General features: G+C 38.1%; 1 protein-coding gene across 1 annotated transcript; it reads right to left on the reverse strand.

The window, feature by feature from the left end:
- Positions 1-1,093: 1,093 nt before the first annotated feature.
- triqk (triple QxxK/R motif containing) lies at positions 1,094-45,495 on the reverse strand. The gene is made up of 4 exons (XM_034058980.3): positions 45,341-45,495; positions 24,799-24,870; positions 11,148-11,233; positions 1,094-3,043 (listed from the first exon to the last, which is right to left on the reverse strand). The coding sequence occupies exons 2-4, from the start codon at positions 24,860-24,862 to the stop codon at positions 2,930-2,932; spliced, it is 264 nt and encodes an 87-aa protein (XP_033914871.1). The 5' UTR covers positions 24,863-24,870; positions 45,341-45,495; the 3' UTR covers positions 1,094-2,929.
- Between the last annotated feature and the right edge of the window lie 26,594 nt (positions 45,496-72,089).

Genomic DNA, 72,089 nt, shown 5'->3' on the forward strand with positions numbered 1-72,089 from the left:
TCAATGCATTGTTGAGGTGAACAGCCAAATACCTATTTTACCCTAAAAGCAGGGTGTACTTACAAGCCTTGAAAACAAATTTCTATGACATTTCTGGTTTCCCCAGCATGTTGGGAGCAATAAACTGCACACATGTGCCGCTAACCCCTCCAGGTCATTCTGAACATCTGTATATGAATAGGAACCACACCTATTCTATTAGTGTGCAGGTGGTTTGTAAATGTGCACAATTTAGCACTGCATCCGACTAACTTAAATAAACACGGACAGCATACATTTGGCTTATAGGCTACTCATGATAATACGAATTAGTGGTATAATTTTGTTGCTGGTCCTTTATAACTTGTCAATGCGGCACCATGGTCTAGTTTGTGTTAACTGTCAAGGCTGCCAAGTTAATAATAATAATAATAATAATAATAATAATAACCAGCTAAAATCATTTCGTTTCAATTTAAAATAATCTTTTATTCGCATTGTACACCAATGTGTACAATGCAGCAGCATTAATTATTTTGTGTTTGCATACTGGTAGCCCACAGGCTAAAGCAAAAAGAAAGTGTGCTAAGTATTCATTTGATTTTACTACTGTACTGTATACTGTATAGGTGTACTGTACAGATTTATATTTTTTTCATGAGGTAAAGTGTAGCCTACCCAAAACACATTACTGTTATTTCAACACAATGATTTATACACCTAAAATACATTGAGCACTATACATGTATGTGTGTGTGATTTTACTGTATTTATTTTAAATCCGACACCTCCTAACAAAAACAATGTTACTTTGATTCTTGCTCCCTTGCATGTATAGACGTTCACGCACCCTGTGCTGCAGCAAACCACAACTCAACTCCCGCTATTTATTTGAACAATGTCACACTCTCACAATAGAGATCCCGCTAAGAAGGCACAACACATATTTAAATTAGTATATTGTGGCTCTTTTCATTAACATATGCAAGTTTTTTTGTGGCCCTCTTTTAGCTCAAAGTTGCTCATACCTGCTAGAACAGGTAAAGAAGTTGTTTTTAAAGCATTGGTTATCACTCTTTTAAATAGTTTTATAGAAGAACAGTTTTCAATAACATATAAATAATCAGATATATTTATTGATAAGTAAAACAATAACAAATTCAAAATGTATTGTAAGACTGCAGCATAATATATGATCATGTATAATACAAGAACAAATAATTATAAAAAACAGAATCCTTCATATTTATTTTACATTCATTTTTTCTCAAGGAAATACCTAAGACAAATAAATGATAGCAAAAAAGATGTAAGAACATCTCCAGAATGGATTAAAAGGGTTACTTTGTATTCTGGGCACACTTTTAATCATCAGGCCAAGATTAGATGTCTAATCTTCTCCATTATGATCTTGAATGTTTTTACATAGGAACACATACAGGGAGAATTACTGATCAAAGATTATCGTGTTTCCAATGTTAAGGAAAAAGAACAAACAAACAAACAACATTTCCCAGAGCAATAAGTTACCTTCTCTTAGCTGCAATATTATTGCTCTGAAAAAACTGTGTGGGGGGAGAGGGGTGCTAAATAAACATTGTTATTCCATAAATTGGGCATTATTCAACAACAAACCCTGGGAAGAGAACACACACTTGTCTCTTCCCTCCATAGTTCAATTAGTCGTTACAATGGGGAACAAAACAATAGTTTCCACTTGAATTTTTATGGGATGACTTCTGTAATTACTCCATAGTCCCATCAAAGCAGAACCTTACCATGTGTAAGGTATGATGGGCAACTGCGAAAAGGTCTATACCATTAAAAAGGTTTTATTCCTTTTCAGAAAAAAAGACATACAGTAATCTGTCGCGTATTCACCCGTCACATATCCGCCCTAACTGTTTATCCTCCATGATTAATCTCTTCAGCAACGTTACTTTATTATCGAACAGTGAAGATTAGTCCAGAGATTGTACCTTGTGCGCTACCAATTCTGGTAGTGTCACGTGAGCTGTTCAGTGAGCTGACATGTAAATAAATCCTGTTCACCTGCGGGGCGTATCAACTTCAACCTCCATCTCGATCTCCTGCCTGTCACTCAGCAGCGAATGCATGCACCCACATGGCAGACGGCTACTCTGTCACAAGCATTAATACGCTGTATCTTTCTAACAAGGGATTTAGGGAAGCTCCCTAATAATAGCTCAATCTCAAAACAATAATTCTATGAATATAGTAATTGTTACAGCTGTGTATAATGGTATTTAAAACAGGATTCATTTATCTGACTTTTTACATATCTGGTCCCCTAACAGATTACTGTATTTACCATTGCCTAAATTGGGCCCATAGTGTTATACAGTCCTTTATTTTTTAAATAAATACATTTTTGTTTAATTCAACTTATTTAAAAATATGACGGTCTCATTCATGCTTTCCCCCACAACAAAATATTTTAATGCCTCCAGGATAGTCAACTCATTTTAGGTACAGACAACATGCACTGTATTTTTGCTAATTGCGTGGTGACCAAATACTAATTGTTTCATTATTACTAAAGGATTCCAATGTTTCTCTTAAAGGGAAAGTAATATCTAATGTTCTTCACTATCCTTAACCCATCATTACAACTTCTGAAAGTTCTATAAAGAGGGTGTCTTTACACAGTCTGCTTTTCTAAGGAGGAAAGGTGTGGAATGCATAGGTGGCGCTATTTTGTTTTTAAGTTTGATTTTGTTTTCAACTGTAACCAAATCTTCACATGTTGTAAAATATGACCAGTCTGCACTGCAGGGATCTTGGAATGCAAGCAGTGCTGAGAAAACATTACACATTACACACACACACATTCTGAGAGGACACATCATCCTTAACCCTCCCCCAGTCTCTGTGTGTTCAATCTGGAGTTCATCTCAAGGCGGTCAAACGAAGCAAGGCTTTGTGTCTTCTAGTTGTCATCCAGGTCCAGGTCCAGATCAATTTCTGTGGCCAAATTCAGGTAGAAGAAAGAATACACAACTATAAGGAATATCAGCACAGCCCCCAAGACGAGACAAACATCCTGTAGAACAAAATGAGAAATAAGAAGCCATATCAATTCACTGGTACTGTGACCATATGGATAATCAATGGTTATAACCAATCCAAGCTTTTGAGGTTTATAGCAATTAATTTAGAGTAACCAGTTACTCAATAGTGTGATAAAATCATATGAGGCTCTACAAAGCACACAAGTTGTATTGTGAAAGAATTTACTGGTATGCACCTGAACGATTATTATTATTATTATCATTACCATTAACAACAACAACAAAGTAGTATTATTATCAAGGTCACATTCTCCATCGGGAAAACCATTAAGACATTTTAAAGTACTGGCATCAAACACTACACAAGGTGGGGGAGGCAGTCAAGCTTGGTATGTTTTATATAGTCTGCAGTATTATAGGGAGAGATATATATGTATTTTTTCTTCTAATTGTTGTAAGAACGTAGCAGTGCTAGGAGTTTTAATCTCATGTCTTGCTGTTTCAATACCATAAACAGCAAAAGTGTGGTAGGTAAAAAACTGGCTTTGAAATCGCTCGCTTCATACATAACATCATTCAATGGTGTATGTTGGATCATTAATATGGGAATAACATTTTGTCTATTACTTGATGCTGAGGATGAGATACTTTTCTATTTATTCAGTATACAGAAACAGCCCTGAGCTGCAAATGCTGCTTATCTTTTCACATCCTTTAACATATGCAAGTGTGCATCATCACCTGGTCACTTTAAAGAAAGTGCTGCCATGAAGGGTCTAATGTTAGCGTAATAGTCTTTTCAATTTGTTTTAGTTTTTTGGAGGGTTTCATTTTTGGGGGATTTCTTTTCAAGCTGCATTTTAAGCTGTGTATATACATCAGTAGGTCACTGTAGAAATCTCTGCTTATTAGTTTTTGTTTTTTGTTTATATTGCATTTAAATCTGCATCTTTAAGTTGTTGCTTCACATTGCAGACTGGTCCTGTCACTTTTGATGCAGAGTATTTTTGTTATGATTTCAACACTTCAACATCTCAAGAGGACATGGTAGTAAGAGTTCAATTTATTTTCCTGTAGCCACAGCTGTGCTTGCAGGCCCATCTGGCCGTACAGCCACTAATCTTAACAGGATGCAATAAACAAGTTGCACACAACTCCATCTGCTGAGGAGAGTGGGCAGCGAATACTGTGATGTAGCCCTTACACAACTTGGCACAGCTGCCAGCACAGCACAACCCAGCCCTCCATGTGTTTCACTTGTCTGGATGCCACCCTCATCTCATCACTGTACTGAGAGAATGCAAGTGTCTTTCCATCATTATAAAAAGGGCCTGTTGCAAGTATGCATACGTGTGCTGAAAGTCTAAATTACTGACCTTGTATACTAGACTAAAAAGTGGACTAAATAAAAAATGCATGGGCACTTTGTTATCCATGTTCTATAATACTATTCAATCAATGTTACAAAAATAAAAGGACATACAGTCAAACCCATTTACAATGTACCTGGGATATAACACATACTGATATAAACAACCAGCATCATGGAACCGAATAAAATCGTGTTAAATCCTGTTTAAATTCTCCTTTTAGTACATACTCTGATAGTGCATACTTCCTGTTATTACACATGCACCGCGATGGCACGCAATGGTCTGTGCTGCGCATATTATGTACTCGTAGGCCTACTTCTTCCTGTTTGAACTTGACCTTGCTCTCTGTAATTTATGCAGTATTATCATTGACCTTGCTCTCTGTAATTTATGCAGTATTATCATTGACCTTGCTCTCTGTAATTTATGCAGTATTATCATTGACCTTGCTCTCTGTAATTTATGCAGTATTATCATTGTCAGCGCTGAACGATCATCAATTTCACTTAAGGACAAACTGTACATTATTGGAGAAATCTTAAAGGGACGAAAGCAGTCAGAATTATGTTGTCAAAGAGCTCAAGTTTAAAAAGCAGTAGTCCCTGAAGCAGTCGGCTAAAAATCGACAACCAAGTTAAAAACCGATTTACCTGAACCCTAGCCCAACAGTGTTAAAGCATCCAGATTGCCGTGATGAAACAGAGTTTTTAAACCAGCTGTTGTTGAAAAAAACACTTTGTTGGATGACTGTATCCCAGAAACCACTGTAATGTATACACAATCTTCTTTCTTTTTTCCCCCCTTGTAAATGTTGTTGTTTATTTTCATTGAACACGGGAGCAGAATTGAGGAGCTACGAGAAAGTGCCTAAGTAATCAGAAGGGGAATAATTCGTATGGGGAAAAAAATGCCCATGCCATAGTAAATAAATTAGATGGGCATTTGCACAAAGGGCGGATAAGACGTTCTTTAATTTAATTAAAAGTCGAAATACATACCTTTAACTTGCTAATATGTGATGTGATCTAAGATAATTTAAAAAGTGTTTTGTGTACTACAGTACATTAGCATATCTGACTGTACCAATGGAATATGACAAGAATAAATCCTCCTGTATTTAATTCTGGCTTGTCTTTTCTTTATTCTCATCTCATGTAACCAGGGGGATTATGGCAACGTACTACCACAAAGCACTAGGGGATATCAGAGGATACTGTGTTACCAGACTCGAACACGGTTCACGTCCAGATTACAGTGAAACCAGTTTATCTAACCCAGTCATGCCGACAACCGAGTTCGAGACTACCCCCAGAGTAGGTTTCAAACTCGGTTGTTGAACTCAGTTATGAACTGTGTTTAGTGTGGATGCAAATCGATTTAAGCACTGTTAAACAGGTTTTGAACCCTTAACTCGGTTCTAAAACGCTCATGTGGCCTAAAAGACTTCTTAAAATAGCGTACAGGCAATGATTACTGCTGTACTGTACCTGAACTGACAGTTTGTATGGTAATGTTTATTGACTTATATATTATTTTTATTATTTTTATCAGTTTTATTATTTCTAGAATTTATTATTACTGTACTGTATTATTTTTTATTAATTTGTTTATTTGTATGGGCAGCAGTGTGGAGTAGTGGTTAGGGCTCTGGACTCTTGACTGGAGGGTCGTGGGTTCAATCCCAGGTGGGGGACACTGCTGCTGTACCCTTGAGCAAGGTACTTTACCTAGATTGCTCCAGTATAAACCCAACTGTAAAAATGGGTAATTGTATGTAAAAATAATGTAATTGTATGTAAAAATAATGTAACAATTGTAAGTCACCCTGGATAAGGGTGTCTACTAAGAAATAAATAAACTGCCTCTCTCTCCTCTGTCCTAATTCTCCTCGACCTCTCTGCTGCCTTTGACACTGTTGATCACTCTATTCTACTATCATCTCTTGCTGACCTGGGGATCTCTGGCACTGCTCTGGCCTGTTTCTCCTCCTACCTCTCCAACCGCACTTACCAGGTAACCTGGCGTGGAGCAACCTCCACACCTCACCCTCTCTTAACTGGAGTCCCCCAAGGGTCAGTCTTGGGTCCTCTTCTGTTCTCTCTCTACACCCGCTCCCTGGGCCCCCTCATCGCATCCTATGGTTTCTTATACCATTTCTATGCTGATGATGCTCAGATTTTCCTCTCCTTCCCCACCTCTGACTCCACCATAATAATAATAATAAAATAAATACATTTTACTAATTACAGTACACTATTATTCAGTACATGCTAGAAACATGCTGTAGCACTCAATAAACAGCTAATTAGAATTCTGCTTGCTGTATTCTGTATAAATAACCCAAAAGTAATAACAATTATTTGTCTATCTTGTACAACTATTCCTTAAAGAGCAACTTGGTATGGTTCTGGTATGGGTCTCCAGGGGTCGCTCAGAGACATCTGCGTGGCCAAATGCCACCCAGATGTGAGGACTCAAATAGAAAGTGCATCTAAACAAGTAATAGCTGTGATGTCATACCCATATCAAGTTGCTCTTTAAGTAGTCTTTACAGAACCTGAATCCAAACCTCATTGGGTTAAATTTTCACCAAGTCTAAAAAAAACAAACAAACAAAAAAAATCTATTTCTCCTCATTAAAAGCTGACACACAACACTAACTGTAGAGATTATGTTGTGAAAACATACTGCATCACAAGGCAACGCTTGATCAAGATCAGCTATCGAGAGAAAAAGAAAGCACTCTTTCGAGATTATAATAGCAAATTCTGGATGACAACCAAATACATCATCTGGCAACTCAACAGCTGTTGCAGCATGTTTGTAATGCCCAGCCACTTGCTATTGACACCAACAATTTCTTATCTGCTATCCAGAGCCTGGTAACCTTTCCAATGGGCTATACTGTATAAACTTTTTTCAGTATAATGAGCGAGCCCAGTTGGGTTTACAGGCATTGTTTAAGCCCTGACACCACACAGATCAAAAGCTATCCATCATCTCTATGTCGTTTCCTCTTTTGTAATGCTGCTGCGCTATACCAGAGATTGGTTCAGCTGCATAATCTAGACTGGAGCTATGCCAGGTGAGCAGAACATGGACCTTCTTTTCATACAGGTACTCAACTTTACCACATCTATGCCACCATATTGCTGGCCTTATTAGGGTGGCAATACCAGTGCTGTAGCTGCTGCAAGTTGTAGCCACTTTCTTAAAGAGTAAATAAATTAAATTGTCATTGTAATGGCTTTTTTTATATATGTTTCTAATTATTTATGGTGTCATTTCAATTTCTCTTTAAATCAGCAGTTACCTGTTTTTGTCTGGAGAATCATAAATGCTGGGACTAACAGCCTTCCTCAATACGTCAAATGGTGTGGCACCCGCATAGTTTACATGATGGTGAACCTTTCCCCAAAGGTCGGGATGAACGTCAGTGTTCCAGTTTACACAGGGAATCCAGTCAGACAACAAGGACTAGGCGGGGTTTATGAATGCTTGGGCCAATGGGTGGTCACACGTTTATACATCTGACGTAGCACTAAAGTCAGATAATGTCTTCAAACTTCCACATACACTTGAAGAACAGACGTCGCATGTCTTGAAAGCTACAGCAGGGGTTATATATCACAGTTAATGGGGGAAAAAACAGTATCAGTTCTTCAAATCCATTGTAATGGTCTTAATTACAAAACTTAATTGATTTACCTTATGCAGATATAAAATCTCAGAAATGTCAGCAGTTACTGTCATGTCTAGGAGAACGCTGCAGAAACCTTGGCTTTTATTAATATAATATTAGGCCTGGGGTTGACGGAGGCGTTAGACTGGCCACGACGAGGCAATGTGACAAAATATTGATGTTTGGTGGAAGCTCTGGATGAAAGCCTGCACGGTAATTCTGGTTTGTGATAAAAAAAAATAATAATTAAAAAAAAAACTTAAAACAAGCTTTCCTGAATGAACAGGTCAGCTGTTTGGGGAAAGTGGTATGTCCCAAGCCTCTATCTCAGGGAATGACTCCACCCTATCCTGGCACAGACAGTCAGCAGCAGTGGTGAGTGAAAATATAAGAATTGTTGTATATTATTGTTGGTGAAATATTTATTACAAGGTTTAAAAACTGCTCAATAGCTAAAAGTTGAGTTTTGTCCCTGTTTTACCGTTTAAACAGTACAATATGCATTATTGCGATGTGTTAAGAAATTCATTTGAGCGTATTGTTTTACTATGATATAGGCTACATGGATTACATTTAGCAAGGCCAATGAAATATGTTCTGGTGATTTTTTTTATTTTTATTTTTTATTTAATGTTAACAAAAATATATATAGTTCAAGTCATCTTTTATTTTTTTACGTTCACTGTTGAGGTTGCTCCGGTAACCAAAGTTGCAGTCCACCTCATAGGTTCTGTTTGTTAAATTAGGGCATGATAATGCCCATGAAATTACTTAGCACATATTTCTTTATGTATTTAAATAACAGTTGAACTTATAATTAATAATATTCATTAGTGCCGGTTTTGGATATCAAGATTTTGAAAAAAGCGATTCGCATACCCACAATAATGACTGCCCAATGATTAAAGTATATACTCTTGTAGTTAATTATGACAAATGTTTTTTTTGGTTTGTTTCTTTTTTTTGTAATAAATAATAACTGAAAGTTGGTAGATGGGTATAACATTTTTGGGTGAGATTATTACATTTGTGGGAGATATTAAATTTGTGGGCAGTTATTACATTTGTGGTTTGTACACCTTTTATTAGGGTAAATGAAGTTTAAACATTCTAAGATTTAATTGGTATAAAGTAGCACTATATCAATACATGTATTGTGCAATGCTCTAATACTCCCTAGTTACAATATTTTGTCATCATTATTAAGGCTACCAAAAGCCTTTACATTTATCATGTTTTAATTTAAAGCTTGTCTACTCATTTTCCATTATCACTGTTACAATCAATCAATTAAGCATATTCTATTTTATTTTATTTTTATGTACTGTATTATCACGTATCAGATCCTGGGTTCAAATGCTTGTTGTAAACCCACAGATCAAAAAATTCTAGAAGTGCCACAGGGCAGAAGAGCTTGGATTGGTTGACACCCTGCATCATAGGAGTGGCTGTCAAAGCTGTGAAATCCAAAGACACTGCATGTGACCAGCCTTGGTTCCCACATTAGCTTACACCCTTGGGATGACACTATTTAGAATGGAATGCTTTGAATCCATACGAATTACAAATACCTAATGGTGAATTGGAAAGATTGACAGGTTAATCAAGTTCTACCATCTGTACCCACAGGTCCATCCATTACAAAAAATTAATCTAGACTGTTATATATATTTTTATAGAGCAGTCAGATATAGGAAAGGCAGCTGGAATTAATTTAAAACAATCCCAAGGTTAATGTACATGTTATCTTTACCACTGTGAGATTCATAAATTCATTTTCTATAAATATTTCAGGGTGTGTTTAATTTTGAGATATTGTGATTACTGAAATGTTTAACCAAATTCATGGCTTCTTAAAATGCAACATGAAAGGGTAATACGAGGGGTTCAATTGGTTGTCAATATGATATGAAGCTTTTTAACAGTAGGTCAACCAGTTTGATTCGGCACAGATCAAAGGCTATCTTAAAGGGTGGGGCATAAAGCGAGATATGGTTAGTCTCAGTCAAATTCATAGTGGTGTTACTTGTATAATAAGGTGCTGTTTGTATAATGTTTTTCTATGTGCTATGCCGTGTCTGTGTAAATCCTCAATGTAAAGGCAAGCTTGTGGAAAGTTACTGATAAGGACACATTCCTGATTTGGGTATGATATATGGAGGTTGTCGGTGTCTTGTACTCTTCTATTGTAATCTCTTGTAGAAACATATCTTATTAGCAGGTGTGGGGCAAATGCATGAATTGTTGGTATGTTTATTAGAAGAACCAAGAGGGTGCCAAGCTATAAAATAAAACAGTTACAAAATAAATAATTTCTGAAGAATGATGTAACCACAGGTGAGAAGGAATGCGGGAGAACCCGGATCAGCTCAGATCGCTGGTCAATCTGTGCCCATGGAAACGAGGTATTGTTGCATTCTAATTCTAATTAGCAGAATTCTAATTAGCAAATCATTCTGGATTAATCCACAAAATAATCCAGTCTTTAATGTACTTTAGTTTATTATTAAAATGTACTCCAGTTTATTATTAAAATGCTCCAAAGGACAAAGACAGACCCAATGATAAAATATGTTGGCAACTTTATTAAACATGCCAGATATCTATGAGTGCAGAAACAGTTATAGATAAAGATCAAGGACACACACAATGGGAAAATAAACAGATAAAAAACAGTTCTCATGCAAATTGTGAAGGCAAAGTATTCCTTTAAATCTCACTTGTAATACTAAAACTCAGCATATCTGGCTTGCCATCTGCTACCTTATTTCTGAAAATGTAAAAATAAATACAGACACATTTCAGGCTAAGAAATGGGATATCACATTTGTAAACAATAAAAACATCATATAAATTATGTTATTTTTTAATTTATTTTTTCCCACAATCATACTTAATACCTCAGTGTTGAAACACTATGGCTCTGGGAGGGTTAACAACATGTCTCACATTCAAATCTGCACTTCATTAATATTTAGCTGCTCTCAGGTTTTGATAAATAATGTATTTACATAGTTTATCTTTTAAGATGAAGTGCTCAATGTAAGGAAAGTTAACAAAGGGTATCAGACAGCCACCTACCCGCAATCCTGGAGCACTTCTCTTAGCTTCTGCTTTTAGTCTTGTCGCTTTTAAAGCAGATTTGCTTTTTTTATAATCCTGTTTTCCTAAAAGACAATTATCAATGAGGCTGTTATTATCGTTTCTAACCAGATCAGAATAGGAATTTTAATTAAAACAACATTACGGTGTTAATTAAGCCAACTGCAATATAACATTTGTATGCATTTATTTATTTATTTATTTATTTAATACAAAGGAGTGTTTTATTTATTATTTTTTTTATAAAAAAAGTAGCATTGATTTAAAATAACAAAATTATTGCATTTCAAACAACACATTCATATTCTTTTGTAAACTGTGCCATGTTATACTGAATTAGATGGATTTGCATTCATTAATTCTATACCTCACCCTTTATTCTAATGTGAATCATGCTAAAACTAAGCAGTCATATCAAGTAAAAAAAAAAAAAAAAAAAACTGTTTTCCATACAGAATATGCTGAAATGCATCTCCATAATGTTGAATTCATATAAACACATACATTTAATAATCTGCCATAGTAAGATTTTGAAAATATGTTATGGTGCCAGACAGAGGGATGGTGAAACAATTAATATAATGAAAATAATAAGGTCAGGTGCTTAACTGAAATTACATAATGTTTAGCAGAACAGTTTCTGACTCAGCACACATTAGTCTAATCCTTGTAGATGAGTAGACATTCCAAATGCTTGAACTGTCCTAGTGTACATGAAGTCATATGGTAACCCTACCTATGCACAACATCTGAATTACTCAATGAGGCTTGGCATGAAAAGAATGGTAAAAAAAAAACATAACTTTGTAGAAGAAGAAGAAGAAGAAGAAGAAGAAGAAGAAGAAACACAGTCGAATACAGCACTTACTATTTTTATTGACTTACAGAAAAAAGCTGCACACTATGTAACACAGGGTTCATTTGTAATTGGTACTGCTGCATCCATACTTCAGTGTTCTCGTATTAAGACCTGGTGAAGTTCCTATCCCAATTAGAGCTGGTTACACTTTATATCTGAATTCCCAGGGTGCAGAAATACAACTTGGGTGAAAAAACATTCAGCAGATGGAGACACGCAAAGTTAACCCGAGGACTAACTGAAGTTTGGATTTCTCGGAAGAATCCAGGTATAAAATTAATCTGCTGGGGATGGCTGGCCACCTGGCAGAGCGTAGGAGAAATCTGAGCTAATTAGAAATAAACAAAAAACAACAGCAGCAATGGCAAGGAGACAGCCACTTGTCTCAAGAATGATGATGGGTGTTGTGAGAAGTGCTGTATAAGCACATGAAGAGTCGTCAAATAAACTCTTACTGGGTTTAAGAAGGGATTTAAACTGGTAAAAAACTGGTAAAAAAACCAATAGCTGTTGTGACAGGGAAAGAATGAATCTTGGTTATAAGTCTCCCTCACAACCTGTGAGGCGCTGTGTAAAGGGAACAGAGTGCCCCAGACTGGATGGTCTGACAATTAATTCCAGGGAAAGGTGGAAGTCGGCCATCTAGAAAGAGGGCGGAGCCGTGGTACACCAAGTCATCGCCCCCGACGGGAAGTGATGCGGCAACAGTGGAATGGAGGAAAAACGGTTGCACTCGCTAACCAAGGGGGTGTGGCTGAAGGTACAAAGGGGATGTGGCTAAGCGATCTGTTCCTTTGTTATGGTTGCGAGAGAACCGTTGAAGGAGAATAAAGTAACCGTGAGTGTTTAGCGTTTGTTTGTTTTGTCGTGTCTGATTCTACTCATTTGTCGCTTAAGGCCAGCACCAACCCGGCACCAGCACTTCACATCTGTACACAAATGGCACCAGCACTTCACATCTGTACACAAATAAATTGTATTGCACTCACTCTGGACTTGTGATCATGTTTGTGTCTTTGTGTATGTTTATTTTGGGACTGTAACCTGTGTATTGCCTGTGATTATTATTTACGGTCGCGTACGACCTGGATTACAAACCAAACCAATAAAGAATTGTTTGGCCCATGAACTTTGTTGTCTGTCATCTGTTACGCATTACATCACTTCTACACCTGCGCACTGCAAACCACTTTGCCACACAGTTTAAAACATAAAGTTGGAAATCTCTACTTTTAGCCATAACCTATAAATACCATCTTGAATATCAGATATTGCCTGTACAACACCCCACATATGCCTCCCCACTATGTCGTCTACAATACTGTACTGGTACTTGAGGAAGTATATGACTGCCACACCGAGATCATTCCCAATAACGTAGAAGGCTATATAATGCAGTGCATATGCTAAACATAACAGGCAGTAGTGGATTATGACAAATAATCCACAACACAACATAGGGTCACATAGTGTAGGGCTGCAACCGTCATGTGGGTTAATACGGTTCTACCCTCCCCAGCAGTGTATGTTTATACAACAGTTTGAAGAGGTACATATTAACAAACACCAGCTAAACATAAATAAACACAGACCCTGGAAAGAGCATCATAACATGACCCACCATCTCTGTGGTCATAACAACATAGGGAAAACAGAGTTACTGTGCTCATAGCATTGCTAATGGCATGCAGCAATAAACCACAATACAGCTAGTTTCATGCTGTTTTACTGCCTTTGTATAATTGCTTCAATGCTCTGTTTGATTTAAAATTACCTTTGATAGCTTATTTGACTTTTGTAAACTTATGGAAACTATAATAAGATCCAAAATGGAAAATTACCTATATGGTAACAATATCCTGGGAGGCAGTCAGCATGGTTTTAGGAAAGGGAGATTGTGTCTAACTAACCTGCTTGATTTTTTTGAGTATGCAACATCGACAATGGATAATTGCAAAGCATACAACATGGATTATTTAGATTTCCAGAAAGCTTTTGACAAAGTCCTGCATAAAAGATTAATTCTCAAACTGAACGCAGTAGGGAGTGGTTAACAGGTAGAAAACAGAAAGTACTGATTAGAGGAGAAACCTCAAAGTGGAGCGAGGTAACCAGCGGTGTACCACAGGGATCAGTATTAGGTCCTCTGCTATTCCTAATCTACATTAATGATTTAGATTCTGGTATAGTAAGCAAACTTGTTAAATTTGCAGACGACACAAAAATAGGAGTGGCAAATACTGTTGCAGCAGCAAAGGTCATTCAAAATGATCTAGACAGCATTCAGAACTGGGCAGACACATGGCAAATGACATTTAATAGAGAAAAGTGTAAAGTATTGAATTTAAATCAAGGGAAGTAATGTTAAAACTTTACAATGCATTAGTAAGACCTCACCTAGAATATTGTGTTCAGTTCTGGTCACCTCGTTACAAAAAGGATATTGCTCCTCTAGAAAGAGTGTAAAGAAGAGCAACCAGAATTATCCCGGGTTTAAAAGGCATGTCGTATGCAGACAGGCTAAAATAATTGAATCTATTCAGTCTTGAACAAAGAAGACTACGCGGTGATCTGATTCAAGCATTCAAAATCCTAAAAGGTATTGACAATGTCCACCCAGGGGACTTTTTTGACCTGAAAAAAGAAACAAGGACCAGGGGTCACAAATGGAGATTAGATAAAGGGGCATTCAGAACAGAAAATAGGAGGCACTTTTTTACACAGAGAATTGTGAGGGTATGGAACCAACTCCCCAGTAATGTTGTTGAAGCTGACACCCTGGGATCCTTCAAGAAGCTGCTTGATGAAATTCTGGGATCAATAAGCTATTAACAACCAAATGTGCAAGATGGACTGAATGGCCTCCTCTCGTTTGTAAATGTTCTTATGTTCTTATGTTCTTATGTTATACTGGGCATCTGGAAAATCCTAATTGACTCTTTGCCAAAAGATGCGCAAACTAATGGTATTCAAACATTTATAGACTGACGGTACAGCTGTATCTTGTATCGCAATATTTTGTAAATATGTTTAGGAATTTCATCCCCAAATTTTACTGATTATATCGACTTAATAAAGTTCGATTAGTTCTGCTGAAGGGGAAAAAAGGTATTAAAAATATGATTTGTCAAAGAGATCCCATTTAAGAATAGTTGTTGTTTTTTCTAGAGTTTTTTTTCGATTGGGTGCTTAAAAAAAAGAAGCTGCGGGAGCGCAACGAGAGCCGTAGTTGTATGTATGGTACAGCTGTGTTTTGTTTTACTTTATTTTTGTAAATAAAGTTTCAAATTTTTTTCCTCCTCATTTTTTTTCTTTATAGTAATATAATAAAGGTTAAGGATGAGAAATTTGGTAGAATTTTATGTTTTTTAGTGTGCAAGTAAAATGTACTGTACCTGCAGTTTATGTCCATTTGCTTCAAATTGTCAGAAATTCGGGCATAAACTTTCTTATTTCTGATGCATGGCTCTAATTCCTGAACACTTGTATCTGCCCACAGAGAAACTACAGTCTGCACTTCCTCAGCGTCCCCAGGCTTTTCTCTCATCACACTCGCTGTCCGCCATGTTTGTTTGTCTTTCTGGAGTATACTGACTGATGCAACGTAATGATGAAAATCCTTAACCCCGCCCCTTGCCCGGCTTGGCTCTGAGCCAGATTCAGATGTCTTGTAAGGCCGGAGTTTCACGGTTTGGTTTTCGCTCAGCTCGGCAAATAGCCAGTAGAGAACCACCCGTACCTGTACCGTACTGAGCCCCCATGGGTCGGATGTGCCAGTAGAGAACCACCCATACCAGTACCGTACTGAGCCCCCATGGGTCAGATGTGCCAGTAGAGAACCACCCATACCAGTACGGTACTGAGCCCCCATGGGTCGGATGTGCCAGTAGAGAAGGGGTTCTATTGTCTGGTCCCGACAGGATCAGGTCAGTAGCAAGGCTCTACTACTACCAATCTGTCTAGCAGGCAGTACCAAGAGGATGTGATGCTAGCACCCACATGCCTCTAGTGGCCTGGTGGGGCCTTCCAGTTGAAAAAGGGGTTCAGATGAAGCTATAAATTCAGTACACACAATCGATTTGGTACCAAATTTAGAAATTAGGTATTGTACCGGCTAAATCAGTACAGTTGGAGAGTATGTAGGACCATATCAGTATCAGTATGCTACTGTAACAGGACCACTATGGTTCAGTTAGGCTTTCTTCAGAGGAATATAACAATATTGCAATAGTATTATGAAGTATGTGTTTCTTGTGTTTCATAAATACTTACATAGACTCCCTATTAGGGATGTGCACGACAAATATTTTGACTATCGATAATTCCACAGCTGTTGATGTCGACTAATCGAATAGTCGCCCCCCCCCCCCCCCCCCCGCCTCCGCCTCCGCCTCCCATTCAAAATGTGACGTACATTAAATGCGAAATAATGCAAAGTGACAATTATTGCAATTGCAATAAATTCTGAACTTTATTTTAAAATACTTAGCTAACACAACAACTTTAACAACTTTGTTAAATAAACATTAGGCTATGTAAAAAAACACCTTCCTATTCGGAAACATACAGAAATGCCATAACAGCAGCAATAACATAAGCATACCTGTCAACGCTTGTGTGAGACTCTCGTATTTTGCAAGCAAGTGTTATTTTTTTTACCGATATTGTCACAAGCTTTTCCGTTAATTACAATTTCAAATGAACTATAAATGTTGTGACAATTAAAAAAAAAAAAAAAAGTAACGCTTGCTTATAAAATATGGGCGTCTCCTGTATAATTTTTATTCAATTATTAATTTAATTTTCATTCAATAATAGTTTAGCAATGTGAGCTGCGAGGCAAATGCCTTAACATTAGCATCCTTGTGGCAATAATGTTTTCCGGTCATAACAGCGAAATACAAAATGCATTAGACTATCTAGCTAGCTAATTTATACAATCCACTTAACTAAACGATTTACTTTTCCCTCGTTTTCAAACCACACTCAACATATAGACTACCAGTCTACGTTAAGTCAAATCGGCAACATACCTGTGTGTTCGAGTTCCAGTGAATAAAAAATAAATAGCCTGTATAGGCAATAGCTTGCTATGTATTAATAATATTAATAAATAAATAAATGAATGAACAAAAAGGCCTGAGTGGCATTAACGCACTAGCCTTCTATGGAAGCAAAAAAAAAAAAAAAAAAAAAATCCTAACAAAAACTTTAGGACTAGTTAGGCTAGCAATGTCCATTATTATTATTATCATGTTCACTTATTCTTGTTTAAAAAAATCAGCATGTCCATCAGGTCCGGCAATACTGCAGCAGACGGTGCTCAGGCAGAGTTTGTTGTTTTTGTTTCAACTTCAGAGCCTGAGTAGCTACTGCACTGTGATAAAAATGTGACACAAAACGGCTGGCCGCACCGACTACATTATGTATAGCACCAAGTTTAAAGCCATCGTTGAAGGCGAGCTGCAGAGTGTGTGCAAAGCACAAATTCGAGTCCCATTCAACAAACTCCGAAGATGATGTTGCTGGTATTGTCGTGAACACAGGCAGTGATTTCCCCCCCTTAAACCCGAATGGTCTACAGCGGTGTTTAACACATTTGCGAGATTCTCTGCTGTATGCCTCTCTGGCGTGGCGCGAGTCTGTAGAACTACGTTTTTCATTTCCCAATCCTCAATGAAATGACAGGTTATTATGACGTACGACTCGGTATTCGGTGCAGTCCACGCATCTGTAGTAATCACCACCTTCTCAGCCTTTGACAAGTTTCTGCGGACAGATGCTGCTGAATCGGCATGCATTTTTTTCGAGTCGAGTGGTAATTGTTTTAGTGCAGGGTTTTTCGTGCATGGTGTATTCAGGTTCCACAAATTTCATCAACTCCCGAAATCCCTCACCTTCAACAAAACATGGGAAGCATGTCCTTTGCCACCATATTAGCAATAAGGGCTGATGTTTTTTCAGCACGTACGTTGTCACACTGACGAGGCCTCACCGCAAAGGATACAATGGCGGTTTGTTGCGGTCCTCTTTACTTTTCTGTCGTTGTTAGCGTCGCAGAAGGGTGTTTGGCTTTTAGGTGGGTAGATTTGTTGTAGTTTAATTGCACTGCACATATTTTACACTTAGTGTTTTCATTTACTTTGTCAAAGTATTTCCATGCTGAACTTTTCTGTGAGGAAGCCATCGTTAGCCGAGGTACGTTCTAGTTTAGCCAATCACAGACAAGAAATAACAAATCCCACCCTCCAGTCAATCTTCATTACCGCTACATAGAGAGCCAATCAGCAGTACAGGCTTTAAAATAAAATCAATATATACATTTTTTTTTTAACTTTCGAATGTTGGATTCACTTGTCGATAGGTGCCATCGTTATCGAATAGTCGAATGTTCGACTATTCGGTCTCACCCCTACTCCCTATCGATAATATAAAGTGTTATTGGGCCAAATCAAATACAATGTGCATTCAATGTACATGCACATGTGGAAGTTTTTTAAAATATTATTATTATTATTATTATTATTATTATTATTATTATTATTATTATCCTCCACCTGTGGACTTTCCTGTATCTACTATCATTATCATAATGTGGCAGCGGAGCGACATCTAAATTTTGTGCTTTCAAAAGCTAGTTCACTTTCACAGGAGCATCTTTTCACCTGCAAATTGACTCTCTTTTACATGTATTTCTGCTGCAATTGTATTGTTACATTGGCTGCCTGGAAAAACCTAATTGCCTTTGATTCTAAAAAGAAATCCTGTGAATACATTCAATTATTCTTCTTCTTTGGAGCGCTTCTTATGCTATTTATGTGCAACAAAGGTACACAGTTTAATGGCTGCATATTAGGACAGCGACAATTAGGCCACAATTGAAAAGCAAATAGAAATTAACAATCAAAATGTCCTTCGATGACAGCAATGCGATTGGATTCCTTAGAAAAAGTCATATAGTTTGCAGGCAGTAATCATTTGAGAAAGAAAGAAAAAAATAATTGGATTGTTATCAGGTATAATTTATTAGCGTTCAAGTAGTCTTATTCAAAAATTGTGGTTACATTTAAAACACTAGGATTGGCTATATAAATAAAATGTGGGGAGTGTAAGCCAGGCAAACTGTTTGGAACAGATGGTCTGGATGAAAAGGTAATGTCTATCAATTCAGAAAAGCATGAATACTAAAGAGTACTAGGGATTGATTAAAGCGTTTAAATCAATTATGATTTTTTTTCCTAAATTGAGAGGAACGGTAGTTCTTCGCGCCAAGTTATCAGCGAAGCACAACTGTCCGACTCTATACAGCAAGGATAGTTTACATGTTTTCAGAGTATTGGCGCAGCAAAAGTAAATCAGCCAAAAGCACCATTTCACTTTTAATTTGTAGTTCCCAACACTCTTAGGTGAAATGTAGAAAAAAAAGTCAATACCTGTCATAAAGTAAGCGAAATAAGTCGCAAAGTAAGGTAAAAATGTCCTTCTCCCTTTTTTTGCAGATTTGTTCAGACCCCAGGCACTTTTATCCACGCATGTGTATATTACAGGACATCTAAGTTTGTTTTGTCAACATGGAAATATACTCGGGAAGACATTTATTTTGATGTCTGTATCATTTATATTAAACGATTTATTGATATTTTAGAATTAACTAGTCACACGCAAAAAAAAAAAAACAACACAGATTTTTATCCATGCTTATGTATTATTACAGGACATCCCAGTTTGAGGACAATTAACTTGTTTTGTCAACATGGAAATATACTAGGGAACACACTTATTGTGACGTCTATATAATTTATATTAAATGATTTATTTCTGTTTTAAAATGGAACACTTGCATGCAAAAAAAAATCTTTTTTTATACAAATATAAAAAAACGTCTTGCATGCGTGGGATTTGAAACTATAACCTTCAGTTTGCAAGCGTGTTGTGTTACTGTCAGTGCTACACGATTAGTATTTTGGAGCAAGCAAGCAGTATTTTGGAGATTTTTCGAGTCGTCATTCATCATATATATATTGTAGCTTGCACGGGGGAAGGCAGCAGCAGGGCTGGTCGGTGATGTAATCGCACACGAAGACATAAGCCCGACATACGCTCCTTGCAAAGGAGCCGGCTCTTTTTTACAGCGGTATTGGTGCTATGCTTTAGTGCGAGAGGTCCCGGGTTCGCGCCCGCCCTCTGCCTGTGTGATGCGCCTGCCTGCGTTAACCGAGATCGCTACTATATCTATATCTATATCTACTGTATATCTATACACACACACACACACACACACACACACACATACATATACATAGTGGTTTGCAGAAGTATTCACCCCCTACCCATAATGTCACATTTTGTTAAATTACAAATAATATATGCACAGTTTTTCAAATGAACTTTTTTTATTCAAAGCTGTAGTGGCCAAACTGAACACTGTTATATGAGGAGGAGGTTAAATGTCAGCAAAACTTGCAAAGAAAATGTACAAAATGAAATTTACTGGTTGCATAAGTATTTGGCCCCTTAAGTCAGTACCTGGTAGAAGCACCTTTTGCAGCAATTACTGCTATAAGTCTTTTTGGATAGGCCTCTACTAGCTTTGCACAGTAGGATGGTGAAATTTTTGCTGGACTGCAATCTTCAAGTCTCACCATAAATTTTCGGTTGGATTCAAGTAAAGATTTTGACTGGGCCACTCAAGAACATTAATTCTCTTCTCTGGCTTTGTGCTTCAGGTCATTGTCCTGCTGAAATGTGAATTTCCTCCCCAGTTTCAGAGTCTTGGCTGACTCAAACAGGTTTTCCTCAAGGATTTGCCTATACTTTGCACCATCCATTCTCCCTATCCTGACAAGCTTCCCAGTCCCTGCTGAAGAGAAGCATCCCCATAACATGATGCTGCCACCACCATGCTTGACAGTTGGTGTGGTGTTGACTGGGTGATGTGCAGTGTTGGGCTTGAGCCAGATGTAATGCTTGGAATTGAACCGAAAAGTTCAATTTTTGTCTCGTCTGACCACAAAAACCTTTTTTCCACATGTCTGCAGTGTCATCTACATGCTTTCTCACAAACTCCCTACGTGCTTTAAGGTGAGGCTTTTTGAGTAATGGCTTCTTTCTTGCCACCCGTCCATGACAGGCCAACTTTGTGTAGGGACCGGTTTATTGTTGATGTGTGAACACTGACTCCCATCTCAGACACAGAACTTTACAGATCTCTCAAGGTCATTGTTGGGTTCAGAGTGACATCCCAAACCAGTTTCCTGCTTGCCCAGCTGCTTAGTTTGGGAGGGCGACCTGATCTGGGTAGTGTCTGGGTGGTATGATGCATCTTCCACTTCTTAATGATGAACTTCACTGTGCTGAGAGGGATAATAAGCGCCTTTGAAATTTTCTTGTACCCTTCTCCTGCTCTGTGCCTCTCTACCACTTTATCCCTGACTTGTTTTGAAAGCTCCTTGGTCTTCATGGTTGCTTTGTTGGATCACTATGTGAGTTGAAGCTTGAAAGTCTTTATATACCCGAGGAGATTATCTACAAGTTAAACCACTTTGATTACACACAGGCTGAAACCATTTCAATAATTTTGTGACCTTTCAAACAAATAATTTGCACCCCAGCTGATTTAGGGCTGCAGTAGCAACTGAGATTAAAAATGTGAAACTTTGCAGGGGGGTGAATACTTCTGCAAACCACTGTATGTATGTATGTATGTATGTATGTATGTATGTATGTATGTATGTATGTATGTATTATATATATATATACACACACACACACACACACACACAGTGCTCTGCCTTATTAAAATGAGCACCCTCGAAAATAGTGGTGTCATCCGAAATACCCACAATACCTCCACACCCGTTACACAAACATCAGCAGTTTGTATTGTGGAGCTCAGAAGGAGTAGGTCCGTGTGATATTTTACCTTTCACATGAGCTCGCGTAATTGGACATTCTGACTGCTGGCTTACTGCGGGGCAGATTGCCAGAGATCTTGGATTTTCCAATGGGTGTGTGCATAACATTTTTGTGACGTATCATCAGGAGAGTCTGACCGCTGCTTGATAACACTAATTTGTCTGCTTTTTGATTTTTGTTAGGGTCATCATTGTGCACTTTTGTAATATAACAAAGAGTAGCAAAATTATTTATAATTACTTATAATAATTACAAAGTATTTTGCTTTTTAAAAAAAATTTATGGCTTTGTTTTTACTGTTACAGCACAGCAGTGTGGAGTAGTGGTTAGGGCTCTGGACTCTTGACCGGAGGGTCGTGGATTCAATCCCCGGTGGGGACACTGCTGCTGTACCCTTGAGCAAGGTACTTTACCTACATTGCTCCAGTAAAAACCCAACTGTATAAATGGGTAATTGTATGTAAAAATAATGTGATATCTTGTAACAATTGTAAGTCACCCTGGATAAGGGTGTCTGCTAAGAAATTAATAATAATAATAATAATAATAATAATAATAATAATAATAATAATAATACTAGGTGGGTCACAGCTTCAGTAGAAAAATACGAAAGCATGTCCCCCCCCCCAAAAAAAATAGTTGAGACAAGCTTAATCACACTTTTTTGATTCTTAATGAAAAGAAAAAGAATGAAATCACATCACTTTATGATTAAATGTTAAATACATCATATAAAATACGAGTCCATGTTTTATTTTGTTTTTTATTCCTAAACAAAATTAAATCGCACTTGCGATGTTGGCATGGCAACTTTCTTTGTAACAGCAGCCTGAGAAACCACAGGAGGCTCCTCCTTCAAGAGTTCAATGTGGTTTATGCAAGTCAGTGTAAATCACAAACTCACTGCACTGAATGCACTGTGCTATGTGACCTGTTTTGCTCTGAAAAGCGATCTCCATTCATCATTTAAAAATACTCTTAAATGTTATTATTTACTGTATTCTTTATTTTGCTGTTATTTGAATTTGATCTTATTTTCCAATGATTTTACTGTACTTTATAACTGCTCTTATCTGTAATGTGATATTTTGTAATGGAATACTTTGTATTGTGATGTTTTGTAGCAACTGTAAATCACCCTGGATAAGGGCATCTGCTAAGAAATAAATAAATAAACACATTATTATTATTATTTATTATTATTATTATTAATAATAATAATAATAATAATAATAATAATAATAATAATAATAATAATAATTCAACCCAAAACCTAATTGAGAGCCCAGTGTGCCTTCTTCCTTGCATTAAAGTTAAATTAAGAATGTATTTGTTTATTACCGAAAGTTGCTACTTATTACAAGACTTGTTACTAAAAACAGAAACCTGAAAGGCAGTCTGGGGAACAAGGGGTTTGAGATACGCAGTCGCAAGCCCATTGAAACTTAAAAATGTTGCCCAGTTGTGTAAGAGATAAGGTATTAAGAGTAATTTTTTCTTGACTGGAATATACAGGTGCACTCCACTTATAATGGACTCCAAGGGACAATGGAAATCAGTACTTTATAAATGAAGTACGTAGTAAACGCATTTCGAAATGTTGTATGTAACTGTAAACATAAGTACCTTAAATATAAAACAATAAAAGAAAGCTGCCAAAGAACGGGAGTTTATTATTTATACAAAACACGCCCCTGTGGGCCGTACAATGCAATAATTAGTACCATTTTATGTTGCCAACAAAAAACAGAAGAATAAAAGTAAACAGCATCTGTTTTTCCTGCCTGACGTCACAAATGCCACCATGACTGTCATTTACTGTCCCGGATGTACCTTATTTGCACAAAATAAAACGAATAACACAGCACTGTATGTATTAAACTGTACGTATTAAACGCAAAAGGCCTGCCTGTGGAAGATGAAAACTGTAGGCATTAAATGGTATATACACGTTATAAACGGTCAGTTCTAACCAGAGTAATTCATCATTAAAGCCAATGTTGTTTGGCGGGGACATGCCTCCTCAATACATTGTAAACAGAACTCCGTTCTAACAGGAAGTGGAGTGCACCTGTACTATAAGATTCCCACAATTCATTCATATATATGTCTATGTGTGACACACGAAGCATACTGCCAGAAGCTTTTGGGAATGTGCAAAAAAAAAAACATTGAACATTGTGGCTAAAGTCACCTCTCCTTTAAGCAGATTCTAAAGATTTTTTTTTACTTAGCACACTGTGCTGCCAAGTGGTCAGGTACTATAACTGTTGTCTCTTAAAGGGTAAGTCAAATATTCTACACACTTAGTCAGACCTGGGTTCAATTCTATTATAATTACAGTTACAATTACAACATAATTGTTTGCTGAAATTGCAGTTACAATGCTGTTTTGTTAAATTACAATTAGTTACAATTATGCTACAGTAAATGCAATAATAATTATAATTACACTAAAAAGTAACATAAATAGCACCACACATTGACATGTTTACTCTGTTTATTCTACCAAGCAGTAATCACAGGTACAAATACACAAACATACTATATAATGTTTTTGTTTGTTTGTTTGTTTGTTTGTTTGTTTTTACAAACAAATGGGGTCACAAAGTGTTTGAAAATACAAGAAGAATGTTCATTCAATGTAAAAGACAGCATGGAACTGTGAATGACTAAGCTTGGCAATGTGTGCAATTAATTACAAATTACACAATAACAGTTGTAACTGACCCCAGGTCTGCCTACAGTAGTCAATCATTTAGAGTGTTTTTTTTTTATCTGAGTTGTCACTGTTGCACTTGCTGAACTACATTATGAACACATTTACAAGCCTTGATCGATGTGGTAAATACTTACCAATTTGCTTTCGATATTGATCAACAGGCAATTTTCCGGAAGAAGTAGCCTCTTTTCTTCCCATTGTTTTTTCTAAAAAAAAAAGAAAAAAAAAAGCAATTTAATGCACCATATTTCACAATACAGTACACATGCGACAACATTGCAAGTTCTAATGATTTATTATCTTGGACATTGAGCAGGTTATACATATTTCAGATTGACTTTAATATGCTCCTTTTTTCCAAATGTGAGTAATTCAATTAAAGGATCTGTAATAAAAATTTTAAAAAAAACTAAATATGTGTTAATCGTGCCAACACTTTACTACACTGTGCTGCTGTATGTTCAAATTATTTTCTTGAACTGTAATCCTATGTAGGCCTATATGAAATATAATGGTATAATTCTACATAGCATAAAAACCATCTCCCTTTATAATGTCTTGTATTAAAGTATAAAATGAATTTCCCTGCTGCTACTACTTTTTGATTTTAACTGTAAAATGCAAGAGATCACCACCACTGAGAATGTTGAATTCCTATGGGTTCACCTTGATGTGAACTAAAGGACTTGTGATTAAAGTTACCAAATATCCCACACACCCCAGACTTAAATAAAAAGGTTAGTGTTAGAATTAATAACTATTTATGAAAAAGCCCTTCTGGAAGGTTGTATCTGACAATGAGAAATATTTGTAAAAAAAGGTTATCTTTTGAGTTACGCAAAATTCTTTGACCTAGTCTCTTTGAAACAATTTAGTAATAATCTCTCCCTCCACTGCTGAGAGGTGTGCGAAGAAACTCTGCAGAATCTTAGTGAGACATCAGCACGTACTGCCGCAGTGTCTAATAAGACATGTATTTACATAAAGGAGACTACAAGATTTAAAATTTGATGAGGTCAATGTGGACAGGGAATAACAGATCTATATTAGAATGTTCTGAAGGAAAGTTTGCTGACACTGTTGCTCTTATGGGACTGTACCTCATCACTTTTTCTTGTACCAAACATTTTATTCCCCATATATGAGACAACAAGAATAAAATGAATACTAAGCGATTCCTTGTACAGTGTGTGTGTGTATATATATATATATATATATATATATATATATATATATATATATATATATAATGCATGCAGGGCGCGATACATATGTTGTATTATGTTCCATGTATTGTTGTTACACTCTGTAGTTATCAATGAGGTTATGTGCAACAATGCAAGTACTTGTCATGAGTGCGTTTTAACATTATTTTAGTTGCTGTAAGCGAAGGTAGTTTTTGTTATGGATACTGTATACATAAAAATAATAACTGCTTTTATCCTGCATGATGGCAGATTTGGCAAATGTGCGATTCCTAAAGTTTTTTTAGCAGTTGATTCTGTATAAATAATTAACAGTGACTCTCTTAACTATTTAAATTGTGTACTACAGATGTATCATAGCTTTGTTGTGTGGCTATTTTATCCCCCTCACTGAATTTGACAAATCACACCCTGTATATATGAATCAGTGCTTGGAAATCCTGGCCTGCGATTGGTTAAAACCTCATCATAGGAGGAAAAATAGATTGAACTATTGCCCTAACATCCTTACACCACTGGTCAGTAGTTTCGTCTGTCATGTGATTGGTTCACATCACTGTCAGTCCTGCCCTTTTTCAAAGGACCACCTTTCTCCCCTGCACTCTTCACAAGAGAAAATAGCTGAACACCGATTCTCGAGTTAACAGAACATTTATTACAAAACATACTACAAAAGAAAGATGGTCCAAACACTAAAATGGTGAGTAAAAAATGTTTTGAACTTTCTGAAATTCAACTTGACAATGTAAACAAATATGACTTATTTACTCATGCTGTATAAGCTATATTTAAACAAAATATGTCAATATTCATTTACGTATACTGTATCAGCTATATTTAAACAAAATATATAAAGTCGTATTTACTATCTAACCTTGCCTCACTGATTTTCTTAACTAAATATGTACTGTTGACTCAGCAATAATGGAAAATGAAATGCCGCTTGAGAATACTATTGTTACCTCCTGTGGCTTTGGGGATTATAGCCCCCTGTTGGTAACAATAGTCTTCCCTTGGGTCAATAATTTTCTACTATAGCCCTCCTCTCCAGTCCATATTACTGGAGTAAAAGTGATTTTGTTGTTGTTTAGGAATTAATTCCCAAGACCCTGTGCTGGGAGACACATTCTTTAGCACTACAGTACAGGCTTTGTGGGGGACATCAGACCAGGGAATGAATGAAAATCAACAACAGAAAGGGGTATGAATGAAAGAGCTGCTTGCGCAGTTTAATTAGAAATAAACAAAATAAAATGTTTGAACAAACAAAACAATTTTGTAAAGCAAAGCGGCACGTTGGCCAAAATAGATATACAAAACACAAAATAAAAGCAGACACTAAATAAAACAAGTATCGTGCTGGTTTAAAGCCAGTACGAATAGCAATTGCTTATATTTGGTTCTAGTTCTTACTGTGTCGCTTTCTCGTTCCACCTCTGAACACTCTACCTCGCTCAGCCATAGCTGCTGGTTTTTATACATGTGAATATCCCAAATTAGCAATTAATTAATCAATCACTCTGGAGGCGGTCACATTCTACACGAGCAAAATATCAATAACAAAACATTGTACTTTTACAAATTAACAAATACGTTTTAAATAATAATACAACAAATATAAAATAACACAAATACACACAGGGGCGGGGTGTGCCTCGTCACATAGGCACAATACATCATTTTCCCAACTACAAACAATAACAGGTGAAATAAAAAAAAATAAAAAAATAAGATTACAAATAGTTTTAAATCCCTTTATTAATATTATATATGAAAGAAATATATAAAATTTGCACAATATTAGGAAAAGATTTGTTGTTGGTAGAGCACTTGGGCAATTCAGAATATCCAACTGTTAAAGGTGTAACGATCACTCTGCACAACTGAGAAGCAGTTGCACTGTCCTCCCTAAGGAGATACTACTGGCCCTATTCCTATAGTTAAATAAGTCAGCAAGAGTGACAGACAGCAAAAGCAGGGACGTCAGAGGTGTCAATTTCACGAACAATCGGTTTATTATTGTGAACCATAATGTCAACAAATGAAAAAATGAACAAATGAATGAAATGAATAATGATAAGTAAGGAATTCAAATAATTGCAGGTAACAGGTAAGAATAAAGCTGGTACAGATGTAGGGACAAACAGAAGGCTAAACAGTATCACCAAATAGAAATGAATGTAGTGTCCGGAGGGTCTCCAATAAACCCACACTCACAAACACAACACACACAGATAGACAAAAGATGGTGGGAGAATGACAGGTAGGCCCAACAAGTCCAGTAATAGCAGGGTAATTGAAATCCATACAACGTAACAAAATAACAAAAAAATACAGGAAACAAAGTATCAAATTAAAGTAGAAACAATCCAAACAAAAAAGAAATGATCTCACCCACAAATAAGGCAGTCCAGCAAAGTGTCCCGAAATGATGGTGATTGTAGAAAGTTGAAAACATTGAGTACGTTGAAATTGTTGACTGTCCAGTAGTGTTGAGTTGAATGGTGAACAGTTGTTTGAAAAAAATCAGGAGGATTAGGAAAAAATGGAGGCTGTCACACATAAAACAACAAACACTAAACAGACCTAGAAAAACAGCTAAACTTAAACAAGTAACAGTGAAAACAAAAAGAGCAGTTTAGACAAAGTGCAGCGACAAAAGAAAATAAACGGATGCACTGGAATTATCTAAGGATGGTAATGGATTCACTGAAATTTAAGTAAAAAAAATGCTGTAGTTTAATGGATTCCTCTGAGAAAGGGAGTCTCCCTCAGGCCTGATTAGCCAGCTTTAATACAAGTGCTGGCTACTAAGGAGCTCTGAGATTGGAGGGGTGGAAATCTGAATGAGCCAATGGGGAGAGAGGATGAACAGAGGGTGGTTGCAAGGAACTATGGGAAATGAAGTTTTGACCTGGCCAGGCTACTGACCCTAATTAAAGGGACAGGTGGGTGAGACTTACACCCACATTATGTAGCATGGGAATTGCTACATATTCCCCCCCCCCCCCCCCCCACACTGGAGGTGCAAGGGACGAACGCCATAGTAGCGTTTTAAATTAACAATATTGACAGTATCCTCTTTGAAATAATCTGGCTCCCCCCACTTGACTTTGTAGTTGTTGGGTCCAAGTCTCTTGGTTACAAGAGCTGGCCCAAACCATTTAGGGGCAAGTTTTGCGGAAAACTTTCCGGAGGCATCAGATAAGGGGTGAGATCTTATCCAGACTAACTCACCTTCTTCATACTGACAGTGTGCTCTCCGGGCATTGTAATTTCGAGCTTGCCGTTTCTGAGCTTTGGCAACGTGATCCCTCACCTCTTCGGCAATCTGCTGCTGGCGATCTAGCAGTTGGTAGGGATCGGTGGATGGAGCAGGAGCAACAGCGATTAATCGGTCCAATGGGCCTCTGATGGTCCTTCCGAGCGCTAGTACTGCAGGAGAGAAGCCTGTGGTTTCATGTTTGGCGGTGTTGAGGGCGAAACGAAACTCGGGTAGCCACTGATCCCACAGCTGATGGTTTTTCCCGACGAAAGATGCAACCATGGTCTTTAAGGTGCGGTTCACGCGTTCTGTCAGGTTGGTCTGTGGGTGGTAGCTGGTGGTGAGTTTTTGTACGACTCCCCAGGTCTTGCACACCTCTGCGAGTAGCTGGCTCGTGAACTGAGGTCCACGGTCTGAAAGAATGTGTTGCGGTGTTCCCCATCGAGTGAATATTTCCTGCGTCAAAATGTTCACAATTTTGGTGGTCTTACTGTCCCGCAATGGAAACAGCTCAACCCACTTTGTGAAGTAATCAACAATGACCAGGATGTAAGTGTTACCTTTTTTACTTCTTGGGAAAGGTCCCATTAGGCCCAGACCCAGCATCTCTCCGGGCTCCTTCACAGTAGTGGACTGGAGTTGACCTGCAGGTTTGGTGTTGGACGGTTTGTACTTCTGGCAGGTTTGACACTCCTTTATGTGGCGCCATGTATCTTTACGGATGGAGGGCCACCATGCAACCTCCAGCATGCGCAACAGGGTCTTCATCCTGCCCAGGTGACCTCCCAAAGGGTTGTCATGGTAGTGGTGGAGGAAGGAATCCGTCAGCTGTTCCGGAATTACCAGCTGGTATCGGAATCCTTGTTTAGGAATGGGCACCCGGCGATACACAAGTCCCTGCTGTTGGATGAAGGAGATGCGGTTATCATTGGCAGTATTGGAAGCAATGTCATTGATGATGTCAGAGATAGCTGGGTCTTTGGACTGAGCGGCCGCAATCTGATCCATGGTGGTGGGAAGATCCATGCTACTCGCAGGGGAATTGCTAGCACACACTGACGCAGAAGGAGTTGAAGGTGGTACAAGTGGAGCTCTGGAGAGTGCATCAGGTACAAGATTCAGACTACCTTTCCTGTAAATAACGGTAAAAGTGAATTGTTGTAGGCGAAGAGTCCAGCGGGTCAGTCTGGAAGAGGTTTTTGGGTTATTGAATGCCCAGGAGAGTGCAGCGTGGTCAGTGACAACCTCAAACTCCATCCCCTCCAGATAATGCCGCCATTTTTCTACTGCCCACACGACAGCGAGACACTCCTTTTCAGATGTGGAGTAGTTTTTTTCGGCAGAGTTCAGTAATTTGGAGGCGTAGGCTATTACCTTCTCATCATCTCCTTCTAGCTGAGTCAGAACCGCTCCAAGTCCTACATCGCTGGCATCAGTAAAGACTCGGAACGTCTTGTTGATGTCCGGGTGAGCGAGGACTGGAGGACTGATCAAAGCTTCTTGGAGGAGTTTGAAACTCTTCTGGCACTCTCCTGTCCATTTCCAGGGGACATCTTTCTTTTTCAAGTTGTTAAGAGGGGCAGCAATATCCGCAAACCTGGGGATGTACTTGTGGTACCACCCTGCCAAACCTAGGAACCGTTGAACCTCCTTCAAGTTGGTAGGAATGGGATATTCCTGGATGGCTTGGAGCTTGTGGGGATCAGCAGCTACACCCTCACCTGAAACCACATGACCAAGGAAATGGAGAGTGTGTTTAAAGAAGTGGCATTTTTTGAGATTGAGAGTAAGACGGGCCAGATGAAGTTTGTGGAAGACAGCTTCGAGGTCTTGAAGATGCTGTGCTGAGTTTGCTGAATAGACAATGATGTCATCTATGTAGACGAAACAGATCTTCCCTCGGAGGTCTCCTAACACTCTCTCCATCAGCCGTTGAAAAGTGGCTGCAGCATTTTTTAACCCAAATGGCATTACATTAAATTGATAAAAACCAAAGGGTGTGGTAAACGCAGTCTTCGCTCTACTTGCTGAGTCCATCGCCACTTGCCAGTAACCCGAGCGTAGATCAAGGGAACTGAATACCGCAGCACCACTCAGGGACTCCAGGATGTCATGAATGAGGGGCATGGGATATGCATCAAAGACAGTCTTTGCATTCAGCTTTCTGTAGTCCACACAGAACCTGTAACCACCATCTTTCTTCTCTGCGAGCACCACTGGAGAGGACCATGGGGAGTTAGATGGCTCTATAACTCCGTCCAGAAGCATGTCTTGGACGTGTTCCTTGATTAAAGCCTTCTTCAGTGGAGACGCTCTATACAGTCGACCCCGAACAGGGACTTCGTCCTCAGTGGAGATGGAGTGACGGGTGACGGTGGTCATTCCCAACTTATCAGTGCAGACTGAAGACCACTTTTGCTGGAGGTTCTGGAGTTGTTGCTCGACAGGAGATGGTTCAGCTGAAGTGATGGTCATGGTCACCTTCGCCGGTTGGCATGGCTTTGGATCAGAGGTTGTAGGTGGCTGGCAAGATGTATGGAAGTAGAGGCTGACACTCGATAAGGACCTGTCCCAGGAAGCTTCCCCCTCATACCGTGGCAAAAAAGGATGGTAGGAGAAATTCTTCTGGTGTTTGACACCATACTGCCTATTGACAATGTCAATCTGGGTATGAGTTTTCTCCAGGAAATCCAAGCCTAGAACCAGGGGAAACGTCAGGTGATGATCCGGTAGGATATATGTGCCTAGAAACCAGATCTCTCCGTGGAGAAGGTAAGTGAGGCGAACTTGACCTTTGGCCTGGTGTGACTGTCCATCTGCCAGCATGAAATACTGGTCCTGTGCAGACTCCAGCTCTTCCCCTGAATGAGCTATCTTCCTCCAGAGACTCTCTCTCATCAGAGTGAAGGTGCTCCCAGTGTCCAGGACTGCAGGCCCTTGGAGCCCTCGAACGCCCACATCCACGATCAGTAGAGTCAGGCTTGCAGCAGGAACTATATTTTTCTTCTCCTGGCTTCTCACCATGCTGACCTCTGCCGGCTTCTTCGTAGCTCCTTTATGGCTCTTCTTGTCCTGAAAGGCTTTGCTGGATTTTGCCTTGACCCAGTATTCCCGCTGAGCAGCGTTGTCTCTCTCCACCTGGGTCCCGATGCGCACCAGTTCTGCCACTGTCTTCACTGTTCCCCTAAGACAGCTTGCCAGTTTGGGATTACAGCTGTTTAGAATGCGACAAACCAACTCAGTCTCCTCCAAGTCTGGCTTCCAGCGCAGACATAGGGCACGGTAGTCATAGGCGAAGTCAAGGATTCGCTCGTCAGGAAGTTGGAATCTGGAGCGAAGTCGGTCTTCCACTTCGGTCTGGAAGTCAGACGGCAGAAAGGCTTGACGGAAGACAGTCTTGAACTGTTCCCAGGACTGGATTCCCTTGCGCTCCGCGACCCACCAGCTCTTTGCTGAGCCTTTCAGCACACTGGACATGGTTGCCAGGATCTGATTTGGTGTCATGGGTCGTAGCGCTAGGAATTCATCGCATTTGTCCAGGAAGTCAATGGCATCGCTGCTGGCCTCCCCGCCAAACTCTGGGAAGTTGATTTTAATGGGCAGCTTTGCTTGGGGAAGACGTCCTTCAGTCCTGGAGCCATGGTAATCAGCAGACCCACCGTCAAAGGAGAACTGTTGTGGTGCAGATTGCTTTCTAGAGGAGAGAGACGGCAAAGAAAGTGGTAGACGAGGGGTGCAGGTCTTTTTGAAGAGTTTCTTCAGCTCTTCTCCCCACAGCACATCGCGGCGTTTCAGGCACATCACCACTTCCAGATCCATTTCGTCAAGGGCCTCTTGCCTTCGATTCTCCATATCTGCAAAGCGTCCTTCAATGTAACCTCGCAGGACCTGTTCACGATTAATGCTGCTCTCCTGTAACTCAGACAGCTGTGTTTCCAGTTGCTCAACACGGTCGGTGAGATGGGAACAGTGCTCAGTCAATTGCCCTATCGCAACACTGTCAGTAAGGTTCCCTTCATCATCATCGCCTCCAGAAAGATCTGCCCCTTCCTGTGTAATGTACAGGTCACTAATGTGGGTGGTTCTCTCTGTGATAGGCTCTCTGATAGTCACATGGGGTCTATCTCCAATCTCAGAGAAGTTTAGCGAAGTCAAGGTCTGATCTTCCATTTCTGACATTAAGTTCCCAACAATTTAAACTGATGAATTTAGATATGAATTTAATGACACAAAGGGTCCCCGTACGGGCCACCAATTCTGTAACGATCACTCTGCACAACTGAGAAGCAGTTGCACTGTCCTCCCTAAGGAGATACTACTGGCCCTATTCCTATAGTTAAATAAGTCAGCAAGAGTGACAGACAGCAAAAGCAGGGACGTCAGAGGTGTCCATTTCACGAACAATCGGTTTATTATTGTGAACCATAATGTCAACAAATGAAAAAATGAACAAATGAATGAAATGAATAATGATAAGTAAGGAATTCAAATAATTGCAGGTAACAGGTAAGAATAAAGCTGGTACAGATGTAGGGACAAACAGAAGGCTAAACAGTATCACCAAATAGAAATGAATGTAGTGTCCGGAGGGTCTCCAATAAACCCACACTCACAAACACAACACACACAGATAGACAAAAGATGGTGGGAGAATGACAGGTAGGCCCAACAAGTCCAGTAATAGCAGGGTAATTGAAATCCATACAACGTAACAAAATAACAAAAAAAAACAGGAAACAAAGTATCAAATTAAAGTAGAAACAATCCAAACAAAAAAGAAATGATCTCACCCACAAATAAGGCAGTCCAGCAAAGTGTCCCGAAATGATGGTGATTGTAGAAAGTTGAAAACATTGAGTACGTTGAAATTGTTGACTGTCCAGTAGTGTTGAGTTGAATGGTGAACAGTTGTTTGAAAAAAATCAGGAGGATTAGGAAAAAATGGAGGCTGTCACACATAAAACAACAAACACTAAACAGACCTAGAAAAACAGCTAAACTTAAACAAGTAACAGTGAAAACAAAAAGAGCAGTTTAGACAAAGTGCAGCGACAAAAGAAAATAAACGGATGCACTGGAATTATCTAAGGATGGTAATGGATTCACTGAAATTTAAGTAAAGAAAATGCTGTAGTTTAATGGATTCCTCTGAGAAAGGGAGTCTCCCTCAGGCCTGATTAGCCAGCTTTATTACAAGTGCTGGCTACTAAGGAGCTCTGAGATTGGAGGGGTGGAAATCTGAATGAGCCAATGGGGAGAGAGGATGAACAGAGGGTGGTTGCAAGGAACTATGGGAAATTAAGTTTTGACCTGGCCAGGCTACTGACCCTAATTAAAGGGACAGGTGGGTGAGACTTACACCCACATTATGTAGCATGGGAATTGCTACAAAGGTAACTGAAATCTAGCGAATCAGAACCAGTGCACACTGACAGAGCTTAACGTTAGACAGTATCCAATCATATATTATGTCACTGCACCATGTTCCTACAATAAAAATGAAACAACATTTGCAGTTGGTGTAACTGTAATTTTTCATGGCATTGAAACCTGAATGTCACTCATTGTGACCTACCAGTACTTTATAGTGTTACTGACACTTGTAGTGTTTAATTATCCTGGTGGGGGGTACATATGCAGCGTAACTTCTTATTGTAAATAAATAATAGTGTAATTCATACTTTATAGCCAGACATAAACACAATAAGTTGCAGTAAATCTATACACTGTTAGCAAATGCAAACTGCCAGTGTAGGTTGCAGACACTTAACAGAAAACCTGAAAAAAAAGTACAATTCTTGTATATATATATATATATATATATATATATATATATATATATATATATATATATATATATATATATATATATATATATATAATGTTTCTATAATCAAGAAGTACAAAACTCATGGTACTGTCACAACACTCCCTCGGTCTGGAAGAAAGAAGATTCTTTCACCAAGAACAAGTAAAAGAATTGTGATGAAGGTTACTAACACTCTGAGATTGACTGCCAAAAGATATTCAAAGTGAACTGGCTGCAAGTGGGACTGGGGTTTCCATTCCAACCATAGGTTGAGTATTGCATGGCGAAGGTCTCAATGGTCGCAGGCCAAGGAAAAAGCCACTTTAGGAAAACGTCACAAGGACATTGCTTAAAGTTTGCAAAACAGAATTTGAATGATGGAGATGAGTCCTGGTCAAAGGTTTTGTGGAGTGATAAAACAAAAATCGAGCTATCTGGTCACGCTGATAGTCGTTACATTTGGAGAAAGTCTGGTGAGGCGTACAAAGAAAAGAACACCATACCCACTGTCCAGCATGGAGGTGGTAATATCCTTCTATGGGGTGGTTTTTCCCTCTAATGGCACAGGAAATTTAGTTCCAATATATGGTAAAAATGGATTCCATAGCAAACCAAATGATATTGGCCAATCATCTGAAACCCTCCGCTACAAAACAATTGGACGTTCCAACACAACAACGATCCAAAGCACACATCAAAATCTACTTCAGAATGGTTAAAGAAGAATAAAATAAAGGTTCTGGAATGGCCTAGTCAAAGTCCCGATCTAAATCTGATCGAAAATCTTTGGTATGAGTTGAAGGTCGGCTGTGCACAAGAGAAGTCCTCGGAATTTGAATGAACTAGAACAATATCGCGTTGAAGAACGGTCAAAAAAATCACTAAAGAATAATGCCAAAAGCTCATTGACAAATATCCTAATTGTTGAAAAGAGGTTACTATTGCTAAAGGTGCCTCAACTAGCTATTGATTTTCCTTGTCAGGGTATGAATACTTTTGAATTAGCATTTCTGGCATTTCTAGCAATAATAAATTTTCATTGGGGTATGTAAACTTTTGACTACAACTGTGTATATATATTATATTATGTCGCTTATTAACAACCACTCAGTTCCCAGCAAAAAGTTGTCATCAACCCATAAGTTGCCAATAAGCGAAAAGTCCCCATTTTCAGGTTTATTTATATGGAACGATATATACTGTAGTTGTACAAATATGGCACTTATATACATGTGTTTTAAATGTTACAATGTTAAAAAATTAACATGTGCAACATGAAATACCCAAACATGGAACTGTTTACTTCAAGCGTGTGTAAAACAAAACAAAAAAAGAGTAGGCTTAAATAGTACTACAATTGTTCTTACAATGAGTAAAGCAACATACAAAATGTGTGTTGTACTTACACTCAATTCTAAAGAACACAATTTTAAAATAAGAAATTGTCTAACGTTGTCTGCTTTTCACAATGTACCACCTCCCACTGTAAATCCATCTCAATTTTGTGTGCAGCTTCGTAGCCAGTTTCAAAGCCACGATTCTGCCTCAGTCTGCCAGAAATACGCAGTTGTGAAGTCAGTTTGTTATAAAAGCTGCATGAAATATGTGCATAAATCATGCAAGTGCGCTCTGTAGCACTGGCAACTAGTAATAAAATTGTCAATAAGCGGCGTGCAGTTGCTAATATTAGAATTCCATTAACATTAAAGTCTATGGGACAGGATTTATTCCTGGGAAAATGTTGTTAATAACCGAAAGTTGTCTATCATGGTTGCTAATAACCAGCATTTACAGTATATACACACACACACACACACACAAGGCCGTAGCCAGCTATGAGGCACCTGAGGCAATCATACTAATAATTATTTTTTTAGGCCCTTTTACACTTTGCCACAAAATAAAATGCATTTCATCACGTGTGCATACATTCATTCCCATGTCCCACTGATATCTGTAGCCTCTGCGCTCTTCAAAATATTTACTGTCTTTGCAGACTGCAGCAACACCATACAGCTCAGTTCATACCACCCTAACCGTGTGAGTTAAACATGTTCAAATGGCTTTGAAATGACCAAGGCTTATTAGCGACTTACAAGGTAAGGCAAAGTAATACTGTTGATTAGAATGAAGTACATATCAGCCTAATAGTAAGGAATAATATATTCCTTTGGTAGTCTGCAGTTTAGAGAACCCAGCTTACTAATATTCCAGTTCTAAACCGCTAGTGGAAGCAGCTTGTGAACTGCAGTTTAGCTGACCCAGTTTATTCCAATTTTAACAATTCTATACAACAGTTTAGAGGACCTAGGTTGTGAATATTATTGTGTCATTTTAGGCAGGTGTTTGGGGGTTTGCCCTTGATAGACACTGAAACTTACCATACATAAATATGCCTTATACATGTAGGGCCTTCTGCGGTGTATCCACAGCTGAGTCCCAAGACCCAAACATTGGGCTCCGTGAATAGGCCAATAGTACACGGTTGAAATTGGGTGTAAAATGGTTGTTTCATGTTGAGTCAAGCAGTGTTCAGCTCGACATACTGTATGCTTAAATTGTGTCTATTTACTTATGTCAAGTGATTGATGTGTTTAGTAGGCTACTGTCTGTATTCGTTGTACACAAGAAATATGCATTTGTAGAAACATAACTGTACAGCAGTTTTATATTTGCAATTTACTTTTTCGGTTCATCACTGAATAAAACCTTAACGCAATGCCATTTTGCTGGTTTGTTTTACAACCTGGTTCGTGGTCGTTAAGCCCATTGCCAAGCAAATGATGCATTGACTTTCCTAGCATATTACATATGTCCACATAATTGTTGATTGGTCAGTAGCATGTCTTTGCACACTGCCCACCTTCTGAAAGCCATTTTCTTTAGACACTATGTAAAATATACTGAGGCTATGTAAAATATAAGTGAGGCTGTGTGGTCCAGTGGTTAAAGAAAAGGGCTTAGAACCAGGAGGTCCCTGGTTTAAATCCCACCTCAGCCACTGACTCATTGTGTGATCCTGAGCAAGTCACTTAACCTCCTTGTGCTCCGTCTTTCGGGTGAGACGTAATTGTAAGTGACTCTGCAGCTGATGCATAGTTCACACACCCTAGTCTCTGTAAAGGTGGATAAAGGTATCTGCTAAATAAACAAATAATAATAATGCCAAAACACAGGTCTATCGGTTTAAAAAAAAAAAAAAAAACTAATTTTCTAAATGGGTGTTTTTTTTTCTGGTTATTAGATTAGAATTTAAAACTAAGTATAGTGTCTACAACAAATATTCTTACTGCCTCTGATTTTTCATGGCTGACTATGGCCCTGTATATATATATATATATATATATATATATATATATATATATATATATATATATACAGACGTGCTCAAATTTGTTGGTACCCTTACAGCTCATTGAAATAATGCTTCATTCCTCCTGAAAAGTGATGAAATTAAAAGCTATTTTATCATGTATACTTGCATGCCTTTGGTATGTCATAGAATAAAGCAAAGAAGCTGTGAAAAGAGATGAATTATTGCTTATTCTACAAAGATATTCTAAAATGGCCTGGACACATTTGTTGGTACCCCTTAGAAAAGATAATAAATAATTGGATTATAGTGATATTTCAAACTAATTAGTTTATTTAATTAGTATCACACATGTCTCCAATCTTGTAATCAGTCATTCAGCCTATTTAAATGGAGAAAAGTAGTCACTGTGCTGTTTGGTATCATTGTGTGCACCACACTGAACATGGACCAGAGAAAGCAAAGGAGAAAGTTGTCTGAGGAGATCAGAAAGAAAATAATAGACAAGCATGGTAAAGGTAAAGGCTATCTCCAAGCAGTTTGATGTTCCTGTGACAACAGTTGCAAATATTATTAAGAAGTTTAAGGTCCATGGAACTGAAGCCAACCTCCCTGGGCGCGGCCGCAAGAGGAAAATCGACCCCAGATTGAACAGAAGGATAGTGCGAATGGTAGAAAAAGAACCAAGGATAACTGCCAAAGAGATACAAGCTGAACTCCAAGGTGAAGGTACGTCAGTTTCTAATTGCACCATCTGTCGCTCTTTGAGCGAAAGTGGGCTCCATGGAAGAAGACCCAGGAGGACTCCATTTTTGAAAGAAAAACATAAAAAAGCCAGACTGGAATTTGCTAAAATGCATATTGACAAGCCACAATCCTTCTGGGAGAATGTCCTTTGGACAGATGAGTCAAAACTGGAGCTTTTTGGCAAGTCACATCAGCTCTATGTTCACAGATGAAAAAATGAAGCTTTCAAAGAAAAGAACACCATACCTACAGTGAAACATGGAGGAGGCTTGGTTATGTTTTGGGGCTGCTTTGCTGCGCCTGGCATAGGGTGCCGTGAATCTGTGCAGGGCACAATGAAATCTCAAGACTATCAAGGCATTCTGGAGCGAAACGTACTGCCCAGTGTCAGAAAGCTCTGTCAGTCGCAGGTCATGGGTCCTCCAACAGGATAATGACCCAAAACACACAGCTAAAAGCACCCAAGAATGGATAAGAACAAAACATTGGACTATTCTGAAGTGGCCTTCTATGAGTCCTGATCTGAATCCTATCGAACATCTATGGAAAGAGCTGAAACTTGCAGTCTGGAGAAGGCACCAATCAAACCTGAGACAGCTGGAGCAGTTTGCTCAGGAAGAGTGGGCCAAACTACCTGTTAACAGGTGCAGAAGTCTCATTGAGAGCTACAGAAAACGTTTGATTGTAGTGATTGCCTCTAAAGGTTGTGCAAGAAAATATTAGGTTAGCGGTCCCATCATTTTTGTCCATGCCATTTTCATTTGTTTTATATTTACAATATTATGTTGAATAAAAAATCAAAAGCAAAGTCTGATTTCTATTAAATATGGAATAAACAATGGTGGATGCCAATTACTTTTGTCAGTTTCAAGTTATTTCAGAGAAAATTGTGCATTCTTCGTTTTTTGTGGAGGGGTACCAACAAATTTGAGCACGTCTGTATATATATATATATATATATATATATATATATATATATATATATATATATATATATATAGAGTGAATACAATTTTTGTAATTAGAAAAATAAAATAAAGCGGATCTAAACGGGTCAGGTGCTTCTTTTGCACGAGGGAGTGAGGATGTCTGCAGGGAAGGGATCTCAGGATGTGAATTGCCAATCTCATTCCCCACCTGACCCTTACCCCGCTTATGCTGCTCAAGGTCTCACTGCCTTTGATGAGCAGAGCTGAGATGTATATATGGGTCAGGATGTTAATGGGTCATGGACCATATCCTATTAACACACCTGAGCCTTTCGTAATTCTACTCTTAGGATCATAAACTAAGGGCATCGCTAATTCCATTAGGACAAACAAAAGGAGGTAGAATTAACATACCAAGATAATAGGCATGTTCCTTCACAAGTATCCAAATTATTACTAGCAACTATTTCTTCAGTACTACTAAAATAAATGTTCTGTTTTTAAATAATTAAGTGCATAACATTAACTAAAAAAAACATACATAACATTAGAAATCAATGTGTGGGTCTATTGTTGTGTACCCTTTATTGGAAAAGACCGTTTGGTTCATTCTTGAGGTAAATTGTGTGAACCCTCTCAATTTGGATTCATTTTTATAACCTTTTTTCTTTTTCAGACCAGCAAACAATAACGACTGTGGTGCAGCTGACTCAATACTGGTTCTTAACTTTCTTGTTACTACTGTAGCTACAAATGTTAGAGTGGATTGTTTAAACAAATCAGCCATGCCCTGTACCCATTATATACATTACACACCTTGCATTGCAAGAAACAAAAATCTTAATACATGCAATGGCTTGCATTGCGTCACAAAAAGTGTGCTCCAGTGGTATAAGGGAAAACTTTGATCCATGGAGTATTATACTGACTAGAAGAACAAAGGTAAGGGAGCAAAACAGCCCAAGGCTGTGCTCAGTGCTTTTTGTGAAGAAATTATCATAGAGAATGGGGCTCCTAAAAAGAAGATGTACTACAAAGGGCTCTGTGTGATAGAGATGTAGGCTGAAGATTTTCTTAATCCCCAAATGGCATTTCTCTGACAGCGATTCTGATGCTTGCAAAATAAATATATATATTTATAAAACAACATTTTATTTTATCATCCAGAAACCGAAACGTAGTAGCGGTGGTAGCAGGTTTACAGTAACATATAAGATTAATAATCAAAACAGACATAAGCCCAACTGCAGTACAAACACCTCTACAATAATATAACAGAATGTGTAGGCCATGTCTGTTGGCCAAGTATTATTTTTGCTCATACTCACTCTCCAAAAATAATATTTGTATATTACTGTCTATTTTTCTTTAGTATTATTATTAGTAGTCGTAGTATCATCATTATTATTTAATTACATTGTCCATTGCTCTTGCCAGTGGACCTGACATCAATTACAAGCACTAATGAACATGCATTTTCCTGCTGTTTATCATACTAGGCTTCAGGTACACAGCTGAAGTACAATTATTATTAGGTGCCCCCACTGTGAGAGAATCTCTTCATCGAAAAAACTGGGATGAGTTTGCAACCCCTAATTGAAAAAGAGTGAACATGCACATATTCTCACTGCAGAGATCAATTACATAAAGGCTTAATCCCCAAAAACCTCTGGAGCAGACAACATGATTGGCTATGAAAGTTCCTGAACCTTATAGAAATCAATAAGATAAGCATGAGTGAAGACCACACTATCTGAATTTGTATGTCGGCTCCAACATCTGCATATTGTACTGTGATCATAGCCTCCCTGTACCACCGCGTTTGCCCCTTCAATTATCAGACCCAGACACAAGCACTGCACGTTTTCAAGCACTTTAGTGCACTTTTATTAAACACAAAATCAAATAAAACAAAACTTGGAGGCCTAGAATAAACACACGTTTCCTTAACTAAAGGGTTGGGACGGCTAAGCCGTTTTCCAAACAAAACCACTCTTTAACATTTAACTATACTGGACAGCTAAGCTGTTTACCGGTCACACACGGTTACTTCTGGTACAAACGCACAATACTTTCTTTGCCACGCACGCACACACTCTATCTCCCCTTCTTACCAGCTCCCTGGCAGTCCACCTTAATGGCACTTCAAGCTCTCTTTTCATACTTTGTGGCTGTTCCCAGTTAACCAATTATCTTATTTGGGAACAGCCACATTCTCACATGTATTTGGTAGGGACAGGATTTAACCCCATACCTGCCAACCACCACCAAAACACAACACCAAACACTTTCTTTACAGACAGGGTCTGCCCCTGTCATATATATACTGTGTATATATATATATATATATATATATATATATATATATACATATACATAGTGCCTTGCAAAAGTATTCAGTCCCCTGACCAATTCTCTCATATTACTGAATTACAAATGGTACATTGAAATTTCGTTCTGTTTGATATTTTATTTTAAAACACTGAAACTCAAAATCAATTATTGTAAGGTGACGTTGGTTTTATGTTGGGAAATATTTTTAAGAAAAATAAAAAACTGAAATATCTTGCTTGCATAAGTATTCAACCCCTGTGCTGTGGAAGCTCCCAGTTTACACCGATGAAAGAAATTGCCCTAATGAGGACACAATTACCTTACCATTGGCCTCCACCTGTGAACCATTAAAGTTGCTGTCACATTTTCTGGATAAAAACCCCACTATTGAAGGATCATTGGTCAGGCTGTGAATCTGAAGGAAAATGAAGACCAAAGACCAAAGAGCAATCTATAGAAGTTAGAGATAAAGTAATACAAATGCATAGATTAGGGAAAGGGTACAAAATAATATTGCAAGTGTTTGGATATCCCAGTGAGCACAGTTGGATCAATAATCAGGAAGTGGAAGCTGCATCACACCACCCAGGCACTGCCAAGAAAAGGCCGTCCCTCAAAACTCAGCGCTCAAACCAGAAGGAGACTTGTGAGAGAAGCCAGAGAGAGGCCAACAATCACTTTGAAGGAGCTACAGAGTTCAGTGGCTGGGAGTGGAGTAATGGTGCACCAGTCAACCATATCAAGAGCTCTGCATAACACTGGCCTGTATGGGAGGGTGGCAAGAAAGAAGCCGTTACTCAAAAAGTACCATCTGAAAGCACGTCTGGAGTTTGCCAGAAAGCATGAGAGTGACCCAGCTGCGATGTGGGAAAAGGTTTTGTGGTCAGATGAGACCAAGATAGAGCTTTTTGGCCAAAACTCAAAGCGCTATGTGTGGCGCAAACCTAACACTGCCCATGCCTCAAGACACACCATCCCTACAGTGAAGTATGGTGGTGGCAGCATCATGCTGTGGGGATGCTTCTCATCAGCAGGGACTGGGCATCTTGTTAAAATTGAAGGAAGAATGGATGGAGCAAAATACAGGGAAATACTGCAAGAGAACCTGCTTCAGTCCGCTAAAAAACTGAAGCTTGGGAGGAAATTCACCTTTCAGCAGGGCAATGATCCCAAGCACAAGGCCAAAGCAACATTGGAGTGGCTCAAGAACAAAAAGGTGAACGTCCTACAGTGGCCCAGTCAAAGTCCTGATCTCAACCCCATTGAGAATCTGTGGCACTATTTGAAAATTGCGGTCCACAAGCGTCGTCCAACCAACCTGAACAACCTGGAGCAAATCTGCCAAGAAGAATGGGCCAAAATCACTCTGACACTGTGTGCAAAGCCGGTACATACTTACCCCAAAAGACTTAAAGCTGTTATTGCAGCGAAAGGTGGCTCTACCAAATATTAATGTATGGGGGTTGAATACTTATGCAAGCAAGATATTTCAGTTTTTTATTTTTCTTAAAAATATTTCCCAACATAAAACCAATGTCACCTTACAATAATTGATCAGGGATCTGAATACTTTTGCAAGGCACTGTGTGTGTGTGTGTGTGTGTGTATATATATATATATATATATATATATATATATATATATATAGTAGCATTTTCAGGTTTTTTTGGGACAGAAATGAGACTGCAACCATGAGTAGATGAAGGCTCAAGCCGTTTTATTGTATAGCAATTCATTAATAAAATGAAATTATAAAGTAGAGGAAGGGAACTGGGAGTCGGAAATGAAAATGATTATAGTAATTTTTCCTTTAATCTACCCGTCCAACACGTAACCCCTGCACGCACACACCCAACACGCCACCCCTGCACGCATACACCACCATGCAACCCCTTGCATGCATGCACACACACTCTCTACACTATCCTGATTCCTCTTCCCCCCCAGGATCGCTACTATATATATATATATATATATATATATATATATATATATATATATATATATATATACACACACACACGTGGTTGATATTAATTTTGATTAAATCTACTGTGGTCAAACGTAAGGTCTGGTTTGACACAGTGGTTTTGTGTAACCATTTTGTTAACATTATCCTTCATATTGTCATGTATGGTCGGGATAATGTTTGGTTGACCTATAAAGCATTATGCATTATTTTAATAATATTTTCCATTTGGAGCAAGTAGGTGCAAATGTGTGCTCATGCTTTGATCATACCCATACGCCAGTATTATGATATATTCACAGTGCAAACTCAGTGCTGAGTGCATTGCTTGGCCTGACAGTTAAGAACAGCCCACTTAATCGAAGTAATGAGGAAATGCAATAGAAATATCCAGACCTTACCTATGCTCACACTATTAATTGTTTTACTGACCCCTGAGTAAAGGGAATAGGCTGGATGCAGTTAAGTATAGGAATTAAATACTACACTGCAATGAAAATGTGTGGCCATCGTTTCCTTGCTTTGAAATAAATCTGTTGGGTTCTGCTGTGTTGCCAAGACCAAACAAAACAACAATGTGTAATACGAGCATAATTTATGTATTTATTTGTGAAATAAAAATCGTTCCGTATTTGCATTTTTCATGTCCTATAAAATTTAGGGCCACCTCTGCACGTTTTACGATACATATTTTTAATAAAATGCATTTAAAAAAAAAAAAAAGTTCATACTGCTTATTCCTCACCCTAACTTTGTGTACTAACAATTCCTTCCTGCATCCCTTCCAAATGCCAACGCAACAAAATCAGCCTAACCCAACACACAACTGGCTGCAAGTTTGCCAACAAGCAGCGTCGTTCTCCAATCAGCTTTCAGGTTTTGTTATTAAACACCAATCGCACTGCATGGGGCGGAATTATCTGACAACTACTAGATTGTGCAAGTCTCAAAGCACTACACTGTACACGTATCCTGGAACAAAATGACCAGTGCTCGTTGAATGTAATCAGTATCAGTGCGCATGGAAAATAAACATTTCAACTCAAAAATAAAATGGTTTTACATATGCATGCGTTTGTCATTTAGAAGTGCACAGCAACTTTACCTGTTTGTTATTCCCAGATCCTGCAGTTTCAGACGTTCCTGTTTCAGCTCCACGTCACCTTTTTTTTCTCTCTAACCAATCAGCTGCTTTACCCACGCCGCGCCCTATTCTCTCTTTTTTTTTTTTGCCTAGCCTGCATCCTGCTTCTGCAATTACAGGAAGTAAAGGATTTAACAAACAACACTCGAACGAACACAAACTGCAATTTAGTACATTTGCAACTTGATTTATACAAGGTATTTATAAATAACGGGCCACACGAAAAATGCTAGTAAAGGAGTGCTATTATACCATGCTTCAATCATTTCTAAAGGGCGGTAAGAAAATATACAGTATCTTAAAGTCTTGGTTAACATCCAGTTAAGATTTATTTTTTTTGCCCTGCTGTGTCAGTCAACCCTATACTAAGACCTACCATAGAAGGACCACATAATTCTCATGTCCACATTGTTATGTCACCTATCTGAGTGGTTATAAACAGACCTGAAGATATGATTTACTCTTGACTGTGATATGTTGTTCATTTTAAAACATAGTTTAGACATATCAGTGACAGTGTTATAATAACATTAATAAAACTATTTTAATTTAAAAAAATTAAATTGCTTTCCCTATTATAGTTTATATTATACATCAATAAAGCTTTGCATTTAAAACAGAACAATAATCTAACCTACCTGAATTCTGATTACACAGGTATGTGTGAGGAGGATATATATGTATAAAATGTAAAGAAAAGGTCCTTTATGAGCTAAAATGCGTAATTCTTTAAACTTCCATTAAACTATGTATACGTGCAGTCACCTTGAAATAGTTTGCATTAGCCGTAATACATGCTGCTGTCAAACTTTGCCAGCAGCTCCTGAGAATGCCTGCTGTAAATGAGGCTGAAGTTAGGTTGTTTCTTTGCAGTCCAAATCAAATGTGGAGTATGTCAGTTTTAGTCCCATTCAATTTCAACTGTTATCTTTAAGAAATGAAATCTGAGAGAACACTATCTACGTTTAATTCACCATCAGACTTCCACTCTTTCCCATATATTTTGTATCGGTATATATTTTCTGTTACCAGGCACACAGAACATACATTACCCATAATGCAGTGTACGTCATAGCCAGAGATGTTGATGCGTGTTATTGTTTCAATGTTTAGCAACAGTGATGTAAACACTAAGGATTGTGTATCATATAGCTTAGTATTTTGCTTAAAAATATTGTTAAGACTTTAAAACCATGCAAAATATGTAATCGCACAAATGCCCCAAACTAGCCCAAAAATGAGGCACCTGCCCAAACCCATTTTTTCAAGAACAATAAAAAAATGCAAGCCCAATTGGTTGTGAACCCGCCCACCCACCCACCCTGCAGTCGTTTAGTGTTATGTGTATTGTACGCGAACGGGACACAACGTTAGAGTGTGTGTGTGTGTATGGGGCGCAGGGGGGGGTGAGGGTGAGACAAACCTCAAGGAGGAGAATGCGCAAAGACTTGACTGGAGTGGTTGCTGTGAGACTGTGAGGGACACAGAGAGGCATGCGAGAAGGCTTTTAGCTGTGAAGCAGTGAAAGAACCCAGAAGTGAGTCTGAAGAGCAGAGAGTGAGAGTGCATGTGAAGAAAGAAGTTAGCAGTGAGTGAGGGAGAGTGAGACAAAGACTGTTAAGTGAGGGAATAGGAAACTTGTTATTTTGGCTTGAACCCTGGCCCCAAACAGGGATTCAATGTTTCTATCAGTTTGCTAACAATAAACTGGTCAAATCTGGAATCCCACCTGGTCTCCCTGAGTCTTGTTTCACTCAAAGACGCAAAGGTTGTTACTATATACAGTATATATACACCACCCCTCGTTATATCGCCCCTCGCTATGCTGCGGGTTCAGATATATCTCGGTCCTTACAGTCTTAACTGCGCATGCCTCTGGATATTATTCACCACATTAGATCATCGATCATTTGCTGGTTGAATTTGCTGTACAGAGCTCAAACGTTACTGGCTGTGTACATACTGTATGTAGAACAAAAATGCCCTAAACAAAACAACGTAGCTGTAGAAGAAAAACTGAAAGCTACTGAGCGATTGAAAAGTGGAGCTAAGCAAGTGGATGTTGCTCGTGATTTGAAAGTTGGCGAGTCAACTGTAAAATGACAGCGACGAAGAAAACACAGAGACTGTGGGGACCGTGCAAGTGCCAGTGAAGCTTTACAGGGTTTACAGACAGTCTTTCAATTCCTTGAGAGCTGCGATGCTTCAGAAGTCAATACAATTCAACTGATGCAGATCCGTAACATGATGGGCATTTGTCAGGACATCCACATGAACATGAAAAACAAGCAGAAAAAAAGGAACTGATTACTTTCCCCAGTGGCACTGACTGACTACTGTAACAAAATGAAGTCACTGATTTTTTTTTTTTAAATTATAATGCTTTTTTTGTTTTACTTTTGATTTGCTCATGTAATTTTGTTCACTAATACTGGTGCAGTATGTAATGTATTACTTTTACAGTTTGCCATGGAGTATACAGTGCTTGCCTGTTTTCTATATCTGTAAACAAGAAAGTGCATTTAAATGCTTATTACAGTTACAGTTATCTGTTTTTTTTTTTTTTGCTATGTGTTTCTCGATGTATCGCTGCCGTCGTTATAACATAGAGGATTTATATTGGACCCTGATGCCCTCGATAAAACGAGGGAGTGATAGTACAGTATTTGTTAGCCTGTTTGTTTTTCTATGGGTCTCTTGCTATATCGCAGCCCTCGATATATATCGGATTTATATTGGAGTGGGTGGTGTATATATGTGTGTGTGTGTGTGTATATATATAACAGAGTACTAGTGCTCAGAAATCCCCCTTGTGTCATCATTCCCAGTTACATTTACCTAGCTTATTTGTCTTAAATAATTCAACAACAAGGGTATTGCGATCCGCCACTGATTAGATCACTTGAATGTGTCCCGTTATCTGGTGAATTTCAGTGTTTAAGGTTTAACATTACTATAGAAGGCACAGCACTTTATTGTTTCTTGTGAATAATGCCTGGTGACACAGTTTTTTTTTTTTATCACAATATACTGATAAATCTCTTTTTCCCTGACTGATCTCTCCACACAAGCACCTGTCAAATAATTAGTGCAGACAGTGTGATCATAAAGTGCTGGGTACAACCATTCAAATAGGGCCCTGAGTGAGAATTATAGCCCAACAGCACACATCAATTATTCGAATGACAGCCCGGTGAGCCAATGGAATTCTGTAGCCGTGCAAATATTTGTCCGTTATGCATCTCACAAGCAGCCCCACGAGCCAGCGGGTGCAATGATCACAGCCCTGTCATCATCACCATGTGGAATTTACATTTTCAGAGCCATGGGATGGAAGCCAAGATCTGATTACATTTAGCTGTGACCGCAGTGACCAGATCAGGCAGGCAGGTCACTTTGGGACATTACGAAAAACACTTGAGATTTGCATTCCCGACTGTGAGTTCAAATGAAGAACTGTGAGTCTCACGGTCAGATTAAAAGAACTTGACAGGCATGAAATGTAAAGACTCATTGATGAACAAGCAAACAGTATGCTTACTGGCCCCAACAAATATATTACCATAAGCTGAGAAATCCTCACCACTGAGTTTTGAAGTGGAAATAATATTGTATCAGAAAGGTTTAGAGCCACGAGTGTGGTTGCACCAAGGTACATCATTGGGCATGAAGCCAGTACTGATTTATTGACATGGTAATGCCATATACTTTCAATTACTATGTAGCTAAGATAGATTCATATAGATTTAGGTCTGCTGTCTAAAAAAGTCAATTTAAACAGAAGTAAAACCTAGTTTTAGATTTTTAAAAAAATCAAGATCTAGATAAAAATGTAACATTCGTACATATTGTAATGAAAATAAAAAAGAGGCTTAGGAAGGTGAGTGTTGTCTGTGGGGTACTTACTTTTTATTTCAGAGCACACATACCTGCACACAAGATGGCTATGCCACTTTTAGGGTCTTGGCTTGAACAGGCATTCACAGGGGACTACAACATTATACCTTTAATGATGTGAAACACAGGCACTGAATGTTTCTGCGTGAGTAGATGAAGCTCAGTCTCTGTATGTGGTAGGGGTGTAACGTTTCATTGTGTCTTAATGAATCATGGTACTTTCTTTACATGATATATCATATGGTAATACAGCTACTGTTTGTATCATGACACAAAACAAAAACCACACCATAGCTCATTGCATTTCACAAAGTGGTTTTTGAATGAAGAATACATGCATTTTATAATTGGTGTGAATACACACTTTCCCTATCATTGTCTTTTAATGATCTTATTATGCACCATAAAAGCAGCTCATCAGGACCATCACATGTATCATATTATATATTGTATGGGACCTGCATATTGCAATATGCATCGTATCGTGACATCAGTGTACCATTACACCCCTAGTAAGTGGATCTTATATTTTGAATTCAGAATATTAATACTGTAGTGTAGCAGCAAAGGCAACGTTATGTATTTGCATTTCCAACAAAGATACCAACCTAAGAATTTTGATGTTATAAGCATGCTTAATTTACATGCTCACTGCAGCAATAAAAGCTCATTCAAAGGGTTTGTTTTGCAGCCTGGAGCAGCCCAGTGGGAAGTGATAGGGCATCTGTAAAGATGGAATAAATTACATTTCTTTTGTTTACTGTGTTGAATTTAGTTTCTGTAATTGTATCCTGCTTCATCACTGCCTAGGGCAACATGTGGATTATAGAGTTGCTTGCCACTGATTGTAACCTATTGAAGTTTAAAATGATTTTCTCTGCTGAATTTACATGGTGCACAGCAGTAACTAATAGTAATCTGGTTATAATATACCCATATAATTCATCATTTACTCACTGAGAACACATATATTGAACACTTTAACACAGTATTTGATGTAGTTATCTGTGACATTTGTCCATGGCTTATTGCTTAGTCTAGTGCCTATAAAAACTATAGAATACAGAAAGCCCTGTAGTGGTAATAGAGGAGAATTAAAGAAAGATATGCATAAGCAGTGTACAAAATAAACACAAAAAGCACAGTACTGCCAAAAAAAAAAAAGTACAATATGATTCTTTCTTATTGGTGAATTTGAGGTAATGGAATTGGCTCAAATGAATATGAAACTATGACATGTATATTTTCAGTGCAATTTCATTCTGGTGTTTGACATGAGTCCTAATAGTGTCTAAAGAAACGCACAGCCATTTAAAGAACAAGGAAACATGGGTGTGTCAGCTATGTATTCTTAAACTCTTAAAAGTTTAAAGGACTGTGTGGCCTCACTAGAGATGTGCAAGATCTAAGTAGATGCATACATCAGAGTGTACCCTTTAGCCTGTCTCCCTGCAACGCTCTGTCCCTAGTAGATGGACATTTCCTGCATCTATTCGAGACAGACAGTTCTAGGGGGGTGGGTTAACAGTTAGAATCTGGTTTACCTGATGTACTTAGAGTTCAGAATTGATACTGAGAAGACTACAGTGGTGCGCTAAACTTCTGAGTTGTAAAAAGTAACCTGCATGTGATAACTGAAACAGAAAATTATACAGAGTGAAGCTAATCATTTGTTTAAATAACTCAGATATTCCTACCCAAACCAAGTCCAGTTTCAAACAATAGTGACTGTGTTGTTTTGAGCCATGTTGACAGTTTTTCTACAATATCTCACCAAAAAGAATGGCCTTGAGATGTAGGAGAATATTATAAATAGGCTACTACTCTTGGCAGAATTAAACTTGCATTTCTTGGGAGAAATGAAGACTAATCCTTTGGAACCAGAGGTGTATAACAACGGAAATGCACATTTTAAACATATAGAGTTCCCTTTTTAATATATTTGCATTATATTGATAATGGTTTACAATAAGATGTGGACATTTCTATGGAATCATATATTATCTTTAACATTATTTCATATTCTATTCCAATGAATTCATCGATTAAAGTGTTACTGAATAGGCTGTATGGTTTAAAACGCAGTGCTTCCTAAGCTTTCTGCTTTGTTGTTGGTATGCCTGCAATATCTTTTTCAACAGAATCGTGATTGTTTTTATATTTTTATTTGCATATCCCTGGTCGTAAATCAGTTTTTACTAGTTATTTTGGTTTAACACTGGTTATAAACCAGTCTTCCAGTCAAAATGTTTTCTGAATTCACAACATTGACGATTTCAGTCGAACGTGTTCAACCACAAACATTTCACAGTTCCCGACTCCTCTCCCAATATTCAGCATTTTGATTGGTTCATCTGTCCTACCTGCTCACACAGGTTCAGAGGGGCAGGCACAGTTGTATTAATATGCATCACAACATCCATTTTACAGACCCCCGGCCAGTTAGAGCAAAGATGCAAAATGTACAGATCCTCCAACCATATTTATATTTATGTTTGTCTCAAAATATACATGACATTGTGGTACAGAACACTTTATAATCTAGGCAGTTAAATCTGCTATCCATCTAAGAGTAAAGTTCCCACTTAAGGTTTTATTACTGGTTCTTATCCCATCCTATTTATTACTATAATATGGCACTTGTCATGCATGTTTATAAACCTGTTCATTCCCTCTGAACCTGTGCTAGAGAGAGCATGTAGGACAGATGAACCAATCAAAATGCTGAACTTTGTGAGGAGCTGGGAATCAACTAAATGTTTCTGATTGAACAATGTTGTTAATTCAGCAGAAAGCTAGGGAAAGTATTGCATTGTGTTTTAAACCCCACAGCCTGTTCAGTAATAATTTAAGCATTCATATTTGATACAGTGGGTATTTTTGTTTGAGAACAAGGTTTTAAAAGCTTTAGTTTAACATGTTATCAAAAGCCATGGCAAATGTCATGTGATAAAGAGAGAGCATTTTTGTAATATATTTCTTTAAAGTCATGAGAGTGGGTAACATGCAACATTTCACTGGGGTAAGCCAGGGGCCTGCAAGCAAGGCAATGATGAGAAAGAATCTATGAAATCTCCACATTCAAATCACTATCAGTGGCAATCCTGTGTTTGATAACAAAAGATAACATTGTATCTGAGTTTTTATGTTATGCTGTATTATAATGTAACATGGTACTAGTAGTACTACTAAAAATACATATTGACAGATGCAGAGAACTGAACATTGGAACAATATAACCCAGAACAACCGTGATCTCTAAGGAAGGGAAATGTAAAACAAATTAAAACAAAAAAAAACATCTGAAGCTACTCTTTAATGGATAGAAATAAGATATTCTCGTGAAATTTTAAAACAAACAAACAAGCATTGTATTACTCTTGTCCAAAAAATATTACAATTATTACAATTTGACACTCTTTATTAGCGCTGGGTTCACTAACCTGAGAGAATGCTTGGAACATAGCCCTGGCAATGGTTGGAATTAATGGGGCTACCATTAGTGCCAGTATATTCAGAGGCTGAAATTAAATTATATGCAAGTGTTACCTAAACATTAAGGTCATATTAACAGTTTATTGAAACAAGCTGATAACATTTAAAAAAGCAATTTATTTCCCTATGGATTCTAATTGCTGTGTGAAAAATTGCATTGTCAAGAAATTCATTCCCATTTTCAAGGGCAGATACAGAACCTATTTAACTATATTAGCTCTAGTTACATTCATGTACTGTTTTTGCCTTCTTTCCAGCCTTCAAATGATTACCAGGAGTGCATTAGTCAAACTCATCCAATCAAATTCTGTAAAAAAAATTCCAACACAATCTCCAAAGTGCTTGCATTGCGTAATGTCATCTCCCTTATTGTCATTATGAACAGAGTTTGCAATGGGTGCTGGCACACATTGGGTAGTGCTGGCAAATTCATTAAAAGTGAGAAGTAGAAAGGGTTAGCAATTCAGGAGCAACAGAGACCCCTTAACAGCAATGTAGCTTCTGCGCTTGAGTTTTCTGTAATTTTGCTTAAGAAAATGATATATATTTCCCTATAGTGAATATACCACCATGGGAGCTTATATTAAGATTTATGGAAACTGTATAATGGAACGTGTCTTCAAAAACTTTAACACTGCTGTCACTAGGCAAATGTAGATTACAAAAAGTGTAATGTACTGTAGTATATTCTTTTTTATTTTACTTAGTAGTTTGTTTAATATTTGTGTTCTTACTCTAGACTCATGCATACTGCATTCATCTCTATTTAATAAGGAGAGTTTTGTCTTTTTCTTTTCGTTATACCTGTAATTAAGAGACAGGCAGGTGGCTTAGAAAAACATGAATTGGAGCATAGATACTGGAGAGTAAATGTATTCCAGAAAGTGTGCAGTTGTGTTATGCAGGATTACAAATCGTCATCTATTATAAATGCATAGAAGTACAGTACAGAAGTCATTTATCGATGACTACATTCTAACAAAAACTAAAGACATTTGTGCACTGTCTTAAGAAAATCTTCCCGATTTTTCTGCTTAATAACCTTCACAGGGTATTTTATTTTATGTTTGTGTCCATTTGTAAAAGTTATTATTGCTACTTGGCACTCAAATAGACTTGCTAATCTCCCAGTCTGCCATGCTTATTTTCTATGTGTATACCTTGTATCCCAAAAAGGCCTGAAGGAAGGCTGTGTACCGTTGGGTTCTAAAGTCGTAAAGCATTAACATACATGATAACATTTAAATAACACAATACAAGTCAGGTATACAGATGTCACATTATCCAAAATGTTTGTCTACTTGACTTTCTTATGCTTTTAAATAGATAATGTTGACTGATGTGGCTTAAAGTGAACTCCATGATACAACGGGAAATGTTAACAAGATAAACTGCATAATGTGCTTGTTGTGAAAACTACATTATCATTACAATCTGTTGAGGTGAGGAGTTCATTTTATTGCCTGCTCCTGCAATTTTACAAGCTACCACAAGCACATAACTCTGTTAGGTTGATGAAAGTGTTATTTCATTGAACGCTGTTCACATAAAAGGTCCAGTTTAATTTCAAAGAAAAGAATGTGTGATGTAGGCAGTAGCATAACTAACCAGAGCAGTTGCAGAATTTTCCCACATCGTAATAAACTTTTTTTTTCTGCTTTCATTCAGCTCATGCTAATGTTTCCAAGAATATCAATGTAGCCCAACATTCCTTGAATGTTATTGCACCAATAATCTTTAACGCATCCTTTGAAGATGCTACAGTTTATATGATATGATACTTAAACGCTGTAGCTCTCTTTTACTTAACTTTCACATAGTATTATGTGGCACAACGTCATACATTTTAGCTGAAATGCACAAAATGGTATATAAATGACCAATTCCACTCATACACATGCTTTATTTAACCAGTAATTAACAAATACAGTATTTCCATCTATCACTGTCACCAAATTGAAAGGGCTTTGAAAATGCCCTGTTTGTTTCCATTTGCAGCATATACCCAGATCAACATGGTTTAAACTGGAACTCCATAAGGCGCCCCATGAAAACTGCAGAATAAAAAAGTGAATGAAGGGCTGTCAGTTCATTTTACTATCAGGTAAATATTGGAGGTAGGAGGTGAAATTTATGAATAGAAATTATCCTAACAGAAAAAGATACATACATTATTGTCAACCATTGACCTTCATGTAACTTGTAAATATCTTTAGACATTCCAGATGGAAACGTGACATAAGACTCACTACATGGCACAAAACACCATCGAAATCTGAGTTATTGCTGGCTTATCATGAGCTTTATTATAATCATAAGAATAATCATAACACTATGCTACCTAATCTTATTGCTGGTACCTTTACCACGATTGATTATAGCAGATACCATGTTGAAAAGATAAGTTTGAAAGAAATAAAGGATGCATAAAAGAAAGAAAGAAAGAAAGAAAGAAAGAAAACCCAAATAGAAAAAGACAAAGCAGTTCAGGAAACAACTTTTTTTTATTTTTCATTTATTTTAAATGGTAAGAAACTCTGCGACCTGCTGTGAAAAAAAAAATTCTACTAATGATAGGCCTGCAGCACAACTTAAGGACTCATCAAGAAGTAAAATGCTCTGCAGTCTCTCTGGCAGCTTGCTGTCCCTTAATTGAAGTATTATAAGATTGTGAACAGAATTAATCCTCCAGGGCTTTGTAGCTAAATGATATGGACACCTCCGATGAGACATACAGATGAAGATGTGTCAACACATTTTTTGACAATTTGCTGTAATTGTGGGGGTTGATTAATTTTGCAACCAGGGGTGTTTGCATTAGCTAACCCAGGGAAAGCTTTATTGAGAGACTTTTTTCTTTTGCTCTTCTTAGAAATTCTCTAGAATGTTTTCCCGTATTTTGTGCTTTTTCTTGATGCCATTTAAAAATAATAATAATATTTTTTATTATTATTATGTGTTGTTGCACCTCAAAAGTAAACTTTTCTAGGGGTCCCCAAGTGGCTTACCTGGTAGAAGCACAGCCACGTGGTGTGCAGGGTGAGTCATACAGTGCAGGTTCGCATTGTGGCTGTGCGAAGTAGGCCGGTCTTCGCTGAGGACTCCGAAGGGAGCGTCACATTGGCTTTGGTGCTCCCATGGGTTAGGGAAGTAAAACCAGCAGGGACTGTTTCTTACGGCTCTACAGCAAACCCTGCTGGCCAGTCATCCAGTGAGCTCAGAGTGGACACCTGTAGGGCTGGCCTTTGTCCTCCAGAGGTCGGTAGCTCGCTGACATTTGCTCACAAGTTCCTAAGTGAAAACGGAAGCTGGCTTGATCGGGGGGGGGGGGGGGGATTATAATTGGACACACTAAATAAAATAAAAAATACAGTAATCTGTTGCATCTCCGACTGCGGTGGGACCAGAGTAAGGGTGATGTGGACAGGCTGGCTGGTGGTGGTGGAGACGTCAGACCTGGAAGAACACACAGTACTGCTAGGTGAAATGTGAATTGCGCTGTTGTGCCGGTTTACTGCAACAAAAATAAATAAAAAGGTTTGACAAAAAACAATGCTCACAGAGCAAAATAACAGGTTTTTTTTATCCTTCTCTCTCCCGTTCTCCACCCCAGAACACTCAACCGTGAGTGAGTGCTCACATATTAATACACATTTTATCTGCACGTGAAGTGATTGTGTAATCCTCATGCCTAAATACAACTATATAATTTAAATCACTCGTGCTACATAGCCCCATTATATCCCGTGCACCAATACATATACACCAACATTAACACACCACACGCAACATAACACACAAAATACGCACAGGGGCAGGGCACACTGCCACAGCGGATATGTAAAACGGCAGATAAATTAATCCTGTTTTAAATACCATTATACACAGCTGTAACAATTACTGGTACTATATTCACACAATTGTTGTTTTGAGATTCAGCTTTTATTAGGGAGCTCCCCTAAATCCCTTGTTTAGAAAGATACAGGGTATTAATGCTTGTGACAGAGTAGCCGTCTGCCGTGTGGATGTATGCATTCGCTGCTGAGTGACAGGCAGGAGATCGAGACAGAGGTTGAAGTTGATACACCCAGCAAGCAAACAGGATTTATTTACATATCAACACACTGAACAGCTCACGTGAGACTACCAGCAATGGCAGCACAGTGTACGAAAACTTTGGTAGGATCTACAGTCTCTGAACTAATGTTCTCTGTTCAATAATAAACTAACGTTGCTGAAGAGATTGATCATAGCGGTTATGTGACGGGCGGATACGTGACGGATTACTGTAAAAATAAAAAAGTAAACTTTTCTATCTCAGAACTATAAAGGAGTCGCAGTATGTCAAGCTACAGTTTTGCCCGAAACAACTACTAAAAATACTAAAATACCATCACACTTTGCTTTAAGGCACTTTTTTAGTTTCTGTTATAAATCTCAGGGACTGTCTCAGCCAATTGGGTAGAGGGGTCATAATCCAATGCATTCTAAAAGCTTTACAATTTAGAAACTTGCTTGAAACAGCAACATCAATTTCTGACAGCCCTAGCATTGCAGTCAAAAATACAACATAAACACTTATTTAAAAATGTCCTTATATACAAAAACATGTTTAGCATTCATTTATAATATTTTCCACAACTGTCATTACCTGTAGATAAATTCCCTTGCAGATCACTGTGTCAGTCAATAATTCTTAAAAGCAAACTGCTTTTTCTTTGTTAATTATTAATTAATATATAGTAATCTATTTAGAAAAAAAAAGTCTGAGGAAATTTCAGATACCTACTTTTGGATTATGAACTCCAAAGTCGAAAATACATTTGAAATAGGGCTCTTTAAACGATTTTTAATGTAGTGATATTGTTTGTTTTTCGTTCGTTTATAAATAGGTTAATATGTATTAACTAACTAAAACAATCTAGTTAATACTATTTTTCTGCTATGTACTGTACAGTGCTTTGCGATAATTTTGTATAAAAAGTGCTATAGAACACAATAAATAATAAAATAATAATACATATGACCCTAATATATGAAACTGGCATTTGTTTATGGTTGTACTTGTTAAAAGTTAATAAACTTTAAAAGTGGCCCTTAAATTAAAGCATGACCAAACTTGCTTACTGTAGGCTTGGCTGGCACTGTTGTGAATTCTGTAGCATCCTTGCTTGTTGTCTGTTGCTTGAACATTTGCTCTCCCTGCTGTGTCCTTTGAGGTTCTCCCTCTAAACTGCTATTCTTCAGTCAGCTGGAAGTTTTCAGTTCTCTATCCGCATGTGTCCAGCTCATTGTTTTCTCATAATTGTGTGCAAAGGAGTTTAAGTTAACAATATTATATGATCTTGTCTTTGGCAGCAATTGTGTTTATACAAAAGAAGACAGCGTGTTGATATAAAGTTTTTTATTAATTATTATTATTATTATTTATTAGTAAAAATCTATTAAATAAAAAAGTGCTATCCAAAGTTTTAAAAACATTTTCTCAGTAGCATTAGCAGACTGTCACTACCTCATTTGGTTTGAAGTTCTTTTGATTCTCCGCTTATTTAAAAAAAAAAAAAAAATGTTGTCACATGGCCCAATTGCAGACTATTGGAGTGAAAAGGATCTACAGCGCAGGAAGTGATTTGTTACCAGGAAGCAACAGCAAATGTTACTTCAATCTGTATATTCCAAACTGAAGTATAAAATACATATCAGAGCCAAAATGTCTTAGACAGAAGAGAAGGGGGACCAGTGATAAAATACTGTGAATTGCATTTTGAGGCAGAGGCGCTGTATAGTAAAGCTGTAATATATTGCAGTCTGTTACAAGATTGCCTGACAACCGATGTATTTACCAGAGGTACGGTAACAAAGTTTCAGTATAATTCCAAGTGCCACAGAAAAACATGTTCTGTATATTAAAAATGAAAGTAGGGGGGTGGGTGGCGGTTAGGTGGGTGCCTGAAGGGCAATGAGACGAATTAATTCCATACAACTTTCGTCTATAGACCAATGCAACGCACCCTGTGGTCCTCAGTCAAGATCTGCAACTTGGTGATTCAAACCACACTTTGGCACCCCTCCAAATAAATGTCTGTGTTAAGGTAGACAAAGGCTATTTGTGGAGTTTTTGTGCAGAATTTAAATCGTGGAAGTTCTATTTTTGGAGATTTGGCTCCTGAGCTGAACATTTAGGTTTCATCTCAGTGTTGAAAGAGATACAAGGAATAGAAACGGAATACATATTAGGTCTGCTTCAGCCTATTATTCTTATCATGATTTAGCTGCATGTCTGAAGTCAGTGGTGAATTTCTCCCTTCTATCAGTCTCACACAGAGGTTCTTGTTTCTGTCGTTTCTGCGTCAGCACTGATTGTACTGGAGATGAATTGAAGAATATGAAATGCGGTACCTGGTACAGCATGTGCTGATAAATGTTGGTTGTCTGGGAATTCAATTTTTCCTGTCGATTCAGTTTATGATTACATTTTAGACCCTTAAAAGTGGTCCATTGAAATAAAGTTGCACACTCATAAACATATGCACAATCAGTACCACAGTTTGTAATGCTACTCAGGAAACCAGAAAGTGTTTTTTTTTTTTTTTTGCCTTGTGACGTTATGTTATGGCTGGTATTACAATCTCCCTGTGTTACTCAGCAGGCAAGTAACATGGAGGGAGATCTGCATAATGTCCAGTCACTTTAAGTTGCTTTTAAAATTCTATACTCAAGGTATTATGGTAATATGGAAAGTAAATGTACCCTGGTCTTCCAGCCAAGTAAAAAATTAACTAGAAATTAGTTCTAGCTACAGCATGTCTACTTTTTATTTCAGAATGGAGAATCCGCAATGTGAATGATTTATTGATTGCAATTGACAGACAAATTAACGATGGATGATAATTTTGGCCGGAGACCTCGACAGCTGCCTGCACACTGGCCGACTAGACGAATACACAGACGATATCATGCATTCTAGTGACGCAGAGAGGAAGTGGCACGTAGGGCTACCTCCCCCAGGACAAGGCATGCTGCAAGGTGGTGGTAGGGGAGGAGGAGGCCAAAACAAAGGAAGTGACAGGAGTGAAAGCCACATGGAGTTTTTATGGTGTTTGGCGATGACGTGTTGTTTAGGGGTGTATTCTCCTTTCCAGAAACGCAACCAAGTTTTCGATTCAGAATGGAGAATCTGCAATGTGAATGATTTATTGATTGTAATTGACAGACAAATTAATGATGGATGATAAATTTGACTGGAGACCTTGCTCATGGATACTTGACAGCTACCCGCACGCTGGCCGACTAGGAAGTGGCACGAAGGGCCACCTCCCCCCAAAAGACAAGGCCGCTAAACCATGAATGGATAAAAATAATAATACGATGAAGATACCAGCCTCAGTGGCACCCTGCCACCTACCCCCAAAAGATATGGGAAAAGAATGATGAAAAGTGAAGAAGCTGAGACACTTGCATGCTTTAATTTAATTAAATAAATTAGCTTGCTACTTAATTAAAACAGCATTGGCCCTCGAAAACTAGTCTGGTTTCAACCCAGTCCATGCTTATCCTTAAATAAAACTACTGGTTTATAATTAGTGTGTTGTTTTGTTTATCAGTATATTCCCATGCTTTAACATGATGTAAAGCAAGAGTCCTCCAGTCATACATCCATGCTTATGTGCTTTTGAAAACCTTTTTGTTAGTGCTTGCAGTATAAAGGGTAATATATGGAATGGTACAACTCTAACTATTACTGTGTTTCAAACGGTTTAAATAAATCAGTTGCTTTCTACCATGGTGCCTGCTTGTCAGCTTTTGCAGCTGCAGGGGTATTTCTCAGAAATAAAGTAGTTGTTTACACAGGTGCGGATGTGTTCAGTGAAAATCTCGCTACACTTTGGAAACATCTGCTCAGATGTTTATGTTGGCATGTTCACTTTTTAACTGAAGCTATTTGTATCAAGCCTATATCTTTCGTTACGATTTAGGCACACACGCACACACACACACACACACACACACACACACGTGCATGCACACACAGTCACACACACACAATGTAAACCTGTAAAACGATCCCTGCAAAAAATCTAATGAGATCTGAATTAACCTTATGGGGAGATGGCCATTGTACAACAGAGGTTTTGGGAGTTCCAGTTTGATTTAAAATTGAACTGTAGTCTATTTGAGTTTAGCTACGTTTACATAGAAGGTATAGGTTACACACAATCATTAATATGGCCACTATATTCATTAGTGGTGTATGGTAATACATTTGGTTAATGTTATGAGGCAAAAAAAGAAGCGTGGGCAAGACATTGTAATGAATGACCCCTACTGGCCGAATAGGCACATTGTATGTGTGCATAGAAAACATGACTACAAACCGCACTAGGGGGGAAATTCCCCTTTAGTGAACCTGTAGTGTGTCTGGCTTTAGTGCCAAGGCTCAGCAGACCACAGAGGAGGTAAAAATAAAATAAATAATATTAATAATAAAGCATTACAACATACATCATTACTGTTAGATGTATGTAAATATTACCCTAATAAGCATTTTCAAGTGCACAATTCTACTAGCGTAACTTCATTTTTATTTCTTGGCAAAAAACATAAATGGATCTACTGCTATATTTTCAAGTTACCATTTGGAAATTCTTGTAGCATGCACTGGATATAGTTATTTCCTGAAGCAATACATTCTCATAGAATGCTGTAAAACATAAAATGCCAGCCAGATTTACTTCACAGATGGAAACAACCCAGGAATACAAGAGCCTTACATATTTTTTATCAGATTTTTTAAATGGGGTTTTATTAGTACTTTTGTAAGAAACCTATATACCATTGTATAGTAGACAGTGGGGTAAAGTGTTATGTTTGTTTTGGCAATATAAGTTTAACCGAATCCACACAAATCTCTGATACATCCGTCTGACTAAAATTGTTTCTCTTTTACTTTGACATAAACATCTAAATATGAAAAGCTGAGGCGCCCCCATAGTTTTGGAAGCCATGTGTATATTTTATTTCTTTCCAGCATATTAGGAAAATGTTTCCTAGTAGAAAACTAATATCTATCTATCTATCTATATGTGTATATATATAGGTGTGTGTGTGTGTGTGTGTGTGTGGCAGGCATGTGTATAAAAGCAGGGCTAAAATGTTTGAATGGGGTCTGTGTGAAGTCTAAGGCCTGTGTGAAGGCTAAGGCCTGTGTGAGCCTGTGTGAATCCTGTGTGAAGGCTAAGGCCTGTGTGAATCCTGTGTGAATCCTGTGTGAAGGCTAAGGCCTGTGTATATCCTGTGTGGATCCTGTGTATAGCTTGTGTGAATCCTGTGTGAATCCTGTGTGAAGGCTAAGGTCTGTGTGAATCCTGTGTGAATCCTGTGTGTATCCTGTGTGAAGCCTGTGTGTAGCCTAAGTCCTGTGAATCCTGTGTGAATCATGTGTGAAGCTTGTGTGAAGCTTGTGTGAATCCTGTGTGAATCATGTGTGTAGCTTGTGTGAAGGCTAAGGCCTGTGTGAATCCTGTGTGAAGGCTAAGGCCTGTGTGAATCCTGGCTGGGCTATGTCGCATACTTTCTCCAGGTTCTATTGCCTTAACGTGATAGATCCTTCCTTGCCTTCATTAGGCACGAGGATCCTTGAGGTTGCACACTCGCACCTCTAACCTTGGGTTATGCGGTTCTGATGCGTCCCTCATATGCTGCCGTTCCTTCTCCCTTGCGACGGCTCTAGTATACTTTTCCATAAGTAATGTTTTGGTGGTCGTCTTCGAATTGAAAGGGAACGTTAGGTTACTTACCGTAACCCTGATTCCCTGAAAGAGAAGATGACCACCAACCAGCGAGGTCGCATCAGTCGCCCTCACAGGTTCGATGCAAAAAGAGAACATCGTTTCCGTGGGCTGACTATTTAATCCCTCGGTAGGCGGGATCGAGGACGTCACCCCAGGAAGGAGCCTATCAGCAGTTCTGATATAAAGAGCTCAGTGAATACCTGCCAATAGGAGGTGGTCATCTTCTCTTTCAGGGAACCAGGGTTATGGTAAATAACCTAATGTTTTAGATGCAAGGACACAGACAGCCTTTCTTATTGAAACCTGTTTGCTACAATAGCACTCTATGAGTAAAGCTGGTATGTCCTTGCTACAATATTCCTGGAAGAAAATCAGAAATGATAAAAAGGTTCGCTTTTTTATTTATTTTTTGATAACAGTTTACAAGAAGCGGATACTGTATGCTTCATGAGCAAATAACTAGTGTCTCATGAGGATATAGAATATATGACATGGCAATAAAGAATAAAGAGAAAGATGGCACCTGCCCATGCTATTAAATGCTGTTATAAAGCAATTCATCATTTCAGTTTAATTTTAAGAAAAAAGCAGGAATAAATTCATATAATTAATGTGTTTGCATTAATGCCATGGAATCTATTTCTTAGTCATAATTGTTCATTTTGTTTTACAAATTACATTGTATTAATAGTTATACATATCTAAAATAAACAAACAGATGATCATTTTAAATCAGATTATGAACATTTCTGTTTAGGTACTCTTACTTTCTATGGAAATAAACTTAGTAAAGTCTAATATTCTATTTTAATTTCAGGCATAGAGGCTTCTGCATGGAAAAAGTTAATTGTCATTAAACTTGGATGTCCTGTAATATACATATGCGTGGATAAAAGTGCCTGAGGTCTGCAAAAATCTGCAAAAGAACAGGAAAAAAAGGAGGAGGACATTTTACCTTACTTTGGCGACTTATTTCTCTTACTGTATTCTCTTACAGGTATTAACTGTTTTTCTGCATTTCACCTAAGAGTGTTGGGAACTACAAATTAAAAGTGAAATGGTTCTTTTGGCTGATTTACTTTTGCTGCGTGACCCTATTGGAGTCTCTGCTTGCCAGATTTAAAACGAGATTACAACCAGGATGGAGCCTTGTTAGTGGGATTTAAAGATGTATTACAGTTAAGATACAGAGGATTTAAAATAGAATTGTGGCGAAATGTACAATAATGCCTACACACAAAAAACCCAGAAGAATGTGTGAATGTGGGGACTAGGCTTTCATTAAGTCCCAACTCAAATATTGTTGTCTATCGTTTGAGGCTTATACTGCCAAGTTTCGTTGCGCTACACTGGTATATGCACTGATAAACAAGAAATATAAATCGGGTGACCAGACGTCCCGGTTTAGCCGAGACAGTCCAGGTTTTCCATCAAAGGTCCCAGTGCCCTGACATTTGTCTCAAAATCTTAATAAAGTCCCGGTTTTCAGACACTCCAAAATAACGTAAACAACTGCTTTCTGTATAACTTAATTTATTTCACCTGCAACAAAAACAAAATAAAAAAGGTACTAGGGTAATCAAGAACATGCTTTTTATATTATAAAGCGATTAACACAGACATACGTGCTTATTCCTCAGTGCGCCATGTGTTTTCATTTAGTTTATATTTAATGTGAATCTACAATTGTGTAACACGGTAATTTTGTAGCTGTTCAGTTCTGGCAGGATTTAGCCCAGGGACTATGCAGAGGCAGCGCAGTGAGAGTTTGTAAGCATCCGTATCCAACAGGTTAAACCAGATCAACAATGTCAATAAATATAGCCATCCTGATGCAGCGAGTAAAAAAAGAAAAATGCAAAAACGTCAATGTATTTTTTTAATGACAATCTACAGAATTCATTATTTAATTTATTAATAATATTAATAATAAACTCAAAAAAATAAGTACCAATGCAGTACCAATTAACTAATTAGCCACAAATTATACACCTGGGAATGTACTGAAATTAGGTTAAAAAAAAAAAAAAAAGATAATACTGAGAGGGTGGCTATTTAAATAACCATTAAAACAGCCTATATTTAAATGGTTTAATTAGTCTTATCAGTTATTTAATAATGTGTCCCGGTTTTGAGCTTTGAAAACATGGTAACCCTAAATATAAAAGACAATAACGTTGTATGACTGACATATATTATGCTCTCGACTGTGTTATTATGTACATTGATATTAGTATCACTAGAATGTACATGTCTGATATTTCTCACTCTACTCTGTAACAAAGTGATTTCTAAAATGCAAAGAAATGTTTAAAAAGCTAAGCAGTAAATATTACAAGATCTGATGGGGATTCGTAATTAAAACAACAAAAACATAAACACTTTGAGTCTATTACCATTGCAAGACTTTGTTCCAACGAGTTCTTTACTTATTTAATTGATATCAAATGAAATGGACAGCAGGTTCCTAGGTGTAAACAGACAATTGGCTTGGCGGCAAGAATGGAGAATGCCCACTGACCTACAAACCTCCTACACTGTTGTTGAGAGTTACAGCAGTGAGGGAACATACATGGACATTCTTAATTCAGAAAAAAAATGTGGACATTGTAAAGAAAGTGGACTATAAGTAACAATACATCGGATTTCATGCATCCATAATTTATTTTGCTGCAATAGAACGAGAGGAGGCCAATCCACACATTGATGCTTGCCTTGTGCAAGAGGCCCGAAAAAATCCAGATTTGTTCATCAAACATTTCTGCAATTCATTTTTATACTGGCACAGCCAAGCCTGTAACAGTAGCGCAAACATCTGTTACTTTTGTTTGGATTTATTCTGAAAATCATAACTCTTCGATTAATTTGAGAACTGAATCCCCCCTGTTTATCTCCAAGGCCTAGTCTTCACTGTGCAGTCCCCTCTTTCATGTTGATGCCAGTTCCTGCCTCTGGTGTCTTTTATTATTCATTTTCATTCTCACAAGGTCACTGGCAAAGTCACTGCAAAGTTCATGGTCAAGCCCCATGCTGAAGCCTTGTATTCCAAAACCAGCACCAGGTCAATAAGAACCAGCATGAAGAAATTGTACAACTATGTTTAAACAATAATGCGTTTTTTGGGATGCAGTCTTTGTTTTGCTCATAACTTGCGTTTGTTTAGTTTTTTAGACTTTTCTTTTTTTTGAATTTATGATTGAGTGTTTGAAGTTGTGGATAAATACTTTCCATAATATTGCATATGGATGATGTGGAGCCTGTGGTGTTTTGAGGTGCACAACATTCTTCTTGAATTTCCAGCCAGATACATACTCAGTATTGTCAGCATTTTTATACCAGGTTAGCATGGCATGATTATAGGTTGTGAAGCAATACTAAAATAAACTAGTAAAATGGATTGACTGCCTACGACATGCTTATTGAATAAAAAAGCAAACTGAGCCTAATGTACACATCTGATAAGAAGCAGTGCACGTCCTGACATATTATTTTTATTATTATTTATTTCTTAGCAGATGTCCTTACCCAGGGCGACTTACAATTGTTATATCACATTATTTTTACATACATTTACCCATTTATACAGTTGGGTTTTTACTGAGCAATCTAGGTAAAGTACCTTGCTCAAGGGTACAGCAGCAGTGTCCCCCACCTGGGATTGAACCCACAACCCTCTGGTCAGGAGTCCAGAGCCCTAACCACTTCTCCACACTGCTGCCCAGGGCTTCTTTTTCTCAGGTTTTATTAATTATGTTTTTGGTGCTTATTTTGAGCTATTTTCGAGTTTTAAGTAAATCGTTTTTTCAGGGCTTTCGTTTTTGATATACTGTATGAAAATAGTGTTTTCGGTTACTTGTGTGTTAAAATATGTATAGTAACTCGACAGTACTTGCACACTTAAGTTGTACCTTCTTTCCTTTGCTGTCTTCCACAACGAAATCCCTATCGTCACGGGCACATTCTTCTGGGGTTTTTGTGTGTAGGCATTTTTGTACATTTCACCACAATTCTGTTTTAAATCATCCGTATTTTAACTGTAATACATCTTTAAATCCCACTAACAAGCCTCCATCCTGATTGTAATCTCGTTTTAAATTTGGCAAGCGCAGTCTCCAATAGAAATGTAGGAATGTGCTGTCACTCAGTAGTTGGGGCGGGTTTAAAGTATTCAGTACAAATCAATGATCGGTACAAGTCAGGAAGGCGGGACATTGCCCAGCAGCACAGGGAAATGTATTTATTATTATTTTTGTAGTAGTTTTTTTTTTTTTTATGGGAAAAGGGTAAAGTCAACATGAGTAACCATTTCCACAGTTTTTGCGATGTTTTCCCAGTGTTTATTGGCTATCCACTGATTTAATTTTTTTTGTATCGGGGGTGTTTTATCGGGTTTTATCGGTTAAAACCGAAAATCAGAAGCCCTACTTATGTCACGGGTGACTAAAATTATGTTTTGTATTTTTTTTCATTTTTATTAAGTGTGGATTATTAGTTGTGTTTTGTTTGGTATTATGTATTATTATTTACTAGTATTATGTATTCTTATTTCACTGTCTTTGTAAAAAGGGTATTTGTTTGATTGTGTGCACACATTATGATTTCTTTGGAATGTCACTATTTTGTTTTCACCCGGAGTCACGTACGCAGGAGAATTGCTTAGCAACAGACGCTACTGGCCTGTCCCAGATTGTTCACAGGTGTGCTCAAAAGAGCCACCATAGATAAGTTAAGCCTCAAAAGAGAGAAACAGAGAGCAGTGGCGATGGTCGACTTAGAAGAGACAGAGAGAACAACCACGAAATCGGCATACATCGACCGAAAGGGGAGCCAATACTGGAGACGCGAAGCCGGGGTTTGCAACCGAGATCGTGAAGACGGCAGCAGTACTCGGAGAGCGAGAGAGACTTGAGGGAAGCAGCTGATATAACAACCTGAGTGCTGGTGGAAAGTGTGTGTTTTGAATTGTCAGAGAACAAGTTGAACGCCAAGTGCTTGCGAGTTAAGTAAACAGAGTTTATATTGCACTCGCTGTATTAGAAAAATTAGCTTATTAAAAAAAAAAATAACACGGCTTGAAAAAATAACAACCTCTGATTGGTTAAACAGCATCACATGATCGTGCGTATATATAGCGAGTAGCACAGCTTGCATACTAATGAGCCGCTTCACACTGCATAAATCACTATGCACCACTACATTCTAAATTCCATGACAAACTGCAATTTTATTTGTTATTAGTTACAAAACCACGTGCCAAAAACGAGTGGCATTTCACCTATTTCCTTTAATATATTTAGGGATGAAACTCCAGATAACTGGTACAACACCAACTTTGAGTGAAGACAGCAGTCCATCTGAAAAAAATAAATAAAATAAGTGCACCAGCAAAAGTAGACACATAACAGTAGATGAGGAACAGCTAAATGAAATACAAAAAAACAAAGATTGAAAAAAACACACAAACTACAGCATGGGCTGGTTAATGTACTTAAAGAAAAAAATATGGTCTCTTCAGTCTCTAGTTTTATAACTCTGAACTGGACTAAATACATATTTTAACAGTAGAAGTTTTAACATCTCTGCTGACAATGAGTTTAAAACCAGCAATAATGTATTCCCGTCAATCAGGAAAACTCTTAGAAAAGCAGGTAGACAAGGCCAGACACCACCCCCCGAATTACCGGCCTGGATTTGAAGTGTCTGCAGGAAACTGAGGTACTGTCCCCTGTCACCGCGGTCGGATTGGTGTGTAAAGTATGGTTCGATCCTGTACTTTAGAGTACTGTAAAGTTAGTATTTTGTATTTAATTATATCCTGATGCAACTATCACTGACACTGTTATCTGCTCCGTTATTGAATCGTATTTTGTCATACTTGTACTTGCTAGAACCAAAGTCATTGTATTTTATCTTGCTCTTAATTGTATTAATACTTGTACTGCGATTCTTGAAATGTATTTTTGTTTACGACTGTAAGTCGTCCTGGATAAGGGTGTCTGCTAAGAAATAAATTAATAATAATAATAATAATAATACTGGCAAGACTAGGACACGAGGGCGTCCAACAACTACCAAAAACATATTTTGAGATCCAAAAACATGAAAACGTACTAGAATATGTGAAAGAAAAACCTGAATAGTACTGTTGTGTGGAAAGTGCCTGTCAGCACTACATTTTCCACATGACAGCATTGAAGAGGCACTACAACAGCAATGCAATGGTTCAGCTGGGGCTTGTGTCTACAGTTACAGTAATTTGGGTGCACAAAATAATGACATCCAGCAATCCTTTCGAATTGAGTAACAAATAAAGGAAATAACAGAACTTTTGTTGTCCCATGATTTAGAAAATACAACTGACTTTCGACCCAGGTGGTCTACTGACTAGCTGTATTGGGCACTGAAGTCACCCTAAAGCTTGAGACAGGTGTGGCACGGCACCACTGGGCATTTTCACGGTGCGGTACCGCTAGTCTGCACCCGGACACACAGGAGCGGTATGCACTACACGGTACAGTAGTTGTCAGTACCACACCACAGGATATGTACTCAAATGTAATTTACCTATATGAACATCAAGCAATCTAGAAACTACAAAATAGTATCTCAAAAGTCTACTGGAAATTACAATAGTAGTACAGTATTTCATGTTAGATTTCGAAATGCCACATTTTTCAATTTTTGGAAAACTACAAAGCGATATGTAATTTCAATATGTCAACGTAACATTAATAATTCTATAGGGTGTGATGCAACACTTTTGGCCATAGCTGTAATGCCCCCCATAAACCACAGTTTCATTCATGATTTTTCCTGGCAAGCAGTGGTTGTCAGCACTTGGCTGTAATTGGTTAATCCACCGATGGGACTAGCGGTATTGTTCCGCGCTGATCGGTCCAACACCATATGAAAACAATGGCAGCGATACAGGCAGAAAAATGCCTCGCGTGCCATGCTGTGCCTGTTTGTCCCGGGCTTTAGGCAACCTTATGAAGAAGACATTAAAGGAAATTGTAACCACATCCATGATATACCATGTGTATGTTATATTATTGTAAATATAAGAATTTATTAAACAGGATGGTTGTTGAAAGGGTAAGTATATTCTATGTTTACTTTATTACTGTACTGATCCATAGCCTATTATGTAGATGTAAAAAGTTGCAAATATAACTTGCACTGTGGGGGTCTGTGAACAAACATAAAGCTCATGGTTCAAGTTCTTTATTTTCCTTGACTAGGGTTTAAATAATAAAGCTGGCTCTACCCAGCAATGGGTATTGCCAGTGCCAAAACAAGGGGTTGCAGTCCCAAAATAATAAATTACAAAACCACAGACACAACACAAACACAGACACGTCTCCGGACAGTGCGTGCTCTTAGTGCAGGTGCGGTGCTGGAAACAGTGATGCTGGTTAAGTGCAGGTGCGGTGAAGTCCGGGTGAATCGCTGTCCCTAGGCTGAAGCTCCCAGATCCGTGCTGAATCAGTCAGACGAAGACTAAACACACGTTTGCAAATAAAACAAAACACTTAACTCAGGTTCCGAACAGTCCCCATTTCCTCCCATCAACTACAACAAAGGAACAGATTACGGGGTCACGTCACCCTAAAAGTACCCTCAGCCCCCCCCCCCCCCCCCCGATAGCTAGTTCAATCACGTCTCCGCCAATTCATGAATTAAACTTTGCTTACCGTCCTTGGGCGGTGAATCCAGGTACCGTGACGCCGTCCCTTTCCTGAATGGCCGGCTTCCGACTGCCCCCGGAATGAACTGCCTAACCATTCAGTACTGGCACGCAATTCCTGCTGTACAGTGCTCTCACAGGTCGAGAGGGAGATTGTTGATTCAGATTCATTCGCTCTCTGTCAAAGGCTCCTTTGCATGAAACATGTGCAGTACAGTATGCAAATATATCCAAACACTAAGCATTCACACAAACACACACACAAACACACTGTCAACATGCCAAACAATTACAGCTGTAACTGACGTACTCCAGCCGTTTCAAGATTTGAAGTTTGTTCATAAATGAGACAGATGTTTAATTTAATACTGTTACTGAATATCAGGATTATGCTTTAAAAAAAAAAAAAAAAAAAAGAAAGAAAATGGACATGGTACTTGTCATTTCACACTGTGGGCCAGATGGTGAAAATGTTTGGCGGCATTTCTGTTTATGTTTGAAAAAGGAATGTTGTTACTGAAAGAGTTGCAGCTAGATCATTTTTCACATTAACATAAACATGGAATCATGAATAAAACTGAATGATCCAAAACTTCAAACGCTCCTTAGGATAAGTGCTTAACTGTGTAATGTATACATTACAGTGTAAGTCATCCAAATACCCAAATACAGATCCTTTTAAGTTAATTCTGGAAATGATGCAAGTCCTGGGTTTGAATACAAGGAGTGCAATTCAGTGTGTTACATTAACAAGGCATTATCTCCTTTCGTCATAGATGTTAATTAGGAAGTGCTGTAATTTACATGTTATTGTTATTTCAAACCTGTAATAAAGATAATACTTTATGGATATACAGTATGTGTTATGTTCTGCATACCCTGTCCGTGCTTTTTATTACACCCTGTTGACCTCACAGAGTAGTCAAGCAAAGGACCAATTTGTGTAATTAAGAGATGTTTTATGCTTAACTTTAATTTGTCCTATGGTGAAATTTACTATGTATATATATTTTTCATATAATGGGATCATAAGAAAAGGCTATGAATACACACAAATATAACATGTTTTTTTGGGGGGTTTTTTGGCACATTTCCACAAAGGGTTTAGGCGTTTGGCTCATAGTCTAAATTCAGCCATGGAAATGCCGATTGCTAGTTTAACAGTACCCAATTAGCACTACTTTTGGATTACTTTAAAAAATGTACTTGACCTCAGAAGTGTTTTGGGTGTGGAGTACATTTTCAAGCACAACCCCGATTATTTTGTTGTTTAGAGTGGCCAATTATGTTACCTCTGATTTTCTCCCCAATTTAGAATGTCCAATTATTTTTTCACCTCACCACAACAATTCCTCACACAGCTCAGGAGAACTGAAGGTTCAGTCCTCCGATCTCACGACCAAGCCAGTTTCCTCTTTTATGCCAAGGAATTCAAGAGTGGATATGAGAGAACTACTGACCTCTGGAGATCAAAGGCCAGCCATGCAGGTGTCTGCCTGAGCTCACCAGGGAATAGCTGGTAGGGTTTGCTGTAGAGCGATGAGAAACAGTCTCTGCTGTCCAACCTACTGGAGCACCAGAGCCTATGTAATGCTCCCTCCAGAATCCCCAGCGACTGCACATCCAGGACACAAACCTGCACACCCCAGATAAGCCACCTATTGAAATAAATATGATCATTTAACATGATTATAGGCTATGAAACAATACTGAAATAAACTGGTAAAATGGATGGACTACTTATGACATGGTGTCATAGATTGCCTTGGTGGGTGACGTCAGACCAGGCAGGAAACAGACTGGAGTAATGAAATGAATGAGCTGGTGTGTAGAGTTATTG

This window comes from Acipenser ruthenus, chromosome 3 (assembly GCF_902713425.1).
Source record: "Acipenser ruthenus chromosome 3, fAciRut3.2 maternal haplotype, whole genome shotgun sequence".
NCBI lineage: Eukaryota > Metazoa > Chordata > Actinopteri > Acipenseriformes > Acipenseridae > Acipenser > Acipenser ruthenus.

What these genes read in the sequence shown, in the direction of transcription:
- triqk (XM_034058980.3), bottom strand. Translation starts at nt 24,862, where the DNA reads ATGGGAAGAAAAGAGGCTACTTCTTCCGGAAAATTGCCTGTTGATCAA. An exon ending in TCAATATCGAAAGCAAATTG is followed by an intron (nt 11,234 to 24,798) that starts GTAAGTATTTAC and finishes ATTGTCTTTTAG; the next exon opens with GAAAACAGGATTATAAAAAA. An exon ending in GAAGTGCTCCAGGATTGCGG is followed by an intron (nt 3,044 to 11,147) that starts GTAGGTGGCTGT and finishes TTTGTTCTACAG; the next exon opens with GATGTTTGTCTCGTCTTGGG.